Below are 72,089 nucleotides of genomic sequence, written 5' to 3'. Positions count from 1 at the left end.
TAGGGTGGGCATTGGAACGGCATAATTAGGATCAATAGTAGTGTTCAATTGTACCCTCACATGATCAGGAGGGAGAGGCATATTATGAATCATGCTATCCCCCGATAAATTGAGCATGCAGCCCGTTGCAACCGTGTGATGTTTAAGGCTATCCGCCATACACTAAACGTTCGCTTCACCTTGAACAAACATAGGAGACAAGTTAGTGTGATATGAAAATAATTGAATGTAATCATATAAACACAAGAAGTATTATACCTTATGTAGCAAAGGGAATGTGCAGTTGTCTTTGCCACTTGGGCTGAGATCCATAGCCAGTTATGGTGCTTGATTCTTGATCAAATGATCGATTGGGAGCGCTTGCGCTTTAACTTCCTCTTTTAACTAGCGTGTTTCTTCCTTTGGCTCTACAAACTCAACAGAGGAAGGCATGCATGATGAAGAGGGCTTTTGTGGGTACCTGAAGTAATCCCTCATGGTGACTCCATAACTGACGCCTTTAAGAGGACTAGGATGGTCAGGAGTCCCCAATGCCCTCCTCAATATATCCTGGTCATCTGCAGAATATGCCTCTTGTGAAATTTCTTGGGACAAACTCTCCTGTGGGACAAACATTCTTAGTATTGATACTTTAATATATTTGATAAGAACATGAGGATTATTTAATTTAGAATAAAACTTACCACCCTATCCACGATCTTCTTGACGCGAGGATTATCAATTTGGCCATCTTTATTTTGCTTGGCCAATGCCCATAGCATCTGATGGGATACAGTGACATCTGATCTATCCTTCTGAGTCACCTCTTCCTTGAGACCTGCATAACCCAAGCACCCTTTTTAGTAGGGATATTCATTCGTCTTTACCCTTTTCTTATTTTGAGTGCTTAATTCCTGAAAAAACAAAGTAGATTTTGGTTAAACAGTATATAGATTAAACAAAATGTACTATTTAATTTAGAAATTACGTGAGGATTATTACTTGAAATTGACTATAATGCGTGATGTCACAAAACCAGCCCAATCTTCTAGTTTGACCAATTCTCGTATCAAGCTGGGAACCTCAGACTCATCGGCTCTGGAAGGATCCTTCAAATACTTGTGTGTCACAAAATATCAGAAAGAGGACAGTACCCTCCTAGCCTTCCCCAAAACAAACTCCTTCCTGCTCTCATCTATGTTAAATCTAGACTGCAAAACACATAAAACAACACATCAGTGTGGGTAGCTTGTAAGAAAATAAAATTTGAGTTGTTATAATATCTTACCAGTACATTTGTCCAAATAGCGTCCCACACTGAACGATCAACCCTCCTCCAGTGATGTACAGTGATGGGCACGGTGCTTCGTGCTACTGTCCCAATATAGCTAGTAAACTTTTGACCGTATAGCTTGTCCTTTCTTATTCCACTATGCTTGAAATTTCTTTTCTTTCGTTCTCGCTTTCACCATCTCTTGCATGACACAAAGCCCCCTCTGTATGCGTGCTGCCTCTTCCTGCAGCTGTCTCTTTTGGTCGAAGGCATCCCTGGGCTGAGATGGATTGTCAGTACTAGATCCACTATCGTCTGCCATCTGCAATGAAATTCAATCAAACAAAATGAATTAGAACCCATTAAATGAAAATAAAGTCATTAATGAAAGAATTGACTTAAACAAAATTAAAACAAATAAAAATTATCTAAAATAATATTAAGAGAATTTATATGCATGTTTAACTAGATCTTTTCCTTTTTCTACTCTTAGGTTTTTTTATATTCTTCTTGGTTTGAATTGTTTTGATTTTCTTGAGAAACACTTTCTCCCTATTTGAAATCCATATTCTGTCGTTGTGATCGTGCCTGACATACATAGATTCATCTTCATTTAAAAGAGATTCAAGTGATGTCCCTTAAAATAGATCATCTTCAACCACATTGTCTTTGTATCCCGTCTCCTCATTCATTTTATTGGTCAATAAAACAATAGAACATCCTTTAGTAGCCGGGTTTAGGGCAGAAAGAACTTGCGTAGCTTGAGAAGCCAAAATGAAAGGCTCTTCTTTGTATCTTTCCTTATTCAAATTCAATTGTATGAACTCTAAGTCATCAATCCTCAATGCATTATTATTGTCCACCCATTTGCAATCGAATACCAGAACTCTGAATTCGATGTAATCTAACTCCCAAATATCCTCAATCACCCCAAACTATGACATATGTGTATAGATAAGATTTTTATCCTTGGCACTCGATATATGCATGGTATTAGCTACAAGAATTATGTCACTATTTTGCTGTTTATTCCGATCATCTTACTCTTTAGTATAGAAAGTAAACTCATTGATGAGGTAGCTTGTAAAAGAAATCACATGTTTGCTCGATCCATTTGCCAACAACTTTAATTTCTTCGATACTGAATCGGGATCAACATTATACTTGCCATGCACGTGCTCTCTCAACCATGTTGTAAATTATTTATTGTGTGTTTTGGTGTACCAACTTTTAAGTTTATTGGGATTATCCTTCTTAAGCTCATCAATATGCTTATCCACATAGTCCTCAATCTCTTTGGAGTTGTGCAATACATATAGATGTGCTTGCTCCTATTGTTGGTTTGAAATAGTTCCAACTTTCTTTCCCATAATCCCTTCTCCATCCGTCCTTCCCTTATGAAGAGACACTGGAACCCTAATATCACTTATATTTTTTAAGTATTGGGTACAAAATTCAGTAACCTCTTCACAAATATATCATTCTACGATACAATCCTCTAGTTGACTCTGATTTTTCACATACCCTTTTAATATTTTCATGTAATGCTCAACTGGATACATCCATCTTAAATACACTAGGCCACATAGTTGGACCTCTCTAGCTAAGTGGATGGTTAGGTGGAGCATGATGTCAAAAAAGGCCAGAGGAAAATACATTTCAATTTCGCATAACATAGCTATGATTCAGGTTTGCAATTTTGGCAATTTACTGCGATTAATCACTTTGCTGTAAAGAGACTTAAAGAAGAAACATAACTTCATGATTGTAACTCACACCTTATCAGATAAAATAGCCCGTATTGTGTCACATCTCAATTTTTAGATCTAAGAGCCCTAGAAGTAGCCTAAAGAAGGTAGGCTACTAAGTTTTTTTTGAGCAGAAGTCCCAAAGATGAGAAAGGAAATCAAAGCAGTTTCAGGGACTAAACTGCAAAGTAAAAGTTTTCACAGGCTCAAGTATAATCAAGGCTAGAGGCTCCAGTAAAGTCTCAAGGGTCCAGAAAGAGGAAAAAATTTAGAAACAGGCCAAGGAGTAGGTTAGAAAACTCAAAGAGATGGTTGTATGACGTTAAGTCCAAGTAAGGACTAAACTGTAAATTCAGAAAGTTATGGCCAATAGGGGTAAAAATGAAAAGTATACAGAAAATTCTAAGAAAATCCCAAAAAATGAGAAATAATATTCTAAGACTCTTTTGTGAAGAGAAATGATGAAAATACCCCTGAGACATCTTAAATGGAATTTATGAAGTTGTAGCCAATAAAAAGTATACCATTTGAGGTAATTATTTAAAATAGCAAGAAACCTCAAAAATGTATGCAAAAATGATGTTAAATGATTGAAAGATTTTACTAATTTATAAAATTAGTCCTGCAACCAAAAGGCTAGTGGAATGGCTTTAATAAATTAAAAAGCCGATTATGCCGATAAAAAAGGTATTTTAGTAAATGATTTTTATGCAAGGCTTAAATGAAGTTTTATGGCTTGAGAAAATTCATAGATTTTCTCTAAGGTGGAAGGAATTTTTGGAGTAGATAGAATAATTTTCAGAGCTCCAGAAAGCCGGAAAGAAACCCTGAAAAATAAGGACCAAGTAAATAGAAGAAAATATCTAAAGAAAAGACAAATATCATGATGGCTTATTAGTGCATCATATAAGACAATCATGATACATGTGAAGGCATTAATTAGGAGATAATAGGTAGTGGAATAAGACAAAGGTGAGGTGACGAATATATTAGTGCTCCAGGAGACCAGAACTAAGAGAATGGACCGATAAAGTGCACTGATAAAGTGTAAAGGTACACTTGCTTTTTACTTGGCCTAGATTGTGCCACTTGTCGAGCTCCCTATAGAGAGGATTTTGACTTTGAATATCAATTTCATTTGCAATTATTTTAAGGATGGAAAATGGTTCAAGGAACCTTCACAAGTTGACACCTCACCCTTGTAATTTGAATGAACTTGAGGGGTATTTTGGTCCATTCAAGCTAAGGTTTTGGCTATAAATACCCCACCTTGGAAGAATATTTTCACAGCCATTTGTAGAGGGAAAACTCTGCCAAAATTTAGTGAGAAAAACATGGGGGTGAAAGCCAAAAAGAAGGAACAAGATTCAAACTTCAAGATCAAGGTATATGATGGTTATAGCATCTGCCTTGATGCCTATTTCGAATAAGTTACTCTTTGTATCTGATTCTGAAATTTGGTATGATTAAAGTAAACTCTGTAAGCTTTAAATCCACAGGTAGAACACTTCATTTGGATATGTGCACGATTTATGGTGATTTTTCAAATTTAGGGTTTGAAATCTAGAAACAGTGTTTAACCTTTAGAAGAGTAGCAAATTCCGTACAATTCTGGTACTGTTTCGTACAGAACTGGTTCCTAAAACTATTTTTCCTTTAAAGAGAACTTAAGGAGCTTTCAGTGAGATTTGGAGCCACTTAGTTTTGATTTTTTTAGAATTAATTATGAATTTTTAGAGTTAAGCAAAAATTCTGGAATTTCTGTGTGAACAGTACCTGTGAAGCAAAATTTTCAGATTTGATCTTCTTGAATCTAAGGCCATCTAAAGTGGTCCTAATTGACAAGAAATGGATCTTAAGAATAGGAAATGATAAGATTTATGTTAGAAAAGTTAGAAAGAAAATCCTAAAACTAAGAGAAAGGGTTGAGGTTCAAGAGAGCTAGTCTTGAACATTATGTTATCTCTTAGTTCTAATAGGTTTAGGACCTTGGAATATCTAAGAGGATGTTTGATGATATTGACTAAAAGCCCTTATGGTTGGGAAGTCAAGGGAATCAAAGGAAAAGCAAGAGGAAAGCTTGAAGTCCAAAGGTAGTGAACTTACCTATTGTCATTGCTTGATGTTGTATGCTTGTGTGTTGCTGTGTACATGTTATTTGAATGTTATTGTGACATGTTTTAGCTGTTTTAGTTGCTATTCATGATGAGTAGATTATGTTTTCATGGCCATGCATCAAGAAGTTAGCTTTGAGCATGCTAATATGTCACTAATTAACAAGAGAATAAACAAGTTGTGTGTAATACATTAGCATCCATCTAGCATGAAATATAGTATCGTTTGCTACTGAGATTCTCCCGAATCTCACCCCTCCCTAACCAACTATTTAGGTCAATCAATGATGGGCAATAATGGTATGAGAAGCAATGAGAAGAAAGTGGAGAATTATTGATGTTAATGAATGAGATTAAAGTTCAATATATAATTCTCCTACGTTGTAAAATTATGTTTATGGATGCCTTGATACAATTTATGTGCATAGAATGCTTATGGAATGTATAAAAATGTATGAGCATGAATAGGAAAGAGTAAACCCAAGTTATGTATGCCAAAAAAATAAAAAGAATTAAAACAAGCAAAGGTGAAAGGATAAAACGTAGGTCTTGGAGCAGTTAGTTTCGAGCTTCAGTTTGACCTATCAAACGAATGAGTTAAGCCACAAAAATTAGCAGACTTATAGTAAACATCTCAATCTTTAAAATGAGAGGTAGATCACCTCAATTGGATGGGTACACAAGGAGGTACGAATTTCCAAAGTTGAGACACAGAATCTAGAAGTTTTAGATTTTACCAAATAAACAGTAATTTTATTGATTAAACTGTACAAGTTGTGAAAAGATAAGTCCAATTGGATTTTTTTTCCTTAAATAAAATTAAAAGATATTTTTGTAGAATTTTGGAACACCTTTATAAGATTTTTCTAGAATTAGTTATGATTTTTTAAAGTTGGACCTGTAATCTGAAAATTGCATAGTGAACAGTAATTTCTGAAAAGTAATGTTCTAAATGAGATTTTTGAGCTCAAGACCATTCAAGGTAGTCTAAAATGATTCTAAATGGACTCTAAGGTATTATATCAGTAAGGTGTGACATTGCCACTAGAATAAAGTTTTCCATCAAGACATAGTAGTCATGAGATTTTAAACTTTTTAGCTTCAAATCCTTCATTGAAACAAAGTTACTAATGTCAGAAGAGTAACCTTCTGGTACTTTTACTGTAGTGAGAAACTCACAAAAGCTACTTTTCTCTTTTTAAGAAAGCGTGTGAACTGCTAGATGAAGAAATGTATGAGTTCCCTTATCCTCTAGTACCAATTCCTCCCTTGTTCCTATCTCAACCATGTCTAGCCTCGCATTTATGCCATCTTTAGGCTTCCCCGGGATATGGAGTAATGTGCCAAATAGAGTTTCACATACGTTTTTCTCAATATGCATAACATCAAGAAAATGTCTCACATTCAGGGTTATCCAATATATCAATATAAAGAAAATAGACCTCTTCTTTCACACACTTGTCCCAACATGCCTCGTAAAAGGTTTTCCAAATTCACAATCTATATATTTCACCTTTTGAAATACATCCTCCCCAGTCAATGGTTTAGGTGCCTTACCTTCTTTTAAATTTCCATTGAAATATTTTTAAATCACTGGTAAGAATGATCACGATGTAACCATCTATGATATCCCATATATGAATTTTTATTCCATGCTTCAACTTTATGGGATCTGTGCTCTCTTGACAAATAGAACAACCGAGTTGCCCTTTAATGCTATACCTTGAGAGATTACCATACGCAGGAAAATCGTTAATTGTGCCAAACAACATGGCTATCAACTTGAATGTTTCTTCCTTATATGCATCATATACATCAACTCCATTTTCCCACAATAGTTTCAAGTCTTCAATTAATGGGGCTAGATATATATATCATTTCCCAGTTGCTTTGGCCCAGAGATTATCATAGATATCATCGAATACTTGCGGTTCATGCATAGCCATGAAGGAAGGTCATATATAAACAAAATCACTGGCTATATGCTATGGGTGTTGCTTTGCATCCCATACAGGTTCATCCTGTCAGTGGCTAATGTAAGGCGTAGATTTCTATCTTCTTTCCTAAATTCAGAATACTCAATAACAAACTTCTTCCATTATGGAGAATCAGCAGGATGCCAAAGCATGCCATCTTTAATCCTTTCATTTGTAAGCCACCTTAAATTTCTCGCATCTTCTACATTACTATACAAGTATTTGAATCTTGGCACAATAGGAAAATACCATAATGCCTTGTTCAGGCTCTTCCCTTTCTCTTGGTAACGTGACGCATTACACTTAGAACACTCAGTTAGTGACTTATACTCCTTCCTAAACAAGAATGCAATCGTTGGGGCAAGCATGTGTCTTCTCATAGTTGAGGTCGATAGAGCGCAACACTTGCTTTGCGTCATATGTTTTGCTTGGAAGCTCGTTTTCTTTCAGTAGCATTTGTTTAACAAGAAAAAGCAGTTTTGTGAAGCTTGTGTCACTCTACCCGTTTCTTGCCTTCAAATTATACAGTTTCAACACTGCAGACAATTTTGTAAAATCAGTACAACATTCATATAGAGGTGTCTCAGCATTACAATTCAACTATCAAACATTTCAAGACAATCCTAATGTTCCTGTTCAATTGCATTGGTCATATCCTTAGGACGGTCAGCTTCATATGTACATGTGTCAAAATTAGATGATCCATAGCTTTCACTATGCTCTCGACTATTATTACTCACATCTCTTGTCTCTCCGTGCTTTGTCCAGTACTTATAACTTTGATCGATGCCATTGATAATTAAGTAGCTCTTACAATCGAATGGTGAAACCCACTTCAGAAGGCAACACTTAAGACAGGGGCAAATAGTCCTCGTGCTTAATCGCAAACTTAATAAAATCTTCTACCCCGTCCCAATATTCCTTTGATAGATGATTAGCGGGCATCCATTCCTTGCCCATAGTCCCCAACTAAGATGAATCATTTAGAGAAAAATGTGATTAGCAACTCAAAGATATTGTGAGAATATATTCTAACCCAAATCATATTCTAACCCAAATCAAACAAATTCATCTTTGAAAAATATTATACTGCTACTAATGTGCTGTTCCATTTGGAAAAAATTTGACAGCATAACAGCTTATAACTTAGCATTTTCTGAGCTTTATGCCCTCCATTTTACATCAAATAAAGTATTTAGCAGCAAACCATAAGGCAATTTCACTAACAACATGCAAATTAATTAACATTCAATAATTTATAATTACATAAAACATAGGGCACTCAAGTCATTTCAATAACAAAAACAGAATTTATGCCAAAAGAGCATGAAAAAAGCTATCAACTTACATCTTAAACGAAATTTACCAACATAATTATCAAACACTTAGACACACTTAATAACTCAATATCACAAAACTCAATCAAGATTAAATTGATAAACATGCTTCAAATACATCGGCCAGGAACCTCCCTATTGAGCAATTCTCTCCACTTCTCTCCATTCCACTAATCAGCTTCTTCTATTCCTTCTAACACTTAACACAACAACTAGGTTTTATGGGGTTCTAATTTTATCTAAAATAAAGGCAAAAAAACTCAACCAAACATTTTTTAAAATAAAAAAAGATGAGGCTTCTCATTGCAGTGACACCATTTCCTTTATTACCTAGACACAAGCTAGCTCCATTATCAAAAGCACAGTCTTAGGGTTATTTGATTCAAATAAAAAAAAACAACCATATTCCTCAGCCGAACAATACACAGAAGTGATAATAGAGCAAAATAATGGATTGGAGTCTATCATTCTATCATTCAGCTTATCGTTCACATTCAACTAAAACCATTTGGAAGGAACAACAACAACAGATTAGGGATTTAACAGAAGAGGCCAACCTGAAGCTATAAACTCCGGAGAAAGAGCTTGGGCAATGACGATGATGGAGGACGACCACACTGTGCAATGACGATCTGCAAGAACCATAAAAGCCAAAGGGAAAGGCTGAAAATGAGGTGGGGATGATGGATTATAGGTTTATGAGTTCTAGGCAGAGCTTGGAAAGAAGAAGAGCGCCAGAAATTTCAAAACAAGGTCGAGTGAAATGAACAAATTTGAGGGTTTTAAAACCAAATACTTGACGATTTTTCAGTATAACTAACAAATATTCTTCCCAAATATTTGACAGTTTCATTGAAAAACCATCAAGTATTATTAAACTTGATGGTTCTCATAGAAACCGTCAAATATTGTTTGAGAATACTTGACGATTCTAAAAGGAACCATCAAGTATTGTTAAAAAATATATGACGGTTCCTTTTAAAACCGTCAAGTTTTCCTCTGGTAAATTCCGCCTCATATTATTTGACTGTTTTTATTATAACTGTCAAGTATGATGCGTCAAATATTTATAATTCTATAGTAGTGTCGCCCTTTTAGCGTAAATGTATACTAACCTGTCATTGACTCAATTCAACGAGTTTTGGTATTCTTAGGCTCTACAAAATTTATCTGTTAACATATGAATTAGAAATATCGGTTACAGATAGATTTTACACATAGAATAATTGTTATACTTTGTTCTGGTGAAATATGTAGCCTCATGTAAGTCAACATTATTTATAAATGAAGTAGCGTCTACTAGCAGCATGCTTCTTCTTCTTCTCTTCTAGAGTGGATTAGGAGTATGCTTCTTTTGAAGGAATTGCTTCAAAAGAGAGCCATAATAACAAATAATTCCTTGGCAATATTTGTACCTCAATCACTTATTCTTATGAAGTACTATTTCCAGTCTCTAATATAAAATCTGGTTGACTAATTTGGAGATATTAAGGAAGTTATTAAATTACTTAATTATGGCATATATTACATGATCTCTTTAAAATACTTATGTATATCATTAGCTTATATATCAAATTATAAGAGTGGCAAATTAGTGTAGATAAAACAATGAATATAAACACTTTAAGATAATTTATTAAATTCGTTATCTCTCTAAATAAGTCAACTAGATCTTATATTAAGGATCGGATGTAGTAATATGGTCCAATCCAGATTTCTTTAAAATACTTACATATATCATTAGCTTATATATCAATTTATAAGAGTTGCAAATTAGTGTAGATAAAATGACAAAAATAAATACTTTAAGATAATTTATTCTCTCCAAATAAGTCAACTAGATCTTACATTAAGGATCGGAGATAATAATATGATCCAATCCATATAAGAGTGGCAAATTAGTGTAGATAAAATGATGAATATACATATGTTAAGATAATTTATTAACTTAGTTAATCCTTTCAAATAAATTAACTAAGTGTTATACTAAGTATTGAAATTGAAAGTAATAATATGGTCCAATCTAGAGTCATTAAGTATGACTGATTCACAAGGAGCAGGGATTGACGTCCTCACGTGTACCTCAGCAATTGGCTCCATAAATAACTAATTCACAAGGAGATGGCTCAGGGGTGTTTGGATGAAAACCAAATTATGGTTTTAAAAATGCTTTTATGGTTTACGAAATAAATATGTGAAAAAGTTTGCCTCGTTTTATAAAAAAGTACTTTTTAAAAACACTTTTGAGGGTTGCAAAACATCCCTAATTTTGAGGGTTGCCAAACATCCTTTTTGGAAATGTTTGGCAATGCTCAAAAGTGTGTCTCTCTTAAAATGGTTACTTGACGTGACCAGACTTGAGAAAAATGTGGACCCATGGAGATAACATACATGGTGCCATCTTTGAATTAAATGGAAGGGCTATTATTATTGCGTCAATACACTTAAGCATCGAAAGGTTCCCACTCCTCTTCCAATTGAGCTACTTGTCCCTTGTTTATTGATTGATATTTTAAATACATGGCAGTCAGTTTGAATTGGGAGAGAATCATCCAAAATAACCAGCCTAAAAATCTCCTAACTTCCTCTTTAAGTCAACTACAACTGTATCTCCCATTCATCCCATTTAATCCATTTTTATTCAATTTAATTCATTAATTTCAAAATATATACTTTTTTTTTTCCTTAATCCATGGTTGATTTAGTAAATATCTTATATTTTATCCACTTGAGATTTATTTCCCAATTACTTCGCCAAGAATGGATTGATTAATGCATGGAAATAGTAAATAGACACTTAAGACCCATTTAGAATAGCTTATAATTAAGTAGTTTTTTAATTCTAATTTACGAAATATGAGGTAAGCATATGAGATGTATTTTATTTTGATTTATGTGAAATGTGCTTATTAGTGCTTATAAATATGATTCTAAATATGCCTTTATAATAGTCTTTCTTTCTCGGGTTTCAAGCTTTGGTGTTTAGATTTTTGCTACCTTAAAATTGGGACACCTTCAGGCTTCATCCAGAATAACAGGAGCTCGTTTTGCTCTACCTTAAAATTTTTTTTGGGGGGGGGGGGAAGTCATGATGATATAACATGCAAAATTGAATTTTGAATGACTAATGCTTTCAGTTAGTTACAATATGCCCATTGTATGAATTCAATTCAATGCGTTAGTGATAAGAGCTGATAAAGTTTATAATCAGTAATTCATTACCATCTAAGTAACATCAATCTAAATAGTGATAAATTTTCATGAAATATAATTAATTATACAAAAAAAAACAATGTCCAAGAAATTGTAAAAGATAAAATGAAAAAGTATATAATGGATATAGAAGGCCGTAAATTCTTAATCTCATCATTTGATTCTATGGCCTTCACCTCAACTCTTTGCCTCCATAAAGATATTTTTCATGATAGGGGTATCTTAAATCGTACATGAACATGATATATCTATACACAATAGCTACACCATGGAGGATTCCCCTCGTCTAGGCGTTGTTCCTCATTTTCATATATTTTTTGTGTATGGGTTTGCCTTGGGAACACTTTCTCTGCAAACAAAGGTGATATATAGTGAGTTCGAATTATATCCCTGTTGGTTCTTATGCCTTACTCCGCCAGCTTTGTGGCTCTTCGTTTTATCATTTTCTAAGTCTATTTTACCTCCTAAAATAACAATCCACACGGGGATCCATTTTTGGGACTTTTTCCCAGCTGCGTACCTTGTTCATCATGGCCGACCAGGCTCACGTGTCTAGGCATCCCGGTTGATGACGGGTGACCAGTGGTTCCAGTAATTATAATCCTCATTTGAAAAAGTAGCGATAGCGTAGTTGGGGAAGGCACGGCGAGCCAATGAGGAAGGAGAAGATGTTGAGCCAACTCAAAGAGGAAAGCTTGTTCTAACAGAAATATTTGACGCCGTTCATCCTTATTTAACAGTTTTTAGCTTTAAGGACCAATAGTGCTAACTGTAAAAAGCTGAAGGACCAATAAAAAAGGGGCAAAGAAAGCTTAAGGACCTAATTCAAAATGAAGCAAAACTACAAGGATCTTCATATTAATTTTTCCAAAAAATAACATTAAGGTATTGGATGTACCATAAGAAAGATCGGATGCTCTACCTTTTTTTTTTTTTTTTTGCCAGTCTTAATTTTTAGCTTGAAGTTTTCAATATAATGAGTTAATTAATTTTCATCCCAATAGTTCGGTTGAAAAGAAATGCACATATTTTAATTATTATTATTTAGAATTCACCCTTATATATTGGAGATTACAGAATATCTTAAAATTAGAGGGGTGGTACTTGGATGGACTAAGACAAAATATAGTAAACTTCACTTTATCAGCCACCAGATTCAACAGCTCCTTACCGAATTTGGGCTCATATTCTATCACCATATACGTATTTGTTTTGCTGTTTGATGTATTCTGGTAAGTATGAATAAAAGTGAGCTTGCAATCAAATGATAATTAATTCTAAGATAAATTAGTGGTTGGGTTCCAAGCTCTATTATTTGTTATCCTCCACAATGAATAAATTGACTGTCTTCTAACTGCTTTCTATTCCGTCCCAAAATTTCATTGGTTGCTTTCGTATAAAGAAACAATATAAGTTGTTAATGTCGCATAGCATAGCTAAAGTTACATTTTGAGGAATATTTATGATAAGAACTCTCAATTCAATAGTAGATTTTCTCGCCTTAGTAAATTTACTTTCCCATGAACAAGTCATATGTTAATAACACATTCTATAGTTTATTAAATGATAAAGTGTTTGCTCATCACTTTCATATCTCTCTACATTAAGTTATATATATATATATATTTATATATATGTATGTATATAATGAAGTGTAAGCTCATAGTCATTAATGAGTGGGAACATATCAAAATTCTACTAATCACTCTGTTCTATTTAACGATTTTAGGGAATAGTGCTACTAGAGCTGTTGGTGCTATAAATGTTTGTTAATGGAAAAGGAGACCAAAAGATTTTTTTTTGATGTTCCTGGAAAGTTGAATAATATAAAAGATGCTATACATAATGATTGATAAATTATATGATAGCCATAATTGATTTAATAACGATTTGCGTTTTTACAGGCAGCTAATCTGAGTAGGACCTTAAAACTCACTTTGGTCGGCTTGAAAAGTTTCAAGTTGCAGTAGACAAGTTTGATAACAAAAACATTCCGGGTAGAGGTGGGCTTGATAAGGTTGCTTCTGTGTATTCATCTCAGATAATTCAATTTTCATTCCTTATTATTTAAACAAAATCAGACAAATATCAGTTGCAAGAAATTACACATGTGGCAAACTTCGAATCTAGACTTTGAAGCAATTCTTTAAAGGTTTCATCTAAGGTGCAAAGTGAACACTGAGCCAAATCTCCAAGCTTTTTACTGCATTATTGGCATATCCTCATTCACTAAATGTTGGATTGAGATATTATTGAAAGGAATGGCTAGTGGAAGGTTGAAAGATAAAAGCCTTTGAGACACTTGTTACATTGATGGTCGAGATTTAGGAGATGGGTTCAAGTATGCTAATGCTATTGTGACCAGAAGAGTCATGTCTCGTGCATCTTTCCATGATGGCAAAGGAAGACGTGAGTGTAAAATATCCTTTAGCAAAATGCTTCTTGTACATGTTTTTGATCAAGATAATATCAAATTTCTAGGATGTCTTCTCATAATTGTTCCTAATGTCACTATCCTGAAACTATAAACATTGCATTTTTCAATAACAATTAAGGTGCATGCAACCTTTGCAATAGGCCAAAAATTAAATAAATTATGTATTTATCCCAAGATAAATAATATACTATAAAAATTAAATACAACACAGAAGAAGTAGTAGTAGAGAATTAGAAAATCTCACCTGGAGCAACATAACGATGAGTACCAACTAAAAGAGTTTGATTAGATGTATCTGGATCAACGATTCTAGCGGTGCCAAAGTCAGATGGAAAAGCCTCCATGTTTGAGTTCAACAATATAGTATTGCTTGTTATGTCTCGATGGATAATTGGAGGAGCACAGGCATGATGCATATAAAATAAAGCATTTGTTATTCCTTTTGATGGCATTCACTCTCTTACTCCAATCCAACTCTTATCATTATTCAACACATAAAAAAAGCTTCCTTTTTCCATGTATTCATAGATGAAAAATGTGTATTGATTATTCAAACAAAAATCATGAAGCTTTATAATATTGCAATGTTAAATTTCACTCAACATCTTCACTTTATTGTGAAAACTCTTAGCAAAAAATGTGTTTCCATATTCTTTTCTATGGAGTTTTTTCAATACTATGATTTTGCCAATTAGAAGTTGTACTCTATAAACACTTTCGTAGGCACCAGTTCCAATACAATATTTGATATCAAAATCCTCTATTGCTTCAATAATATCTTCATATGCAATTTTTCTGTCATAATTCTATATGGAAACAAATCCCTATTATCTGCTTCTCTTGTCTCACTTATGGATTTGTTGTGCTTTTTGAATGATTCAAATAAGATAAAATCCACAACAAATGTGATGACAAGAAAAATTGTCAAAAGAATAATGATTTTCAGCAAAGACTTTGAGCCCTTATGTATCTTTTCTGGGCTAAGTAATTCTTTATTACCATTTAAAATGTCATGATGAAAAGAGCTATAAATTTCACTTGGAACATAGCCACTAAGAAGATTATATGATAAGTTGATCTAACGTAGCCCACCAAAATCTCTAGGTATGCTACCAGAGATATTATTGTAGCTCAAATCAATGCTATATGATGGTGCAGCACTACATATACTAGATGGTAATATTCCATTAAATTTGTTGTGACTAAAGTTACCATTAAAATGAAATTAATCTTTCAAAATGTCTAGTACATTTCCACTCAGATTATTTTTGGAGACATCTACAGATAGCGATAATTAAAATTTCCTAATTTTTCTGGCATGCTACCACTTAATTGATTTTGAGAAACATCAAAATGTTGTAAATCTCTTAGTTTGAAAATTGAAGAAGGGATATTGATCACCTGTAGTGAATAAATTTGGGTATCAATATAAGTTGTGGAGATTTGTCATAAAACCCAAAGTTAAATGAATGACTCCAACTTTTTTTTTTTGGTTTCTACTCAAATCTAGTGATTCTAAATGAGGTTGGAAAGGGTGGAAGGTAGGACACTTGTAAGGTTGTTGCAAGACAAGTCCAAATAATTGAGATTTTGAAAATCTCCTATATGAGTTGAAATGATACCTCTCAACGTTTCATGAAAATTCAAATATAATATTTTTTTTATAATGTAGTGAATCAGTTCATGCACAAATGTAAGCCTTTTATATTTGTCATAAACCCAATGTTGAAGGAACAGCTCTAACTAGATTGTTTCTATTCAAATTGAGTAATCCTAGATCATTAACGTTGGTGGAATGTAAGTAAAATTATTACAAGTGTAAATATTGGATGAATGAATGAAGGGCTCCAATTTAAATTAGAGTTGTACCTGTTATCCCCATTCTAGAAAGATCCAAGTACTTTGGTTTTTGTAATGCAGTGAAGTCAAGATCTGCTAGCTAACGATGTTGCGAATGGATACTTGGTTGGTTAATTGAGATAACTCTTCCTAAGCTATCGCATGATATGCCATCCCAGTCACAATAATGGTAGGAGTCACAATTGCTTATGTTCCACCATTTGCTTTGAAGTAGCACATGCTCATTCTCTACGGTGAAGGCAGTAGTGCTATTATAGCCATGTGTTTGAATGACAAAAGCTTACACTATCCATTACAACTAGAAGCTTGTTTATACTTGTTCTTTATTATTGTGGTTGATTCATAGAGCATTCAGCATATTATTCTTTTTTTCCTTATTACATTGGGAGAATTACAATCAAATCCTAGGGAAGGAAAATAATTACAAAACAAATCCTAAAAGTTGTCATTGTCTACTTTGAAACTTGTCATTCTAGGCTGTTGAGGTTATTATTGAAACTTTTTAATAATTATATCTCTTCCTTGGGACTTGATTGTAATTCTTTGAATTACATTTGAATTGTTTGAGTCATAAAGCTTAAAAATGATTTCTTGATACCATAGTTTTTCTTAAAGTCAAAACATATGCTAGGTATTTTGATCATTTAAAAGATGTCTTCAATGTGATATTTCTTTTTCCTTTTTGTAGTTTGGATAGGGATGATAAGTAACTCATTTGAAACAATACTGTTGTCAAACAAGTTTAGATATGTGTGTTGTGGAAGACCTTCTATTTGAGTTGGAATGGGATCTGTCAAAAGTCAAAACACATTCCATTTAATTGCAAATGTATGTCTTAGGTTATAGATAATCAAATAAAAAGTTAAAAACCCAGATAGTAAGAGTGGAAGAAAACTCACTAGTAAGGTTGTTATGAAACATTTAAATAATTGAGATTTTGAAGAGTTCCTATCTGTGTTGGAATGATACTTGATAATAACCTATTCTATTAAGTCAAAAAGGTAAATATAATAGTTCTAAATTGAGTGAATTTGTAAGGTAATAGTATAAGGCACATAACTCACCAGTAAGATTGTTATAAAACAAGTCCAAATTTATGAGATTAAAACGAGCTCCAATATGAGTTGGAATGGTACCTGTCAACTCCATTCCATGATTATTCAACTATATAATAATGGTTTTTGTGATGCAATAAATAAATTTGTGTACAAAAACAAGTCTTTGATATTTGTCGTAAGATACAAAGTTGAATGAATAAGTCCAACTAGGTTATTTCCATTCATATTGAGCAATTCTAAATAAGTAAGATTGGTAAGAGTGTAATGTAAGTAAGATTATTGTAAGACATTGGATGAATGAATGACTAAAGAGCTTCGCTTTAAACCAAAATGTTACCTGTTAACCCTTATCTACAAAAATGCAAATATTTTAGTTTTTGCAATTCAGTGAAGTTAAGATCTGCTAGCCGAGGTTGCCGTGAATGGATTTGTGGTTGTTCAATTGAAATTACATTTCCAAAGACATTGCAAGATATGCCATGCTAGTCACAATGGTAGTCAAAGCCACTATTGTTGATATTCCACCATTTACTCTTGAGTAGTGCGTCCTTCTCTTCTGTGGTCACCGTAGCAGCATGAGCATTGGAGAACAAAATAATGGTATCACATAATAATAATAATAATAATAATAATAATAATAATAATAATAATAATAATAAAAATAAAAATAGAAGTGATCATGAATTGAGTGTAGAGCAGTTATATATGGGATGGTTATTGGTTGTTATGGTAGTAATGTGTTTAAATGACAAAAGCTTACCATCACTTTGGAAGCTTTTTTTCCCATTACGGCTGAAAGCTTGTCCATGCTTATCCTTTATTATTGTGGTTAATTTACAGACCATTCAATATTAGTTTTTCTTATTATATTTGAATTGTTCGTATCATATAAAGCTTAAAAATGACTCTCTGACAGTATACATTGTTTTTACCCAAAACATGTTAATTATTTGAATAATTTAAAACATCTCTTCAATGTACCATTTTTTAATTTTTTTTAGTTGGGATAACAATAAGAGGTAACTCATCTCAAATAACATTATTATGTAATAATTTTAGTGCTTTGAGATGTCGAAGGCCTTCAATTTGAGTTGGAATGATACCTATCAAAACACAATCCTTTAAGTTGCAAATTTACTATAGGTTTTTTTTCTCATCAAATGAAAATTTAGGGTAGCATGAGTGGAAAAGAACTCACCAGTAAGATTGTTATAAGACAAGTCTATATCAATGAGATTATGAAGAGTTCCTATCTATGATGGAATGATCTCTTTCAATAGAGATTTTAGGTTGTGTGGAGGTAAATACAATACTTCTAAATTGAGTGAATTTGCAAGGTGGGAGTGGAAATAAAAGGCCTATAACTCACCAATAACATTGTTATGAGAGAACTTTAGATAAGTGAGATTTTGAAGAGCTCCTATATATGATAGGATGATCCCTGTTAATAAAAGTATTAGGTTATATGGAGGTAAATGCAATATTTCTAAATTGAGTGAATTTACAAGACAAGAGTAGAAACATAAGAGACACACCGGTGAGATTATTACGAGACAAGTCCAGATAAGTGAGATTATGAAGAGCTCTTATCTGTGATGGAATGATCCCTGTCAATAGAGGTTAGGTTGTGTGGAGGTAAATACAATATTTCAAAATTGAGTGAATTTACAAGGCAAGAGTAGAAATGGAGGAGACATAACATACTAGTAAGATTGTTACAAGAGAAGTCCAGACAAGTGAGATTATAAAGAGCTCCTATCTGTGATGGAATGATCTATATCAATAAAGGTATTAGGTTGTGTGGAGATAAATATAATATTTCAAAATTTAGTGAATTTGTAAGGTAAGAGTAGAAATAAAAAGTGCATAAATTACCAGTCAAATTGTTATTTAACAAGTCTAGACAAGTGAGAGAGCTCCAATCTATGATGGAATTATCCCTATCAATAGAGGTATTAGGTTGTGTGGAGGTATATATAATATTTCAAAATTTAGTTAATTTGTAAAGTAAGAGTAGAAATGAAAGATATATAATTCACCGGTAAAACTGTTACAATATAGGTCTAGATGGATAAGTTTATGAAAAGATCCTATATGGGTTGGAATTGTAACACCTCATTTAATATCTCATTATACGTCAATTGGAACCATTATAACACATTTTCAAACGTTTCCAAGTGAAAAATTTCCATTCCAAAATTTTCCTATTTAATCTATCCGTACACTATTCATCCGAATTTAGGTCAACTTTGAAAATTTATAACTAATTTTCAAAAAATCAAAATGAGGTGGTTCAAATTTTTATTTGAATATTGCTAAGAGATATTTAAAGGAAAAATATTCATTGGACTCAATTCCATCTAGAACAGTACCAAAAAATTCTACTAAGTGCACTGTTTATATGATCAATTTTTAAATTTTCAGTATTTTAGCCCAACTTTTGGAGGGAATAACTCTTAGCACACAACTCCAAATTTAGTAGTCTATCACTTGATTTAAAGCTAAAAATGATATCTATTTGTCTAAAAAATCTCAGGTCCAGACTCCATCATTTGCTTATTATTTTATGTATCCCAAGTTTAGCCTCATTTAGGGCATTTTTATCCCTTATTTTCCATTATCTTGAATTTTATTTCCTTTTTACTTTTTCCATACCAATTGGACATTGTACTACTCAATGTTTCAGCATTAGGACATGCCATAAAGATATAATTTACATTATGTCATCATCCAAAATTCATTACAACTCAACATAAAGTTCACTAAAACATTACATAACTTTTCCAACACATCATAAATTCCATAATGCTTCTTCATCCTAATACCATTTCCCTGCCCTTGCCATTGGATGAACCATCCCTTATTTGGTACTTAAATTAACATGGAAGAAATGAGATTTCAAAAAAATCTCAGTAGCAATTGGATTATAATTATCATGTAAATCAAGCAAGTTACAATGTGACATGTTATCACATCTCAAGGCATAATCAAACCACATAAAATCATAGTTAATACCATGCTAGGAGAGGAACACCAACTCTTCCATAATAACATAATTCAATGCATTTGGCCAAATCATAATCCAAAGCCATCCAATCAACCAAGAACACAACATAATTCTTCAATCCAAGCACACAACATAATCACATTAAACAAGCAAGATAAATAATCAAACTATAATTCAATGCTACTTTTTAGCACTTGATTAATTCGGTCTCCTCAAAGGGGTTGTGCTTCTCCTTGATTTCTCCTCACAACACCTATTGATTCAAGTCATAAATACAACTACATTAACAACTAATAAGTTAAACACAACACTTTAATTTTAACCTAACAATTTCCCTTTTTTCTTGGATTTTTAACAAAATAGTTCCTCTTTTAGAATCAATGATATCTTGGCCTAATCCTACATAATTTTTCATGAAAAATTCAAATATCCAATTATTTTTTCAAAAATCAAACTCCTTCCCCATGAAATCATGTTGGCCGAATAGGGGTATTCAAGCTTCCAAAAATTTCATTTTTGATTCCAATGATTGTATACACTTCCTTTTAGTATATCCCTACATTAAAACACATTTTAAACTTATTGGAATCATCAAATCCATGCAAAACAAATTCTTGCACCCCTAACTTGATCTAGCCGAAATGAACATATAGGACCCTAGGTGGATTTTCTTTCAAAAACCACTCCATACATCACCTAAACAAGCTTGATCCATATCATATTTAAGGTTTCTATCCTTCCCTAATAGTTGCACAATCAAACCAAATTTGAGCAGCATCTCCCCAAGGAATTTCAAGCTAAAACCCTAACTAAACTAACTTGAAACTTAGGGATTGAAAAGCTTGAGCATACCTTGATGCTTCCTTGGTAAAAACTGAATGTTTCCTTGCTCAAATACCTTAAAATTTTTGGTCTCCTTGGTCTGGAATAAAAGTGACAGCACCTCCTCCTCTTTTTCTAATTTTCTAACATTTTTCTTGTATTTTAGGGAGGGGTATTTATAGACCAACCAAGCTGCCATCCTTCCCCCAAATTAGACTCCTAAAGTGCCATGTAATATGGTGAGTTGGTAGCCATCAAATGCTATATAACTTCAGATCTAAACAAGTGTCCCTTACTAGAGTTTTCCAACAATTATCCAACAATTTTGGGCTTTATTTTAATTAAAAATAGTAGGGTCCAGAAAATGCATGAAATTGGGTTTGAATTAGGCCTAATATAGGCCCCACAAATGGTCTAGAATGGTCCAAAAAGATGGCCCACAAAATTAAAATCCCAAACCATTCCGATACTTTATCAGTTACTATTCACTAGTAACATTTCATAATTTTTCTAGACCTCCAAAATTTCATTTCTCTCTATGATAACTCACCTTTTAATATAAGAATATGATCTTAAAATTTTTAAAATTTTTTGCCACCTCTAGGTATTTATTTTGAATTTTCTCCGATTATGCCCCTATTGGTATCATTGCAGGAAAATAAATTCCTTAAAATTAATCCCTGAGCTGAGCTTTCAAAGCATAAAACCAATTTTATAAAGTCAGACAAATATTTAGATGATTTTTTCATATTTTTTTTAGATTTATTGAGACCTCTAACTAATTAAAATAATTATTTTCCTCCGATTTTCCAGTATTTTCCTGAAAAATTCCATTTACAGGAAATTCTATGATAATTCATTTTCACAATAATTTCATATTTTGGGTCTCAATTGAGATTCTAAAACCTCTAATTTGCATTTTCTCCATTTTTCAGGAACTTTCTAGAATTTTTCTCAAAATTTCCTGTTTTGCCCTTCCTAGACCGATAATTATGAAAATGCCAGCCCGGACTTTATCGGGGTTTCACATCAAAAGTTGTTTCGCCTTCCTGTCTAGTTTCTACATTGGCTCTCATCTAAATTTTTAATTCCCTATGTCCAGGTGAAATTTCTTAGGATGTGATAGAAATGGCATCTATCAAACCCATTCAAACAAGTATGAGATGTTCTAGATTGAGAAATGCAATGAGGTTGAGATTAGCTAGCCAAGGAAGGTGCTGTGCAATGGTCATTGGTTGATAGATCTCAATCACGCTTCCAAATTTATCGGAATATATCTCTTCCCAATGATAAATTGATAAGGGTTTGACAAATTGTGGGCACTGTTGCTGAAATTCCACCATTTGGTATGAAGCAGAGCATGTTTCTCCTCTTTTATCATGGCAACTGATACTGTGCCATTAATGTGGAAGAAATTTACAGCAAAGCATAATGAAAAAAACACCATCACGCCCCATCTTCAATTCATTAGTTTACACAACGTGATCGCCAAATGAATGCATCAACAAAGTCTTTATGTACAGTGCAATATTGAATCACTTCTACGCCCCAAAATGGTTGGAGTATGTAGGTCCAATGGCAAATGGACTAATCATATCGTGTGAGATGGCCTCAATTGTTAATGATCTTGGTCAATATTAAACTCTTTAGTCTTTGGAGTTATTATAACAAAAATGGACATGAAATTGTCAAACATGAGATGATGAATACCACAGCATAGTGGTCCCATGGAGCTCCGAAAAAGAACCCATTATTTTTAACTTTTAGGATTATATTTTCAAAGACGCGTGACATATCAAATTATAGAAATATACCTTTTCTTACCATTAATTGCTTTGAAACATAGCATGTTTCTCCTTTGCTATTCTGGAAGAAAGTAAGGGCAGGGCATAGTTGTAAAATCACTATTATTGTCGTAGTGCTTATTGTTGGAGTAGTCGGCATAGTATTGGAGAATGCCCACTGATTCATGCAAAGTGATCACTAAATGAGTGAAGAAGCTGAGTCTTTATAGGAGCATAATTTAGTTTTTCTTTAAAAAAATTACAACTTTTAAAAAAATTAATTTATCATTAAAAATTGTAAATTGAAGATGTTAAATTTAGATAGTTCAAATCAAATTTTAGATGGTACACATTTTATTACAGTGATAAGAACAGTAGGGATCCAAGCTCCAAGCATCATGTGTGACAATTTATTAGAAAATGCCTAAATTTTTTATAATTATTTTAAAAAACCACAACCTTTTATTACATTCTACCGAATCGGTCAAGCTTAGCTATTGGCACAATAATTCAGTGCATAGTGCAATATGAACACTGTTTTGTAAGTTAGAGGTCTCGGGTTCGATCTAACTCATGATTCTAGGCTATTGATACCTTTTTTATTTTTTTTATTTTAACTCTTCAAGCCATTAATACTTACTCGCTTAATCTAAAACCAAAGAAACTTGAACTTGTTTAAATATTTTTTTAACCTTTTTTCTGATTGTTTTGAGAAATCAAACAAGGCGCAAAAGATCATTGTTATTTTTTTTTTTTGGCCATCGCAAAAGATCATTGTTAATGGTCTTCATAAAGATGGTCTAAATAATTATGGGGCAGGGGTCGCCAGTCATTGAAAAAGGTACTTAAATACACATTTTTTTAAATAACCAACTTATTTTTTAAAATATTTACAAATTATTTATGACGTTTAGGAGAAACTTAACTAAATGACTCTAAACACCTGTGTCAAATAATAAAACTATACTACTATTAAAATAAAAAGAAATGACAAAGAAAACTGTTTTATTAAAGAATTCAATGATCATTCTCAGTCACCATTCACTAAGTTAATACTACCTCTGTTATACTTAATATAACAACTTGTTTGATTTTTATCTTGGTTCTAAATATAAGACTCCTATCCATTTTGCCTCTCATATTTATCTATTTTTTTCAAAGTGATCTTTGTAATAATAATAATTCTAGCTAATATACTTGATTAGTAAGGATATTTTAAGAAAGACAATATTTATTTATTACAAATAACTAACTTAACTAAATTTCTTTATCTACTCAAATTAGTCAACTAGCTTTTACATTAAAGACTGGATATAGTACTGTACAAAAGCCTTCACTTGCAATCCTGTCAGAAAAATTTACTCACGTGTATATGGACAAAAAGAACGAAATTAAATAAAATTAATTCATTAAATTTAATAATAATAATAATAGCAGCAGCAGGAGCAGCAAGAGCAGCAGCAGCAGGAGTAGCAGCAGTAGCAGCAATAGCAGCAGTAGCAGTAGTGGTAGTAGTAGTGGTAGTAGTAGTCGTAGCAGCAGGAGCAGCAGCAGTAGCAGGAGCAGGAGCAGCAGGAGCAGGAGCAGTAGGAGTAGGAGCAGTAGGAGTAGTAGGAGTAGGAGCAGTAGGAGTAGTGGTAGTAGTAGTAGTGGGTGGTAGTAGTAGTAGTAGTAGTAGTCGTAGTAGTCGTAGTCGTCGTAGTAGTGGTAGTGGTAGTGGTAGTGGTAGTGGTAGTGGTAGTGGTAGTGGTAGTGGTAGTAGTGGTAGTAGTAGTGGTAGTAGTAGTGGTACTCGTAGTAGTAGTGGTAGTAGTGGTGGTAGTGGTAGTAGTGGTAGTAATCGTAGTAGTAGTAGTAGTAGTAGTCGTAGTAGTAGTAGTAGTAGTAATAGTCGTAGTAGTGGTGGTCGTAGTAGTGGTGGTGGTGGTGGTGGTGGTGGTCGTAGTGGTAGTAGTAGTCGTAGTAGCCGTGGTAGTAGTAGTAGTAGTAGTAGTAGTAGTAGTGGTAGTCGTAGTAGTAGTGGTGGTAGTAGTGGTGGTGGTGGTGGCAGTGGTCGTGGTGGTGGTAGCAGCAGCAGCAGCAGCAGCAGCAGCAGCAGCAGCAGCAGCAGTAGTAGTCTTATTAAATACGCGTATACTTTACCTGTTTGAGTTTCAATGAACGGTCGAGAACTAATTTTAAGTTTTATGAGCATTTGAGATCATTTCATTTTTTTAATCACCGTTATTTAAAATTATAGAATGACAGTTAGTACAAAAATAGTAATGATTAGTTAAGGAAAGCTAAGTGATCACCAAAATTATCATAGAAGCCGAGTTATTTTAGGAAGGCTGTTATTCTGATGATGAAAGCTGAACCAATGCATTTCAATATATATTCATTCCGGTCCATAATTTAAGAACTTGGTTAAAAGAAAATTTTGGTTCAAAATATAAAATGTTGACAAGGTATAAAAAATTTTGGTCCAAAATATAAGAGCTTGACAGAATAATTAATGATAGTTTTTCACTTTTAACCATTGTTACAAGCAGGCAAGAAAGTTTTAAATGTGAGAGGTGTGAACGAATTTTTCAATCAAATTCTTTAATGAGGATAAAATAGGTAACTTTTATCAATTTGAAACAAATTTAATGACTTAACTAACTTCTTTACTTTGTGAGAAAACTTAATTACTAACTTTTTATATTTTTCTGGTTCTTAATGTAAGACCTAGTAAACTAATTTGGATAGATTAAGAATGTTAGTTAATTTAGTTAATATAATATGCTTTATTTTAAAGTATCCTAATTATCTTTCTTAATTCTTTCCCTCTCTCTCCTATTTGATTATTATTATTGGGGGAATATTAATAAGATTAATTTAAAAAAAAAACATGTGAAATAAATCTTACATATAAAATAAACATTAACTCTTAAATTAGGTCATCCGTTAAGGAGTAGAAGAGTATTATGGATAGAGGGAGTAATATATTTTGGTGCTTATAATTTGTTAGCAAAAACCACGCAACTCTCAACTTGTTTTTCTACGTTTTATGAAGGACCTTTTTGATGAGCCATCGTCAACGTCAAAATCGTTGGAGGTGCATGATCATAACGTGTGTGATGCGAAGAGTTGACTTCATTGATGACTTTTTTTTAAAAAAAAATTTTTAACTAAATCATTTAAGGCAATTTTTGGAATCTTAGAAACTTTAACCAATTTTAACTAATTTTTTTAACTTATACAAAATGGTTAATAAAACCTTATAAGAAGAATCAAATGAAAGGGAGTAACTAGTGACTTGATGGCAAAAACAAAATACATATTAGAGAATTAATAAGTAAATGTAATTGACCGGTTGACCCCATATTACCAGGGATTCAATTTGGGAATGTGGGACGTTCAAAAATTTCAGAGTCTAAATTTAACAAATTTTTTTTAATAATTTAATATTTTGATGTGTGGAAAATCTAAAATAAAAATAATCTTTCAAACGTTAGTTTTTCAAGAAATATTTTTACTTAAAAAATCATCAGCTAAAAATTGTAAATCTAAACTCTTAAAATTATATTTTTAAAGTGCAAATCTTACAGCAATGATGAGTATCAAGAACCGGTTCTTACTACAAGCCATCATAATAAAAATTGTGGGAAGGTATTTGGGACACCGAAAGCCCAATAACTTGGCCGCCCAAGCGTCATCCCATGTTACTTGCTTCTTTATGTTTGGTTTGCAGTTCCCAAAGAAATTTTGGCTTTGACTGTGCCGTCATTAAGAATAAGTGCAACCTTACAATTTTGTGAGAAACATTGAGCAAGCTTCAAAAACTACATTTCCTTTATGACATGCTCTTCTTGAATCTGCAGTTTTTTTATTTAAGAACTACTTTCGGTCCTTAATATAAAAGCTAGTTAACTAATTTGAGTAAATTAAAAAAATTAGTTCTATTAGTTATTTGTAATAAATAGATGTTATTTTTGTAAAAATATCTTTACTAATCAAGTGGATTGGCTAAAACTATCATTATTATAAGGACTATCTTGAGAAAAATAGATAAATATGATAAACAAAGTGGATTTGGGTCTTATATTTAGAACCAAAATAAAAGTCAAATGATTTCTTATATTACGAACCAGAGATAATATATTCCAATGTAATCTTGGTCATTTGATCTATTTGGCAACCACACTGAACTACATTTTGCTTGTTCTTGTTGTTATCATTCAAATAGTAGTTATTAAGGCTTCGAACATGCTAGTTGGGGGCGAGCAACATGTAAGAGTAAACGGGGCAGCTTGAAATATTGAAAGTGAGAGCTAAAAATTGGGATTGGGATTAAGAAAACTCATTAAAAGAGTGTTGACAATAAAGACATGCTTGTTATTTGGGATTAAACAATCCCTAGATGCAACTGAGGAATGGTGCAAGTTTTGCGAGTGTTTCTGCTAAATTTCAATGATGTTATGCAAGTGTAAACATTAAGTTATATGTGTGTCTATATATATATTTATATAATAATGAAGTGCAAGCTTTTGGTCATTAACGAGCAAGAACATATCAAAATTTTGCTAATCACTTTGTTCTACTTAACAATTTGGAAGATGATCATCATTTGAGACCGATAGACCTTGCATCTAGACCAGTTTTGCCAACATTGCCAGGTTTACTTATTGATGTCTATTTCGATAATGATTTAAATTGGTGAAAGAACAGAACAATATTTGTGAAGTTTCATGCAAACATCTTGTTCATGAAAATGCTTATTTTGACTTGCAAACTCACTTATGAGGTTAAAATTTTAAAGGTAACATGCATGGTCATTTTCTTTTTAAACTTAATTTTATTTTGGGCTAAAAAGAGTGAAATTAAATTTAAAATTGCTTGAGCCAGCAGATAAGTTCATAACATAGAACTTATGTGAAATTCTCCCTTGACGTGGCTCATTGCAACAACAATAACGGAGTGATTTAATATATACTATCTCTACTCCTTAACATAAGAGCTAGTTTGACATTTAATTTGGTCATAAATATAAAATCTCAATCTATTTTGTATCTCATATTTATCTTCTTTTTTTTTTCAAAATAGTTTTCATAATAGTTGTACATCTTGTACATATTAAAAGTTCTGTCAAATGATAGTTCTAATTAATATACATAATTAGCAAGAATATTTTAGAAAATAAAATACTTATTTATTACAAATAACTAACTTAAAAAACTTTATTAATTTACTAAAATTAGTTAATTAGCTCTTATATTAAGGGTCGGAGATAATATTTTATTTTTTCAATTCGCTTTAATGGAAATAAGGTAGCTAGCTTAAGCACTTAAGTACCTATTTACTTAAAATATTACTGCATCAGATTATTTTTGCATCATCTCTATCTCCTTGAAAAAAAAGTAGCGTCTTTTATACTTAAAAATCTATCAGAATTACAATAAAGTCCCATTTGAAAGTGATAATACTCAAGAACTTCAGGGCATATGATTTTTCTCTGCAGCTTGTTTTTCTTCCCTTTTAATTATGCTGTCCTGATCCCCCAGTGATCGTGTTGCGATTGCTGCAAGAAGTGTATAATTGGAACTCTAGTGCACAAGGACCATTATTTGTGTTGTGTTATATGAAAGTCTGTTTGCCCTTTCAAAATTCTGGTCCACGGACAAAGATGCAGATTTTGGGGATTTCAAAAGTCAGTGCTCTCGAATTTCAATGAAATATGGTTGTCAGGAGGACACTGAAATGGTTTACTCAATTTCCATGCAACTGGCAGTTCTAGCGGATAGTTAGGAGAAAACAGATTACGCAACCAACTTTAAAAAAATAACTAAAATTTTTTTTTGGATTTAGTTGAAAGATTAGCGTCTGAAGGGAAGAATTAATTTAATGGAGAGCATCTAAACTCATAAATCAATGAAATACGTCTTATTAAATCTAGAAGAGTAAAAAATGAGACTCTGGTAATTAATTAATAGAGGTGTGTGGCTGGGCTGATTTTTTTTTTTATTCAAAGATGTTATATCACTTCTTTTTACGATAACAAAATTAAGAAAAAAGATTGTTTTGCAGGATTCTAAATGGTCGTTCATAAATGTAATAATTGGATCAAGAAGAGAAGAAGGGGTGAAGTTTGTAAATATCTTACGTGTTTTTCCTATTTTCTTAGAGTCTCTTGTAAAAAGAGATAAGAGCTTTGATTTCAAAATTACATGTGCTCAAATGATTTATAAAATCTAGAAATCAACATTCTTGTGCAAAAACATTAAAAAAACTTCAAATACATCAAAAAAGCTTCAAATATGTTAGAGTTTTCCCCTGTTCTTAACACGCCAAGATTTGCATAGTCCATTACTTACAGCATTTACATTCTGATATCTCATTATATGACTGTCAAGTGTGAATTTCTCATTATTATTATTATTTACATTTTTGGATTTTTAAAAAAAGGGGATAAGGTATAAGAGATTCTAAATTAAAGAAAAAATAAACAAGGATTGCGTTGCACCATACATATGAAACCTTTAACAATTAAGTCATAATCTACTTTCTTTTCTACATTGCAAAAAGTTTTAATTAATTTTATTACTTACCCAATTCACTCCCTCTTTGACCCTAGCATGATTTGACAAAAAATATAACTTAAATCTTACTGCGGAACTTCAGTAATTGGTAAAATCAATTTTACTTTGAACGCAATAAGAAATAAGAGGAGAGTTGACATGACTGGACATTAGTTTTGGGACAAAAAACAGAGCTTGAGCATTCATTTGAATATGACATTTTTAACTTAATTAGTTATATACAAGTTTATTGAATCATTATTGAGTTTTTATTCCATATCTTGCCACTTCAAATTTTGATGGTTGCTTCAATGTATAGATTCCTTATAATTCAGTTTGATACCTCATTATTTTAACAAAATAAGGTTATGCCAAACTTGACATACAAAGAGTTTTTTGATGGGCAAATATCAGCTGCAAGAGATTACACATATGGCAAGCTTCAAATCTAGACTTTGCGACAAATGCTTAAAGATTTCATGTGAGGCATTAAGCAAACATAAAACTGACAAATCCTTAAAGGTTTCATCTACGGCATAGAGCAAACATAAAGCCAAATCTCAGCTATTTATCAGACTAGATTATTTGCATATCTTGATTTAGTAAATGCTGGATTGAGATATCATTGAAAGGAGTGGTTAGTGGCAAGTCGGAGGATAAAAGCTTTTGAGACACTTGTTGCATTGTTGGTCGAGATTTGGGAGATGGATTTAAGCATGCTAATGCTATTGTGACCAAAAGAGTCACATCTCTTGCATCTTTTTGTGATGGCAGCTGGACATGTGGGTCTAGCACATCCTTTAGCAAAATGCTTTCAGTGTTGGCCTTTGAAAAAGATGATATTAAATCTCCAGGATGTTTTCCCATAATTGTTTCCATTGTAACCACTCCAAAACTATAAACATCACATTTTTCAGTCACAGCCAAGGTGTATGCAAGCTCTGCAAGGAACTAAAAGTTAAATAAATATTTATTAAAAGATAAATAATTGTAAAATACAACACAACAAGATAAGTAGCAAAGAAATCAAGAAAGCTGACCTGGAGCAACATAACCATAAGTACCAACTAGAAGAGTTTGATTAGATGTATCTGGATCAATGATTTTAGCTGTGCCAAAGTCAGATAGAAAAGCCTCCATCTTTGAGTTGAACAATATATTACTACTTGTTATGTCTCGATGGATAATTGGAGGAACGCAATCATGATGCATGTAGAACAAAGCATTTGCTATTCCTTTGATGACATTCACTCTCTTACCCCAATCCAACTCTTTAGCTTCGTCATCATTATTCAACACATAAAAAAGGCTTCCTCTTTCCATGTATTCATAGATGAGAAACATGCACTGATTATGTATGCAAAAACCATGAAGCTTTATAATATTGCGATGTCGAATTTCACTCAACATCTTCACTTCATTGTGAAAACTCTTGGCAAAAGATGTGTTTCCATATTCTCTTCTATGGAGTTTTTTTAATGCTACAATTTTGCCACTAGGAAGTTGTGCTCTATAAACACTTCCATAGGAACCAGTTCCAATACAATATTTGATGTCAAAGTCCTCTGTTGCTTCTATAATATTTTCATATGCAATTTTTCCATCATAATTCCATATGGAAAACAAATCCCCATTTTTTGTTTCTCTTGTCTCAATTATGAATTTCTTGTTCTTTTTGAAAGAATGAAACCAGATGAAACCCCCAACAAATATGATGACAACAAAAATTGTCAAAGGAATAATGATTTTCAACAAAGACTTTGAATCTTTAGAAGAATCATATATCTTCTCTAGACCAAGTAATTCTTTATTACCATTTAAAATGTCATGAGGAAAAGAGCTATAAACTTCACTAGGGACATAGCCGCTGAGATGATTGTATGACAAGTTGATGTAGAGCAGCTCACCAAGCTCTCTAGGTATATTACCAGAGATATTATTGTAGCTCAAATCAATGCTACATTTTGATGGAAAAGTGCATATCCCAGATGGTAATAGTCTATTGATTTTGTTGTGACTAAAGTCAACATGAAAATTGTCATTGAACCTGTTCCTAAAGTAAGGCACAATTCCACTCAGCTTGTTTTGGGAGACATTTAGAAGAGAAAGAGAATATAAATATTCAAACTTTATTGGTATGCCACCAATTAGTTGATTTTGAGAAACATCAAACTCTTCTAGATTTGTCAAATTGAAAATGGAAGAAGGGATATCACCTGCAGTGAATAAATTTGTGCACAAGTCTTTAGTTTTTGTCATAAAGGAATGACTCTAGATAGATTGCATTTATTCAAATTGAGCAAGGGTGGAAGGTAAGTAAGATTACTGGAAGACATGTAAATATTGGATGAATGAATGAAGAGCTAGGATTTTAAGTAGAGTGGTACCTATTATTCCCATTCTAGAAAGATTCAAATATTTTAGTTTTGGAAATGCAATGAAGTTGAGATCTGCTAGCCGAGGTTGTTGTGAATGGATTCTTGGTTGGTCAATTGAAATTACATTTTCAACGCTATTGCAAGATATGCCATGCCAGTCACAATAACAGTTTGAGGCATTATCTTTGATGTTCCACCATTTGCTCTGAAGTAGTGCATCCTTCTCCTCTGTGATCATCACAGTAGCTTTAGCATTAGTGAACAAAATAATAGCACTGTTTACTAGTCATGTGTCTTCAATGCATCTCCCCTTAAAACCAAAAGTTTGTCCATGCTTGTCCTTTATGATATTATTGTGGTTAATTTATAGAACACTCAGTTTTTTTTGAATTGTTAATATCAGAAAACTTAAAAATGACTTCTTGATACTAAGGCTTTTTTCACTTAAAACATGCTAAGTATTTTAATCCTTTAAAACATGTCTTCAACGTATTATTTCTCAATCTTTTTTTTAGTTCAGAATAGGATGAGATATAACTCACTTGAACTAAAATGGTTATGAGACAAGCTTAGATATCCGAGATGTGGAAGATCTTCTAGCTGTGCTGGAATACTACCTGTCAAAAAACATTCCTTTGAGTTGCAAATGTGTTTTAGGTTACTTCTAATCAAAATAAAAATCCAATGGGGTAAGAGTGGAAGATAACAAGCACATAAGATTATTGTAAGACAAATTGATAAATTTTTATCATTAATCTATTGAATGTTTGGCCAAAAATTTTTTCAGTTACCAATTTCGATTGATGATGAAATTTTGTGTAAAATTTCATGGCAAATGGATATCATTGGGGTTCCTATTTTAGATTTAGAACTTTTACGTAGAAAAAGTTTTATTTATTGGTTTAAGATTGTTGTTGTTGTTTTGTTGGTTATAATTGTTGAGATTTGCCTCTTTTCTTAGCTAGTTGGTTGGTTGACTTTGTTCTTTTCAATTTACAAGCATTTTGAGATAGGGCGGAATATGAACTAGACAATATCAACTCAATGAGGGATGGTTTGTCAAGAATATTAGTTAAGATTATAGGTTTATAAACATTTAGTGTAGTTGAAGTTCAAAATTTTGGGATTAATAATTGAATATAGGTTTTTTAGTTGATTGTCAATTACGTTTAATTGAACTATAGATTGGTTAAGTTATTGACCATTAGGTTTAGATGAATTAGGATTGGAAACTTTAGTTATCCTAGAGTTACATTTGAGTTTTAGTATTGAATTCATTGAATTTTAGTTGAATTTGAGTTTGCTAAAAATTGCGTTTTAGCTTTGAATTGGTTTTATATTGTTTTGGTCTATTCTACTAGATAGAATTGGTGTATTTTGTTTTGGTATTGCAAGGAGGTTATATACAAATTAAAATAAATTTATATAAAAATTTTTTTAACCTTTTACAGCAGTTAATAAAATAATCATCGTGGATACTAAGCTCTTCAATGCCATTTATTGAAGATTTTTCATGGCGATTATTTCCTAAAAATTGCTTGGAAAGTGTCCTTTCACGGTGGTTAAGAACCACCATGAAATTCTCATTTTTTTACATCGACAGTAATTACTTTGCCTCTAAAATCGTCATGAAAAATCCTTTTTAAGCCCCTTAAAAGATTTTTTTTAGGGAGAATTACAATCAAGTGCCAAGGAAAAGAAATAATTATTAAAATATCCCAATAACAACTTAAGTAGCCTGTAATGATAAGTTTTAAAGTAGAGAATGACAATCTTTGGGACTTATTTTATTTTATTTTTCCTTTCTTTGGGACCTCATTGTTATTCACCCTTTTTTTTTTGTAGCAGTGTTAGTGTGAGATTTTGTTTATTTCTAGTGGTTACTAAGGGCTATCATATCAAAATTCTGCTAATCACTCCATTCCATTTAGAAGATTTAGAAATAATAATTTTCATTTGAGACCAATAGACCCTACACTTGGGCCAGTTTCGCCAACACTGCCTGTTTTATTAATGTCTATTACAATAATAAATTAAATTGTTAGAAGAATAACTCTATTTGAAAGGTTTAATAGACAATGTAGGTTTACATTACAATTAACTTTTATTTGTTGCTAAACATAAATTTATCTGAATTTTCTTGTTACAAGACTGCTTAACTAGACCTCACATGTTACCCAACTGTGTGTTTCTATACTCATCACATATATCATACTAATACAATAGGAATGATGAGAGTGGGGTGGGAGTTATTCTATCCATGCGAATATTATTTTCTTTATTCCTTTTACTGACAAAAAGTATATAGGGTTGAATAATTGTAGGGTAGGAAAGTGGGGGGAGGGGGGAACAGTGAAAGAATATGGTCACTAGTTCTTGACAGAAGTGCAGCATCATGTTTACAAGGTATCCTTATTCATCAATTCGAGCTTTATTTTTTTAATTAACTTTTCTAAAAAGATGAACTAATTAGCATTGCTTGCGTTGTGTAATAATTTTATTGGCCAGTTGAATTGCAAATATGTTGCAAATTAAATTGTTAGAAGAACAACTCTACCTGAAAGGTTTAATAGACAGTGTAGGTTTACATTACAATTAACTTATATTTGTTGCTAAACATAAATTTATTTGAATTTTCTTGTTACAAGACTCCTTAACTGGACCTCACATGTTAACCAACCATGTGTTGTTATACTCATATATATAATACTAATACCATGGGAATGATGAGAGTGGGGTAGAAATTATTCTATCTATGCCAATTCTATTTCCTTTATTCCTTTCACTGACGAAAAGTATATAGAGTTGAATAATTGTGGGGTGGGAAAGTGGTGGGGGAACAACGAAAAAATATGCTCACCAGTTCTTGATAAAAGTGCAGCATCATATCTATGAGTTATCCTTACTCATCTACTGCAACTTTTTTTTATTGAATTTTCTAGGAAGATGAAGTAATTTGCATTGGTTGTGTCTTATAACATCTACCTTAAATTTTTTTATTGAATTGCGTAGGTAGATGAACTAATTAGCATTGCCTGTGTCTTATAATAATTTTACTGGCCAATTGAATTGTAAATGTCTTGTAGGTTATTTCAAATCTAAATTGAGTAAATTTGAGATCTGAGGGTAGAAGGTACGTAACTCACCGATAATATTGTTGTAAGACAAGTTTAGATAAATGAGATTTGCAAGAGCTCCAATTTGAGTTGGAATGGTACCTGTCAAAGCCAGTTATTTGAGTTGTAAAAGTATTAGAGCTTATTTCTTATCAAGTAAAAACTAAGGGTTAATTCGCAGAATTAAGTTATAGAGGCAAATAAAACTTAAAATTGAGAAAATTTGTAAGACGAGAGTGAAAGATGCATAACTCACCAACAAGGCTATTGTTAGACAAGTCCAAATTTGTAAGGTTATGAAGACCTCCAATTTGAATTGGAATGATACCTATCAAAACCAATAATTTGGGTTGCAAATGTGCTATAGTTTATTTCTCATCAAACAAAAATTGAGGTTAATTTGGTAACTTAAGTTATAGAGGCAAATAAAACTCTAAATTGAGCAAATTTGCAAGATGAGAGTGAAAGGTGCATAACTCACCAACAAGATTGTTGTTAGACAAGTCCAAATTGTTAAGATTATGAAGAGCTCCAATTTGAGTAGGAATGGTACCTATCAAGGCCAATAATTTGAGTTCCAAATGTGTTGTAGTTTATTTCTTATCAAACAAAAATTAAAGGTTAATTTGGTCACTTAAGTTATAGAGGAAAATAAAACTCTAAATTTTTTATTGAATTTTGTAGGTAGATGAACTAATTAGCATTGCCTGTGTCTTATAATAATTTTACTGGCCAATTGAATTGTAAATGTCTTGTAGGTTATTTCAAATCTAAATTGAGTAAATTTGAGATCTAAGGGTAGAAGGTACGTAACTTACCGATAATATTGTTGTAAGACAAGTTTAGATAAATGAGATTTGCAAGAGTTCCAATTTGAGTTGGAATGGTACTTGTCAAAGCCAGTTATTTGAGTTGTAAAAGTATTAGAGCTTATTTCTTATCAAGTAAAAACTAAGGGTTAATTCGCTGAATTAAGTTATAGAGGCAAATAAAACTTAAAATTGAGAAAATTTGTAAGACGAGAGTGAAAGATGCATAACTCACCAACAAGGCTATTGTTAGACAAGTCCAAATCTGTAAGGTCATGAAGACCTCCAATTTGAATTGGAATGATACCTATCAAAACCAATAATTTGGGTTGCAAATGTGCTATCGTTTATTTCTCATCAAACAAAAATTGAGGGTTAATTTGGTAACTTAAGTTATAGAGGCAAATAAAACTCTAAATTGAGCAAATTTACAAGACGAGAGTGAAAGGTGCATAACTTACCAGTAAGATTATGGTTAGATAAGTCCAAACAATCAAGATGATGAAGAGCTCCAATTTGAGTTGGAATGGTGCCTGTCAAAGTCAATAATTTGAGTTGCAAATATGTTGCAGTTTATTCTTATCAAATAAAACTTGATGGTTAATTTGCTCTATTAAGTATAGAGGGAAATAAAACTCTAAATTGAGCAAATTTGCAAGATGAGAGTGAAAGGTGCATAACTCACCAAAAAGATTGTTGTTATATAAGTCCAAATAGGTAAGATTATGAAGAGCTCCAATTTGAGTTGGAATGATACCTGTCAAAGCCAATAATTTGAGTTGCAAATGTGCTGTAATTTATTTCTTATCAAATAAAAATTAAAGTTTAATCTGCTCTATTAAGTTATAGAGGCAAATAAAACTCTAAATTGAGCAAATTTGCAAGACGAGAGTGAAAGGTGCGTAACTCACCAGTAAGATTATTGTTAGACAAGTCCAAATAGGCAAGATGATAAAGAGCTTCAATTTGAGTTGGAATGGTAGCTGTCAAAGCTAATAATTTGAGTTACAAATGTACTGTAGTTTTTTTCTCATCAAGTAAAAATTGAGGGTTAATTTGCTCTATTAAGTTATAGAGGCAAATAAAACTCTAAATTGAGCAAATTTACAAGATAAGAGCCAAAGGTGTATCACTCACCAAAAAGATTGTTGTTAGACAAGTCTAAATAGGCAAGATTATGAAGAGCTCCAATTTGAGTTGGAATGGCACCTAGTTACGGAAGCAAATAAAATTATAAATTGAGTAAATTTGCAAGATGGGAGTCAAAGGTGCATAAGTCACCAACAAGATAGTTGGTAGACAAGTCCAAATGGGTAAGATTATGAAGAGCTCTAATTTGTGTTGGAATGGTACCTGTCAGGGCCAATAATTTGAGTTGCAAATGTGTAATTTATTTCTTAGTAAATAAAAATTGTTAGTTAATTTGCTCTATTAAGTTATAGAGGCAAATAAAACTCTAAATTGAGTAAATTTGCAAGACAAGAGTGAAAGGTGCATAACTCACCGTTAGGATTGTTGTTAGACAAGTCCAAATGGGTAAGATTATGAAGAGCTCCAATTTGATTTGGAATGGTACCTATCAAAGCCATTAATTGGAGTTGTAAATGTGTTGTGGTTTATTTCTTGTCAAATAAAAATTGTGGGTTAATTTGTTCTATTAAGTTATAGAGGAAAATAAAACTCTAAATTGAGCAAATTTGCATGATGAGAGTGAAAGGTGCACAACCCACCATTAAAATTGTTGTTAGACAAGTCCAAATAGGCAAGATTATGAAGAGCTCCAATTTGAGTTGGAATGGTACCTGTCAAAGCCAATAATTTGAGTTGCAAATGTATTGTAGTTTATTTCTTATCAAATAAAAATTGAGGATTAATTTGCTCTATCAAGTTATAAAGATAAATAAAACTCTAAATTGAGTAAATTTACAAGATAAGAGCCAAAGGTGTATCACTCACCAAAAAGATTGTTGTTAGACAAGTCTAAATAGGCAAGATTATGAAGAGCTCCAACTTGAGTTGGAATGGCACCTGTCGAAGCAAATGTGTTGTAGTTTATTTCTTATCAAGTAAAAATTATGGGTTAATTTACTCTATTAAGTCATAGAGGCAAAGAAACTCTAAACTGACCAAATGTGCAAAATGAGAGTGAAAGGTGCATAACTCACCAATAAGATTAGTTACACAAGTCCAAAAGAATAAGATTATGAAGAGCTCCAATTTGAGTTGGAATGGTGCTTATCAAAGCCAATAATTTGAGTTGCAAATGTGTTGTAATTTCTTTCTTATCAAATAAAAATTGAGAGGCTAATTTCCTCTATTAAGTTACAGAAGCAAATAAAATTATAAATTGAGTAAATTTGCAAGATGGGAGTCAAAGGTGCATAAGTCACCAACAAGATAGTTGGTAGACAAGTCCAAATAGGTAAGATTATGAAGAGCTCTAATTTGTGTTGGAATGGTACCTGTCAGGGCCAATAATTTGAGTTGCAAATGTGTAATTTATTTCTTAGTAAATAAAAATTGTTGGTTAATTTGCTCTATTAAGTTATAGAGGCAAATAAAACTCTAAATTGAGTAAATTTGCAAGACAAGAGTGAAAGGTGCATAACTCACCGTTAAGATTGTTGTTAGACAAGTCCAAATGGGTAAGATTATGAAGAGCTCCAATTTGATTTGGAATGGTACCTATCAAAGCCATTAATTGGAGTTGTAAATGTGTTGTGGTTTATTTCTTGTCAAATAAAAATTGTGGGTTAATTTGTTCTATTAAGTTATAGAGGAAAATAAAACTCTAAATTGAGCAAATTTGCATGATGAGAGTGAAAGGTGCACAACCCACCATTAAAATTGTTGTTAGACAAGTCCAAATAGGCAAGATTATGAAGAGCTCCAATTTGAGTTGGAATGGTGTCTGGCAAAGCCAATAATTTGAGTTGCAAATGTGTTTTAGTTTATTTCTTATAAAATAAAAATTGAGGGTTAATTTGCTCTATTGAGTTATAGATGCAAATAAGACTATGAATTGAGCAAATTTGCAAGATGAGAGTGAAACGTCCATAACTCACCAATAAGATTATTGTAAGACAAGTCCAAATGGATAAGATTTTGAAAGGCTCCAAATTGAGTTGGAATAGTACCTGCGAAAGCCAATAATTTGAGTTGCAAATGTGTTGTAGTTTATTTCTTATCAAATAAAAATTGAAGGTTAATTTCCTCTTTCAAGTGTAGAGGCAAATAAAACTCTAAATTGAGCAAATTTGCAAAATGAGAGTGAAGGGTGCGTAAGTCACCAATAAGATTGTTTTTAGACGTGTCCAAATGAATAAGGTTATCAAGAGCTCTAATTTGAGTCGGAATAATACCTGTCCAAGCTAATAATTTGAGCTGCAAATATGTCATAGTTTATTTCTTATCAAATACAAATTGAGAGTTAAATTGCTCTATTAAGTGATAGAGGCAAATAAAACTCTAAATTGAGCATATTGGCTAAATGAGAGTGAAAGGTGCATAACTCACCAACAAGATTGTTGGTAGACAAGTCTAAATCGCTAAGATAACGAAGAGCTCCAATTTGAGTTGAAATGGTACCTGTCAAGGCCAATAATTTGAGTTGCAAATGTCATGTAATTTATTTCTTGTCAAATAAAAATTGTGGGTTAATTTGTTCTATTAAGTTATAGAGGAAAATAAAACTTTAAATTGAGCAAATTTGCATGATGAGAGTGAAAGGTGCACAACTCACCATTAAAATTGTTGTTAGACAAGTCCAAATAAGCAAGATTATGAAGAGCTCCAATTTGAGTTGGAATGGTACCTGTCAAAGCCAATAATTTGAGTTACAAATGTACTGTAGTTTTTTTCTTATCAAGTAAAAATTGAGGGTTAATTTGCTCTATTAAGTTATAGAGGCAAATAAAACTCTAAATTGAGCAAATTTGCAGGATGAGAGTGAAAGGTGCATAACTCACCAACAAGATAGTTGGTAGACAAGTTCAAATGGGTAAGATTATGGAGAGCTCCAATTTGTGTTGGAATGGTACCTGTCAAGGCCAATAATTTGAGTTGCAAATGTGGTGTAGTTTATTTCTTATTAAATAAAAATTGTTGGTTAATTTGCTCTATTAAGTTATAGAGACAAATAAAATTCTAAATTGAACAAATTTGCAATATGAGAGTGAAAGGTACATAACTCACTATTAAGATTGTTGTTAGACAAATCCAAATGGGTAAGATTATGAAGAGCTCCAATTTGAGTTGGAATGGTACCTATCAAAGCCAATAATTGGAGTTGCAAATGTGTTGTGGTTTATTTCTTATCAAATAAAAAGTAAAGGTTAATTTGCTCTATTAAGTTATAGAGGCAAATAAAACTCTAAATTGAGCAAATTTGCAACATGAGAGTAAAAAGTGCATAACTCACCAATAAGGCTGTTGTTAGTCAAGTTCAAAGAGATAAGACTATGAAGAACTCCAATTTGAGTTGGAATGATACCTGTCAAAGCTCGTCATTTGAGTTGTAAATGTATTGGTGCTTATTTCTTATCAAATAAAAATGGAAAAATCCCAGATAAAGCCCTTCAAATATATATAATTCCATATTAGGTCCTGGAATTATGTAAATGACAGAAAGGGTCAATGACCCAATCTGTCATTTCTAAAATTAAGAAAAATTGACAATTTTGTCCTAATTAAGCAAAAGTGAGTAGTTATTCTCTAAACGAATCTAGGTAACGCTTATACTGTTCTAGTGATTATATGATTAGTTGTAGTTAATAACAAGGCATCTTCTCATGGGGCATTCCTGACTATGAAAAAATAAATAGTTATTCTCTACACAAATCTAGGTAACACCCAAATCCTTATACTGATTCCTTAAATTATTGTAGTGAATGAATACAAATGAAAATAAAAGTGAGTAGTTATTCTCTAAACAAATCTAGGTAATGCTTATACTGTTCTAGCGATTACATGATTAGTTGTAGTTAATAACAAGGCATCTTCTTATGGGGTATTCTTGACTACGAAAAAATAAATAGTTATTCTCTACATGAATCTAGGTAACACCTAAACCCTTATAGTAATTCCTTAAATTATTGTCGTAAATGAATACAAATGAGGACAAAATTATCAATTCTTCTTGATTTTACAAATGACAAATTGGGTCATTGACCCTTTCTGTCATTTAGACAATTCCAGGACCTAATATGGAATTATGCATATTCAAATGACTTTATCAGGAATTTTCCCAATAAAATTGACGGTTAATTTGCTCTATTAAGTTATAGAGGCAAATAAAACTCTAAATTAAGCAAATTTGCAAGACGAGAGTGAAAGGTGCATAACACACCAATAAGATTGTTTTTAGACAAGTCCAAATGGATAAGGTTATGAAGAGCTCCAATTTGAGTCGGAATGGTACCTGTCAAGGCTAATAATTTGAGTTGCAAATGTGTCGTAGTTTATTTCTTCTCAAATAAAAATTGATCGTTAAATTGCTCTATTAAGTTATAGAGGCAAATAAAACTCTAAATTGAGCAAATTTACAAAATGTGAGTAAAAGGTGCATAACTCACCAACAAGATTGTTGGTAGATAAGTCCAAATCAGTAAGATAATGAAGAGCTCCAATTTGAGTTGGAATGGTACCTGTCAAGGCCAATAATTTGAGTTGTAAATGTGGTGTAGTTTATTTTTTTTCAAATAAAAATTGTGGGTTACTTTGTTCTATTAGGTTATAGAGGAAAATAAAACTCTAAATTGAGTAAATTTACAAGATGAGAGTGAAAGGTGCATAACTCACTAAGAAGATTGTTGTTAGACAAGTCCAAATGGGTAAGATTATGAAGAGCTCTAATTTGAGTTGGAATGGTACCTGTCGAAGCCAATAATTTGAGTTGTAAATATATTGTAGTTTATTTCTTATGGAGTAAAAATTGAGGGTTAATTTGCTCTATATAGAGGCAAATAAAACTCTAAATTGAACAAATTTGCAAGATGAGAGTGATAGGTGCATAACTCACCGTTAAGATTGTTGTTAGACAAGTCCATATTAGTAAGATTATGAAGAGCTCCAATTTGTGTTGGAATGGTACCTGTCAAAGCTAATAATTTGAGTTGCAAATGTGTTGTAGTTTATTTCTTGTCAAGTAAAATTTGAGGGTTAATTTGCTCTATTAAGTTATAGAGGCAAATAAAACTCTAAATTGAGCAAATTTATAAGATGACAGTGAAAGGTGCATAATTCACCAATAGGATTGTTATTAGACAAGTCCAAAACGAGAAGATTATGAAGAGTTCCCATTGGAGTTGGCATGGTACTTGTGATAGCCAATAATTTGAGTTGCAAATATATTATAGTTTATTTCTTATCAAATAAAGGAATTGTAGAACAATTGTTGATCTCCTCTTTTCCAAGTATTTCTACATTACCATTAGAAATATAGTGTGGGAAAGAGCTAGAATTGTACCGCAAGCTGATGTATGTATTGCAGGTTTGATTTCCTTGTTTTCTAAGGTCCTATTTGAATGGGAATCATACCTATCAATCCTATTTCTCTAAGATCCAATTCTGTAAAATTGGTAAATACAGTGAAGTTGAGATATGCTAGCCATGACTGACTTGAAAACAGGTGAGTTTTCAATATTGACACAAAATGTTGCCATGAAAAGTCAGACAAGTGTCTGGAAAAAATTTTGAGCTTCTACAGCTATTTTTTATGTCATCACTAAATGTTTTCACTTGTAGGGGTGATGGCGGATATCACCGCCAAAACCTACCAGTTTTAGCAGCAACAAAATAAAGTCGCCACTGAAAGAGACTTTCAGAACGACTTGTCACCACTGAAGAAATGAAGACATAAATTATATTTATATTTTGTTTGATGTGCAGGGGAGGTGAAGAGATGGACAATAAATATAAATCATATAATTAAGCCTATAAAAGTTTGATAAATTTATCCTCAAGCCACATGGGATATTTTTTCTTCGCACCTTAATCAAGATATCCTTATAGATAGATTAGATATAATCACATTCTTGTCTAAAAAATATATTAAATATATTTATATGATATTATATAATTATTTAATATTATCTTAAAATATCAATATAAATCATACATTTATTCTACAATTTCTAATAAATTAATATTTAACAAATAAAAATATAAAAGCCGAAAATATACGTAAAAATTAAATTCTGTAATTAATTTAGATGAAAAATAAATTTATCAAGCAATGAAAAAAATACATGACGTAATCTGTAAATGACATTTTTTATTTTTATATAATAATTTTTATTTTTAATTAATATATTAAGTAATATTATAAAATGACTATAAATAAAAAATTTATTAAATTCATTATATTTCGTTCACTATATAAATACTTTAATTTATTTAAGAAGAATATTAGAAATAGTTTATAAATATATATATTAAAATATAAGATATACTATTAATATGTATTTACGTAATTTTTATAATATACATTAATATTATAGTATATGTTAACATATGTATAATTTAACGTATTTATACAATAATATTTATATATTTATATCAAATATATATTAATAAATATTTATTATAAATAGTATTGGTGTGGCTGCTGGTGGGTGATGATGTGTTATTATTATTTTTTTCCCACTTTTGACAACGATATTTGTCACCTCTGAAAGTATGATTTAACAGTGACATATAGGGTTGCCGTTGAAGGCACTGAATGTGGCTGCTAAAAGGACATGTCAGCAGCAACTTATTTTGTCATTGCCTATTATATTAGCAACAGTCGCTACCACAGCGACTTGATGGAAACAAAAAGTCACTGTTGAAAATTTTCAGCGGTGACTTTTTGACTTTTCATGTCATCGCTGCCAAAAGTCAATTTTTTTTTTGTAGTGGAATGTGGACTGCTCAAAATGAAATTGAACAATCTAGATTTAATATAATTTTATTTTTTATGTTTTAAATAATTTTATATTTTCATCTGTGCAGAAATTTAAAATATAAATAATATCTTAATTCTTCACATTTTCAAGAAAATAATTTTTTTACTTACTTAAAAATTATTGGTTAAAAAATTATAAATTCAAATAGTTGAAACTATAATTGTTCATGATATATTGCAGTGATAACCTTATTAATGATCATCCCTGTAATAATCATTTAAACTGGTTCCTATCACAAGTGTCCCGATAAAATTGTGAGCAAACATTTGGGACATGCAAAACCGGATAACTTAGCTACAAAAAATTAGCTTGGTTTTCAGTCTCTTCTATTAATTTTGCCTCCTCCTATATTTTTCTGAAATTCCAGAAAAACGAAGTGATAGATCATCAATATTTTAAAAACTGGATAACCAAAGTTCACAAACATAGTTCTCCCAATCCAACTGATGCATAAGAGGTCACCGGCAAAAGCTAGAATAAATGTTAACTTTCCAGTATATGAGTGAGCTTTAGTAAGAGTAAATATTAATTAATTTACTAGCAAGATTTTTTTGAAATAAATAATGGTGAGATTTTGAAAGACTCCTATCTACGTTGGAATAGTACTTGTCAATAGATGTATTAGATTCTGTGGAAGTAAATATGACATTTTAAAATTGACTGAGTTTTGCAAGGTAAGAGTGAAAGCAAAAGCTATATAACTTACCAGTAAGATTAATATGAAACAAGTACAAATGCCTAAGATTATGAAGAGTTGCTATCTGAGTTGGAATAGTACCTATCAAACCCATTTCACGAAGACCCAAATGTTGTAGGTTGGGAAATGCAGTGAGGTTTAGATCTACTAGCCAAGGGTCCTTTGGAGTGATCATTGGCTGACTCATCTCAATAACACTTCCAAATTCATTGCAACATATGCCTTCCCAATTACAAGAGTCATCCGAGAAGTTATCGCTAAAATCCCACCATTTGGTCTGAAGCAAAGCTCGTTTCTCCTCTTCTATCATATTAATCTGTTGGGAGCAAGCTATAGCAAAGCATAGTAACAATACCAATATCATCACACCCATCTTCCTTTAATTATGTTTGCACAAAGTGGCGATCACACAATAATGAATGTACCCATCATAGAGTCTTTATATAGACAAAAGCTTAACCACCATGGCTCTGGAAGTATTGTTTACAAATCAATGTCGTCCAATGACACCATAAAAAAGACAGAGAAAACCGTTGGCAAAATAAATACTCCTCCGGTCCTAATTATAAGACCCAATTGACTTATTTGAGAAGATTAAGGAAGTAAGTTAAGTTGGTTATTTATAATAAATAAGTGTTGTCATTCCTAAAATATCCTTGCTAATTAAGTATATTGGCTAAAACTATTATTATTAGAAGGATTATCTTGGAAAAAAATGCATAAATATAAGAGATAAAATGGATTGGGGTCTTATAATTAGGACCAAATAAAAAGTCAAATGGGGTCTTATAATAAGAACCGGAGGAGTAAATAAGACAAAGAAAACGCGTTGCACATACGCGCGGGGCCGCCTTATTGGGATGAAATTATCATTATATTCTCAACCGCCCACGTCAATATTAAAGTTTTCCTCACTTGTTCTCCCCTGTCGGTTTACTTATTACGTGCATATAGATAAAGAGAAATAAAGAAGCAAAATGAAAGTTAACTCATAAATTTACTAAAAATAATAATAATAATACTTTCCCGCATTGTTCTTATTAAATTTAAAGATATCGATGCTTTACATTTCCAAGGAACTATATATTTTCAAGCAAGACTAAATTGGAAAGATTATATTTTGGGATAAGAAAGATTAGAGAATAAAAATAATATTTTGAGGCCCTGGGCCATATGAGATAAACAAAGCATAATCATTAATTTTTTTATGATATTTATCATTTAAGATTTACGCGTACGGGTTAAGAGAGCTTAAATAACTTAGATTAGAATAAAATTTAACATTACTATTTAATTGAAATACTATTAATTAGTTGGCAAAAAGAGGAAAAAATACTACTAATTAATAAAAAGATAAAAGTATATTTTTGATCTTTTAACTTTATGCAAAATTTTAGTTTGGTCCCTTAAAATTAAACGTGATACATGAGCATGTGATAATGTGTTTTCAAAATAAAATTTTAAGTAAATTCAAAGGATCAAAGATACAAGTTTGCCTGATAAAAAACAGTATTTGAAATAATTCGAATCGTAATTACTGTTATTTAAAATTATAGAATGACAATTAATACAACTATTCATCATCATTAGTTAATGAAAGATTGAAAGTGACAAAAAATTAGCATGGAAGCCGATTTAGGAAGGTTGTTACTCTAATAAGGAAGGCTAAGCAAGTTTATTTCTCATAATAAAAAATAGCAGTAAAAAGAAATAAACGCATTTGCACTTTTTTCCTTTGAGGATGTTTGGTTTATCCAAAAAGTGTTTTTATGCAAGTTGATGTAATACTCTTCTCACATATTTATTTCGTATACATATAATTAGTAAGGATATTTTAAGAAAAACAATACTTATTTACTGCAAATAACTAACTTAATAAACTTCATCAATTTACTAAAATTAATCAACTAACTATTAAGGACCAGAGGTAGTATTTTATTGTTTCCGTTTGTTTTAACGGAAATAAGGTAGCTAGCTTAAGTACTTAAGTATCTATTTACTTAAAAATCATACTAAATCAGATTATTTTTGCATCATCTCTATCTCCTTACCAAAAAAGTAGCGTATTTTATACTTAAAAATATGGGAGAATTATAGTGAAGTTCCAAAGAAAGAATAATTAACAGTTAACAATAAGTCTGAATAAGAAGTAAGCAGTTATCATCTACTATTACAGAACTTATTTTTGCAAGCTATTGTGTTATCACTGAGATTTTTTAATATATGAACAGGGTGAAAGTTGAAAGAAACTATTCCATAACAACCAAAACAATGTGTTTGTGCTTTTTATATCATTGCGGTTGATTGATACACGGCGCTTATCTTTTGGTTCGTTTAATTTCATATTAAAAACCATATAGCTTGCATGACTTCTTTTTTAACGTTCATATAAGCTTTTTTACCAGCTTTAAATTTTATAACTTTTGATTTTTCTTTCAATATATAAGTTAATAAAGACTTGAAAAAGTTACATAGTGTATTGTTCTTTGGTTGAAAAAGAAAAATTCAAATCTTGTTTGCGTACAAATATTCTTGTTCATATTATAAAGTCTTCTACCAGCTGGCATTTTCGTTCTATTTGATAAGACGTTAGGATAGTTTCAATAAACATTAGATATTTTTCATATATGCCAATATTTAAAAAGGATAGTGAGAGAGATCGAGTAAAAATTAAAATAATGTTACAATTTAGTATAGTTAATACATGTGAATTAATATTAGGAATCATCTAAATTTTATAACAAATTTAATGCTTTAAACCATTTTTATTGATACATGTGAATTAGTTAGAAATGTCTTATATTATCAACTAGAAGGAGTACATTCGATGCTAAATATAAGAGTTGAAAGATTTGATTTAATTCTAAATATAAGACCATAATTTATTTTGTTTTACAAATTTATAATTATTTTTTCAAATGATCCTATTTACACAAATTTACTTAATGCAACTGATAATCAAATGAATGCAGGGGCAGAGAGTCACTAAGTTATCATCATTATTGTGTGGCTAAACGATATATAGTGCGTTTATACGTTGGTTTTTTTGCTGTTCTGAAAAATAAGAAAGAATTCAAAAAGTTCCATTATCAACGCGTCAAAGATGTCCAAAGCAAATGCAATGAACACAAACATAAAGTGTGAGTTCGGCACAATTGAATCAGTATTTGAAATGCATATGGGACGTTTTTAATATCAGTCAAGCTTGTTAAAGTTTACAAAGATAAAGAAAGAGTACTAAGATCCAGGAAAAGTTCATCAATTTATGAAAATATATTTCTTTGGCAAAGGAGAAGTCGGCTGACATTTTTTATGTATAATCCTAATGATATTCTCTGCAGTGATCATGTTTTGGCTGAAATTTTCAGCCAGGCGATAAAAACTTGAACGCATTTCCTAATCTCTTTGTTGTATGACGAATTTACACTTTTCAAAATTATTAACTTAAAGCATCGCCTTGGAAAGTGTGGAGCCAATTGTTTGATATGTAAATGGGACGAAAATTGAAAGCTTCTTTCCCGTAACAACCCAAAAAACGTGCTTACGCTTTTTCTTTATCATTGTGGTTGATTGATACAAGGCGCTTGTCAATTGGTTCTTCTAATTTCATATTAAAACTCATATAGCTTTGCAATTCTTTTTGTTTGTTTATAGAATCTTTTAATTAGAATTTTGTAACTTTTTTCTTTTCCTTTCCAGAAGTCCCCCCACCCCCTCGCTCACATATACAATATATCCAAGCTTCTAATTAATTCACCAGAATCAAGATGAGTTGAAGCAATAAATTGTTCTTAAAATTGAATCATTTTTCAGTATTGCCCCTCACCCAACACTATCATTAACCACTATCTCTCTAATCATTGTACAAGGCCATAACATATCTTCAACAAGAGAGAGGGGAGAGAGAGATTCAAAATATCTTCAATGACAAAGAAAACGGGTTGTGGGGGCCGCATTATTGGAATTCAATGGTCATTCTCAATCACCATTCACCAAGTTAATATGCTAAAGCCTTCATTTGCAATCCTGTCATACTCACATGTATATGGATAAAAGGAAAGAAATTAAATAAAATTAATTCATTAAATTTATTAAAAATAATAATTTTTTTCAGTAATATTCTTATTCAATACACATATACTTTACTTTTTCATACCTATTTGAGTTTGAATTAATGGTGGAGAATTAATTTTAATTTTTACGAGTATTTGAGTTCATTTGCCTTTTAATCACTGTTATTTAAAATTATAGAATGAGAATTAGTACAAAAATAGTAACGATTAGTTAATAAAAGCTAAGTGGTCCCCAAAATTAGCATAGAAGCCGAGTCATTTTGGGAAGGCTGTTATTCTGATGATGAAAGCTGTGCGAATTTGATCCCGTGTCTCCTTGACACTGCGTTTCAATATATATCCACTGTTGTCCATAATATAAAAACTTGGTTAGAAGAAAATTTTGGTCCAAAATATGAGATTGATAAGATAATTAATGATAGTTTTCCATTTTTAACTATTGTTATAAGGACGCAAGATAGTTTAAAATGTAAAAAAGGTGTAGGAGAATTTTCCAACGACATTCTTTAGTAAGGGTAAAATAGGTAACTTCTATAAATTTGAAACAAATTTAGTGACTTACTAACATTCCTTACTTTGTGAGAAAACTTAATTACTAGCTTTTTATACTCCTCTAGTACTTAATGTAATACATAATAAATTAATTTGAATAGATTAAGGATGTTAGTACTTAATGTAAAATCTAAAATAAAAATAATCTTTTAAATGTTATTTTTTCAAGAAATTTTTTTTACTTAAAAAACCATGAGCTAAAAATTTTAAATCTCAACTGCGGAAATTATATTTGTACAATGCAAATCTTACAACAATAATGAGCATCCGGAATTGGTTCTTATTACAAGCCATCATAATAAAATTTTAGCTTTGAGTGTGCTATAAGAATAATAAGTGCAACCTTACCATCTTGTGAGAAACATTAAGCAAGGTTCAAAAACTCCATTCCTTTATGACATGCTCTTCTTGAATCTGCAGTTTTTTTTTTTAATTTAAATATATTCCAATGTAATCTTGATCATCTGATCTGTTTGACAACCGCACCGTACTACGTTTTGCTTCTTCTTCTTGGTATCGTATTAAGCCTTTAAGCACGTTAGTTGAGGGAAAGCAACATGTAAGAGTAAAGAGGGGTCCCGGGGCGGGGAATTTTAGGTCTCGTTTGGTGTGAAACATTAAAAGTTAGAGCTAAGATTTGGGATTGATGAGATTAAGAAAAATCATTAAAAGAGTCTTTCGAATGAGGAATTGCTTGTTATTTAGGATTAAAGAATCTCTAGATGGGATTGAGGAATAGCATAAGTTCTACGAGTGTTTCTGCTAAATTTCAGTGATGTTATACAAGTGTAGATATTAAGTTTCGTGTGTGTCTATATATATATATAAAATAATGAAGTGGAAGCTCTTGGTCATTAATGACTAGGAACATATCAAAATTCTGCTAATCACTCTGTTCCACTTAAAAATTTGGGGGATGATCATCATTTGAGACCAATAGACATTTTATCTAGACCCGTTTTGCCGACACTGCCAGGTTTACTTGTTGATGTCTTTTTCGATAATGATTTAAATTGTTGAAAGAACAGTCCAATATTTGTGAAGTTTCATATTCACATCTTGTTTATGAGAATGCTTATTTTGACTTGCAAACTTACTTATGAGGTTAAAATTTTAAAGGTAACATGCATGATCATTTTCTTTTTAAACTTAATTTTATTTGGGCTAAAAAGACTGAAGTTAAATTTAAAATTGCTTGAGCCAGCAGATAAGTTCATGATATAGAACTTATCTGAAATTCTCCCTTAACGTGCGCTCATTGCAACAACAATAACGGAGTGATTTAATAAATACTATCACCATAATATAGCCAGTTTAACATTTAATTTGACCCTATATATAAAAGTTAGTTTGACATTTAATTTGATTCTAAATATAAGACCTTAATCCACTTTGTCTCTCATATTTATTAATTTTTTTTCAAAATAGTCCTTGTAATACTTTTATATCTTGTACATATTAAATGTTCCATCAAATGGTAGTTCTAACTAATAGACATGATTAGTAATGATATTTAGAAAAAACAATACTTATTTATTATAAATAACTAGCTTAATAAACTTCATCAATTTACTAAAATTAGTCAACTAACTATTAAGGACCGGAGGTAGTATTTTATTGTTTCCATTTGTTTGAGCAGAAATAAGGCAGCTAGCTTAAGCACTTAAGTACCTATTTACTTAAAAATCTTACTGAATCAGATTATTTTGCATCATCTCTATCTCCTAGAAAAAATTAGCCTATTAATATTTAAAAATCTGGGCGAAATATAATGAAGTTGTCCCAAACAAACAAAATAATTAATAATAAATCTCAATAAAAAGTGAACAGTTATCATTTACTATCATAGAATTTGCCATTGCAGGCTGTTGTGTTGTTATTGGGATTTTTTGGTATACAAATAGGACGAAGGTTGAAAGAAATTGTACCATCACAACCAAAACAATGTGTTTTTGCTTTTTCTATCATTGTGGTTGATTGACACAGGGCGCTCATCTTTTGGTTCTTTCAATTTCATAGTAAAAATCATATGGCCTGCATAACCTTTTTTTAACATTCATAGAAGCTTTTTCACCACTTTTAATTTTAGTAACTTTTGATTTCTCTTTCAATATATAAGTCAAGAAAGACTTGAAAAAGTCACATAGTGGATTGTTCTTGGCTTAAAAAACTGAAAACCTTGTGTGCGTACAAACATACTTGTTCATATTATAGAAGTCTTCTACAAGGTATATATTTTTAATCTATTTGATAAGACGTTTTCATAGTCTCAATGAATATTAAATTTTTTTTTTTATATATGCCAATATTTTAAAAGAGTCATGGGAGAGAGTAAAAATTAATATAACATTAGAATTTAGTGTGATTAATAAGAGTAACATTAGAAATCATTTAAATTTCATGACAAATTTAATGCATTAAACCATTTTTATTAGTACATGTGAATTAGTTGGAAATGTGTTATATTATAGACCGAAGGGAGCATATTCGATACTAAATACAAGAGTTAGTTAAAATGTTTGTTTTAATTCTAAATATAATACCATAATTTTTTTTTTACAAATTTTTGATTATTTTGTCAAACGATCCTATTAACTACACAAATTTGCTTAATGCAACTGTGATAATCAAATGAGTGCGAGGGCAGAAAGTCATTTAAGTTATCATTATTCTGCGGCTAACCGATACGTGGTGCTTTTATACGTTGGTTCTTTTAATTGGATAGCAAAAAGCATAACTTTGCAACTTCTTTTTAATATTTTATAAAGACTTTTCCTTTAATAAAATGTAGTAACCTTTTGACTGTTCTAAAAAATAAGAAAGAATTCTAAAAGTTCCATTATCAACGCATCAAAGTTGTCCAAAAGCAAATGCAATGAACACAAACATAACGTGTGAGTTCGGCACAATTGAATCAGTATTTGAAATCATATGGGACGTTTTTAATATCAATCAAAGATAAAGAAAGAGTAGCAAGATTCAGGAAAAGTTCATCAATTTATAACAATAAATTGCTGGTCAAAAAAATTTTTTATGACAATATCTTTCTTTGGGAAAGGAGAAGTCGGCTGACATTTTTTTATGTACTCCCTCCTATCTTATATTACATCCGATCCTAATTATAAGACCCAGTTGACTTATTTGAGGGGATTAAGAAAGTAAGTTAAGTTAGTTATTTATAATAAATAAGTGTTGTCATTCCTAAAATATCCTTGCTAAGTAAGTGTATTGGCTAAAACTATCATTATTAGAAGGACTATCTTGGAAAAAAAATACATAAACATGAGAGACAAAATAGATTGAGGTCTTATAATTAGGACCAAACAAAAAGTCAAATAGGATCTTATATTAAAGACCGGAGGTAGTATATAAGCTTCACTTTTAGAGAGAAGTTTGGCCTCAAATATAAGTTTTATTTTTGGACTTGAGAATTTTTTTTCCCTATTTTACTCGTAGTTGACTATATTTAGTATTCTTTTTCTCTTATTAATATTACCTCATATATTTTCTCTTATCATTTTTTTATTTATTGCCTCTCTTATTTACTCTTTTAATAAATAAGGATAAGTTTACAAAAAAAAATCTAACCTATTTATTATTTTTAACTAATTTTAATTGTTAGTTTTTTAAACGTGATTCTGTTATTTGAAACTTATATATAAGACCCAAGAGAGTATAATCCTAATGACATCTCTCCAGTGATCATGTTTTGGCTGAAATTTTCAACCAAGCGATAAAAATTGAACGAATTTCCTAATCTCCTTGTTGGATGATAAATTTACACTTTTCAAAATTGCAAGCTTGAAATATCGCGCCTTGGAATGAGCCAATTGTACAGGGCGTGAGAACCAAAAAAACGTGTTCACACTTTTGACCCATAACAACCAAAAAAAGCTGTTTACGTGTTGGAAATGCAAATGGGACAAAAGTCGAAATTGTTTGTCCCATAACAACCAAAAGAACGCGTTTACGTGTTTTCTTTATCATTATGGTGGTTTATTGATAGAGGGTGCTTATCAGTTCTTCTAATTTCATATTAAAACTCATATAGCTTTGCAATTCTTTTTGTTTGTCTATAAAATCTTTTAATTAAAATTTAGTAAATTTTGCTTTCCCTTTCAAGAAGCCCCCCACCCCCTATCTCACACATACAATATATCCAAGCTTCTAATAAATTCACCAAAGTCAAGATGAGTTGAAGCAATAAAATGTTCTTAAAATTGAATCGTTTTTCATTATTGCCCCTCACCAACACTGTCATTAAGGTAGAGGGTAGGGTTGGCATGCAAATTGTAATAGAACATTCTGGTCCATTATGCACATGATGGATTAATGAGCCTCCAAATCCAATGATCTTCCTCGGATTAGGTTTCCATGTGATGCGACTTGCAGACAAATGGAAAAAGGTCAAACTTAGTTAGACTCATTCCTTTGGATTCTTCAGGCCGTGAGGCTTCTAGGCATAGGATGTTGGGCTCTCTTTGATTCTGTAACTTATCTATCTGCTCATCAATGAATGGAGTCCAACTAAGGTGTTTCACTTGAAAACACATCAAATCTTTATTTTTGCCGCCAAAGGCTGACTAACCTAGAAACGATGATGTAATAGGAAAGATTAAAACAAATCAAATACTTATTAAATGTTTATGAAGGTGTTAATAAAATTAAGACTTGACAATTAGTGCATAATATTGCATAGTATATAAAAAGGAACAGATAAAAAAAGGAAGCAGTGGTTTCAAGCCTTAAGGTATTGAATCATTTAACATTATCTGAGGCTTTCCTCCTGTGCAAAGCAAGAACTGAAAAACTGATCTTCTTAGTTATTATCATGATGACTATTGCTGTCTGTTATTCGTAAATCTTGGGATCCATCACTGTTTGGTACTCTAATCAGATAAACTTTCTAATTCATGATGTTGGTGTTCTAAGGCATCTTGCTCCTCCTCTAAATGTTTAAGACACTTAATTATCCTATAGAGCAGTTTTGTCTAATAAACTTTTTAAGTCTCCTACTTTCCCCAAGCTTATGCTTGGCATCATCGAGCTTTTAGAGATGATTATATAAATTAATGAAGCAAAGACTTTCCATACCATACAACCCATTAATGGTTTTTTTTTGGTCCTTGCTTCAGTTATTATCACTTTATCAACCATTATATTCAACAGCTCCTTGCCAAATTTGGGCCCATATTCTGTCAACATATAACTATTTCTTGGGATTTCCATTTTGCTGAACTCTGAATTTTTCTTCTTTTCTATGTCAGGGAACTGTATACTAATAATACAACAGAAAAAATCCCAGCTGAATTTGCAAATTTAATAAATTTGGTGAGCTTGGATCTGTACCCATATTGCATGTCTGGTAGCATCCGAGAAACATTGGGCAAGCTCCAAAGACTATGACATGCCCTTCTTAAATCTGCAGCTTTTTCTTAACTCTGTTCCAATGGGATCTTCGTTATCTGTGTGGCACTCATACTGCACTATGCTTGTTCTTCTTAACATCAGACTGTCCTCATCCGAATAGTCATTAAGGATTTAAGCATGCTTGGTTAAAGGTGAGCAACGTGTTAGAGTTAAAAAAAAAAAAACTGCAGTCTCCTTGATCTTTTTTCATGCGAATATATCTTATCATGGTAAATTTTAAAGGGGATTTTTGTTTCCCTTTCTCATGTATTCTGGGAAATATGAATAAAAGTAAGCCTGCAATCAAATGATTAATGATTATAAGGAGGTTGGTGTAAGGAATTTTGTTTATTCTAGTGGTTACTTTTTTTTGAGGGGGGATATTAAAATTCTGCTAATCACTCTGATCCATTGAACAGTTTGAGACCAATACCTTATACCAGGACCAGCTTTGCTAACACTACCAGGTCTATTGATGTCTGTTTCGATAATGACCTAAACTGTTGAAAGACCTACTCTGTCTTAAAGCTTTAGTTAGAGAACAGACCTTCTCATATCATGCACAAACTTAATGAGCATGAAAAGTAGACATTATAGGTTTATATTACAACTACCTTAATTTTTGGCTAAACGTAACTTTCTCTGAATTTTCTTCTTTACAAGACTGCTTAGTTGAACCTTACATGTTACCTAGTGATGCGCTTTCATACTTATATCATACTAATACTATAGGAATGATGAATAATTGTGGGGCAAGAAGGTGGCAGGGGCAGAACGAAAGAATATGCTCCCCAGTTCTGCAAAGAAGTGCGGGGAAGGAGAAATGAAAGAGTTGGCGATTCGAAGCCTGCATACCTATTTTAAATTCTTTAATGTAATCATAGATATGATGCTTGCGTGAGTCCATGACTCAAATATATCTCGGTATGAAGAAGAGACTGATTTTCAATTATAATGTATTCTTGATTAAATCCTTTAAATGTAAGGATTATTTTCTCTTCTACATGCAATCTGAAAACGTTTTTTCAGGCAGTAGTGTTACTGAAGCTATTGCAGCAGGAGTTCCTGCTGCTGCTCTAATTTTTACTACCGGAAGAGGAGACCACAAGATTATTTCCCCGATGTTCCTGGAAAATTGAATAATGGAAAAGATGCTATACATAATGATTGATGATCTATATGACAGCTATAATTGATTTACTGACATTTTGCCCTCTTAGTGGCAGCTGAGGAGGACACTGAGGTCAGCTTAAAAAGTTTCAAGTTGCAACAAACAACTTTAGTAACAAAAAAGGTTCTGGGTAGAGGTGGGTTTGGTAAGGTTTACAAAGTCACTTAGGTGGAAAGCTGCAATTTCAATCTAAGTAACGAAATTATTGGAAGTATGGGTGCTATCCCCAAGCTTATGTTTTGCATCAGCTCGTTTCTAGCCTATGTTTGGTATGAGAGAATTGGAGGGGAAGGGAAAGAAGGAAAATTTTTAATGAATTCCATTTAAAAAATTGGAGAAGTGAGGTTATAAAATTTTGATAAAGAGAATATGTAATGTAAAAGAGCAAGAAAAATTAATTAAAAGCTTTTAACCATACCTTATATCCTCAATTTTTTGAATTGGAGTCATTAAAATTTTTCTTCTCCTTCCCTCTCTTACATTTAAACGGATCCGAATACACACACACACAAATATATAAATGTGGGAGAAGAGAAGAGATCCGATGGATACATTCATTCTGCAATTTCCATTTTCTCTCTAAACCAGAACCTCTTGCTCCATATCTCTCTTTCACCCCTAACCTCCCAGCATAATTCCTCCATCATCATGGCTACTTCATTCATCAGAATGGATCTGGTCATCAATCGGAGCATGAATAGCTGAGATCCTTCAATTCTCCTAGCAAAGAATCATTGTTCTGCTTTCATTTCCTTTGATCTGCTTGTAACAATGTATCAGCTCTCTTTTTTAATATAAAAGCTAGTTGACTAATTTGGGTATATTAAAAAAATTAGTTAAGTTAATTATTTGTAATAAATAGGTATTTTTTTTCCTAAAATATCCCTAGTAATTATGTGTATTAGCTAGAACTGTTATTTGATATAATCTTTAACATGTACAAAAATTGATAAATATAAGAAATAAAATGGATCAGGGTCTAATATTTAAAATTAAATTAAATGTTAAATTAGCTTTCGTATTAAGGACTGGAAGTAGTGTCACATCCCGAGAAATTTCATCTGGATATAGGAAATTAAAAATTAGGATGAGGGCCAATATAGAAACTAGACGGGGAGACGAAACAACTTTTACTGTAAAACCCCCATAAAGTCCGGACTGGCATTGTCGTAATTATCAGTCTAGGAAGGGCAAAATGTAAAATTTAGAGAAAAATTCTAGAAAATTCCTAAAAATGGTAAAAGTATAAGTTAGAGATTTTGAAAACTTGGTTGAGGCCCAAATGGTTGAATTATTATGAAAATAAATTATTATGGAATTTCCCGTAAAGTGAGTTTTTTGGGAAAAATATTAAAAAATCAGAAAAAAATAATTATTTTAATTAGTTAGAAGCCTCAATAATTTTTAAAAAAATATGAAAAAATCATCTAAATATTTATTTGAATTTATAAAATTGGTTTTAGTCCTCAAAAGCTCAGGAATTAATTTTAGAAGATTTATTTTCCAGCAGTGACACCGATAGAGGCCTAATCAGAGAAAATTCAAATAAATACCTAAAGGTGGTGAAAAATTCTGAAAATTTTTAGATCATGTTCTCATATTAGAAGGTGAATTATCATGAAGAGAAATAAATTTTTGGAGGCCTAGAAAAATTATGAAATGCTACTAGTGAATACTAACTGATAAAGTTTCAAATTGGTTTGGGATTTTAATTTCGACTGTGGGCCATCCTAAACCATGTGTAGGACTGCCTGGAAGAGAGCTCAATTTCGTTCCTTGCTGCCCACTCCACAGAATTGATTAAAATAAAATGCAAAATTAAGGATAATTGTTGGAAAACTCTAGAATTGGACACATGGCTAAATATAAAGCTAAGTGGCACTTGATGGCTGCCAACTCACCCCATTTTTCCGCCATTTAGGCATCCAAAAATCAGAGGGGAGGGCAACTTGGTTGGTCTATAAATAACCCCTCCTAAAATGCCAAAAAAATGTTGGAAAATTGAAAAAAAGAGGGGAGGTTCTGTCACTTTGGTTCCAGCTCTAGTCAACCAAAAATCTTAGTGTTTATTAAAGAAACATCAAGGTATGCTTATGCGTTCATATCCCTAAGTTTTGATCTAGTTTTGGTTAGGTTTTGGCTTGAAAAATCAAGGAGGAAGACTGTCCAATTTTTAGTCTAATCATGCGTTGTTTAGGGAAGGATAAAAACCTTAAATATGGTGTGGAATAAGCATGATTAAGTGGCGTATGGATTGATTTTTGGAAGAAAACCAACCTAAGTTTTCTAAGCTTCAATTCAGCTAGGTACTATTCATGGGACAGGAGATTGTTTTTCATTAATTTGATGATTCCAATGAACTTAAAATGTGTTTTTGTGTAGGGATGTACTATTGGAAAGTGTTTAAAATCATTGGAATCAAATATAAAATTTTTAGAAGTCAAATACCCCTACTCGGCCAACATGATTTCATGGGAAAGGAGTTTGATTTTTAAAAATATGATTGGATATTTGGATTCTTCATGAAAAATTGTGTAGGAATGAGTTATGAGATTATTGTTTCTAAAGGACGAACTATATTGTTAAAAATCAAAGAAAAAGGGGGGAAAATGTTTGGTTAAAGTTAAAGCTTTGTGTTGTGTTGTTTAATGGTTAATGTGGCCTATATTTATGCTTGATTTAATAAACTTTGTGAGGAGGAGTCAAGGAGGATCATTGTCCCTTGAGGAGACCAAATTAACCAAGTGATAACAGGTAGCATTGAATTATAAATTGATTGTTATCTTGCTTGTTTAATGTGATTATGTTGTTTGCTTGGATTGAAGAATTGTGTTGTGATCTTGGTTGATTGGATGACTTTGGATTATGCTTTGGCTAAATGTATTGAATTATGGTAATATGGAAGTGTTGGTGTTCCTCTCCTAGCATGATATTAATTATGATGCTAGGTGGGTTAATTATGCCTTGAGGTGAGATAACATGTCACATTGCAACTTGCTTGATTTACATTATATTTATAGTTAAATTGCTCTTGGGATTTCTTTGAAATCTTATTTCTCCCATGTCAATTTATTTATCAATTAGGAAGTGGCTCATCCATAGATCAAGACAAGGAACTGGTGTTAGGATGAAAGGGCTTTGTGAACGTTATATTGTTTTGGAATGCCATGTAATATGTTTTTAAACTTTATCCCAAGTTGTAATGGATTATGGATGATGTTATGATGTAAACTGTATTTTTGTGACATGCCCTAATGTCAAAATATGGAATGATGGAATGCCTAAAGGGTATGAAAAGAGGAAAAGGAAAACCAAATTCAAGAAAGAGGTGATTAGGGGTTAAAATTGCCTAAATTAGCGACAAAATTGTGACATGTGAAATAATGAGCAAATGATAGAATTTGGACCTGAGATTTTGCAGACTTATAGAACTCATTTTAATCTTTAAAACAAGTGGTAAATCATTAAATTTAGAGTTTTGTGCTAAGAGTTATGCCTTCCAAAGTTGGGCTAAATTATTGGAAATTCAAAAATTTACTATATAAACGGTGCATTTTGTCAAATTTTCCGGTGTTGTTCTCGATGGAATTGAGTCCAATGAATATTTTTTTCTCTATAGAACTCTTAGCAAGCTTCATGTGAAAATTAGAACCACCTTGTTTTAGTTTTTCTAGGATTAGTTACGAATTTTCAAAGTTAGCCCAAATTCAGATGAATAGTATACAGACAGAATAAAAGGTGAAATTTTAAAACTAAAGTTTTTCATTCGGAAATGCTAGGAAATGCATTATAGCGATTTCAATTGATGTATAATGGGGTATAAAAGGAAATGTTACACTTTTTGGTATCAGAGCAAGGGTTCTGGCTCTGTTTAAGTTGCACTGTTCTGATTGTTTTATGGTGTGCAATGTAATGAAATGCTTATATGGTTGTTAATTGATTATGAATTGTGAATTGTGATTGACTGCTAGTGATAATTGTGAAATGTGGTTGCTTGATTGAATGATGTTGGTTAGGATTATACCTTATGGTGGATTGGTATATTATAGATTGAGTTGAGTACAAGAAAAGCATGGCCTACTATAGTGATGACTCCGGGAAAACAGTAAACCAGAGAATGCCAGGGGAGCTGTACCCAAAGTGGTACCACCCGCATGTTTCTGACCCCGATGACCTAACTCCACCACTAGGATATTACCAGCTCCTTAGTGAGACAGAGGACATATATTCTGAGGAAAGCTTTAATGACCTAGTAAAGCTGGAAAAGGGTGATGCCCAGAGCACCACAAGACCTAGATTACATCCAGATTAGGCGAGCCCTAGTATGATTAGAGCGATGCCTATCCAGACTGTGAAGCCAAAGCAGATCAAGGCTAAGGATCTGCCAATCAAGAAGAGACCTTTCTTCATAAAAAAGGAATTCAAAGATCATAACAGTCTCTTTAAGGAATTCATTAAGCTAGGTAGATCAAACCCAGAATTAGTATGCTGCGATCTACCTAGGGTACTTCTATTACTTCAGGTTACTACATAATGAAGTAGTCAAGGAAGGATAGTATGTAGATGATGCTTTATAGTGCCGAGTGTTATTAGAGACACTACTGACTATCCGGGTCTGGCAGACATAGAACCAGCAACTTTGCAGATCCTTTACGCCTAGTGACTTGGATCAGCTGCTGGATGACTTAGAACTCTTTGTAACTACTTTGTTTGCCTCTTCCTCTTCTGGGCTGTAAATGTAGGATGACTGTATGCTATGCTAAATGTGGTGGGCTATGGCCCTATATTTTGCTAACTATGCCTAATGTGTATATAAACTGAAAAGTAATATAAATATCATTTATGTAAATTAATGATTCTGTTCCTCTTATAGTTAAGACAAAAACAACAATATGGTAAGGACAAGACGAGGATCTAGAGGTAGGGGAGCCGGTACAAGGGGTGAGTCATTGAGACCCCCTATTAATCCGATGGATAGGATAATGGAAAGGTTAGAGGAACAGCAGAGAACCATGGCTGAGATTCGAGCCACACAGGCTAGGCAAGAATAAGAGAAAGATGCTGCTATAGCTACAGCAACACTAGTAGCATTGGCACAGTTAGAGCAGCCTGGGCAAGGTACAGCCGGGACAACCTAGCCCATACCACATCCGCAACAGCAACAACAAGACACAACCCTTGTGAGACCTCAACCTACTACAGAACCTGATACACTGCAGTAATAGATTGTTAAGTTTGGCAACCACAACCCTCCTGCTTTCAAGGGAACCTTTGATGTGCAAGTAGCTGAGGATTGGATAACTTGGCTAGAAAAGATCTTTGCTATCCTGGAATGTCCGTCTCAAAGAAAGGCTCAGATGGAAATCTACAAATTGGAAGGGGAAGCAGATAGATAGTGGAAAAACACCTAGCTAGTCCTCCAGGCTAACATAACACCGGTTACATGGGAAGTGTTTAAGGACTAGTTTTTCCTAAAATACCCCAATCTGTGAAGGATGAGAAAGAAGCGGAGTTTCTCACCATGAAGCAAGCTAGTGATTTCTCTAGGATTGCCTTGTTAGGATTATAGTTTTGATGATAACAAAGTCAGAAAATTTGGGTTAAGTATTTTGAGCGATCAACTGATCGATCAATCGTTTATCGCTAAGGTTTCAGATAATTGTTCAAATGTAAATCAGGTTTATAGTAGGTATTTGGATCGAAGAGCTATTCGATAAGTAATTAATCGATAAAGTGATCGATTATCGCTAACGTGAAAATCTCTCAAGAGTATGGTTAATTATCGATCAACTGATCGATAATATCAGATAAACAATCGAGTTACTGATAAGAGAACCAAATCTGAAGTGTATTTATCGATCAAGTGATCGATAAATCAGTCATCAATAACGACTTCGATAAAAGGTAACACAATCTACTTGTTCTGCACATTAATTCTGTTACCAATTTATCGATCATATTCTCGATCATTTGTTTATCGATCACATGTTCGAACATTATGCTCTAACTCTCTGAATGCAGGTAATCAACTTCACTGATGGATCGATAACCTTATTGATCATAAAATTATCGATCACATGATCGATAATCATTGCCTTTATCTACTCTTATTTAGTTTTCCTGCAACCAAATTATCGATAACATTATCGATAAATTTAACTTGTTTGCATAAATAACTTTTCACATAACATGATCGATAAAGAGTCTAAGGATTGCTATATTCGCATTAATTTATGTTGAACTATTTTTCGATCACCTAATCGATCACTGGTTTTTCGATAATATGATCGATCATTCAATTCCCTGAAACTCATGTTTTCACAAAACGTGATCGATAATCAGTTTCCTTGTCTTACAGGATTAAATTTCTCTTCTTACTTTATTCGATCATTTGTTCGAATATTCATTAATCGATCAACTGTTCGATCACTTCAGATAGTCTATGTCTTTCATTGAATATATACATACCCATGGTTTATCGATAACATTATTCATCATACATTTATCGATAAATTGTTCGATCATCAATGACTGAAGTTTCATTTCAATAACATTTGAATTATCGATAATCTGTTCGATCAAACAAGTGTTCGATCACTTGTTCGATCATGGAACGAATCCCTCTTTCTATGATAATTCTTAGAGTCAATGATCCAACACTTGATCGATAATATTGATGAACTAATTTGAAAATTCTTCATTCTGTTTATCGATAACCTGATCTATCATCGAGTAATCGATCATCTTTTCAATCAAACTAAACCAGAATGACTTTCTGTTCTTCTTACTGATAAATGATTTCGTCACAAAATCTTTGAATGATAAATTTGTTTTTTCTTCCTTGTTCAAGATTAAAGTATTCACCGCAAAACTCTCATTTGTTCAAAGCTTAAAATATGCAGATTAATGAAAACGAGTGCAACGGCTCTTCAACGGGATTATGTAGACTGCAACCTACAGTGTCAGAAGCTCAGACGCATTAATGGCGGAGCCGTTGAAACCAGCGAAACACGCAAACGGAGTCACAACGGCTAGAAGCTCTTCCGTCTAACGGCTACTTAACGATATCAACTATAAAAGGCGCGAAGAAGCATTAATGAAGAGATTGAATACTGGAACTACCACCTGCGATTATCTAGTCTAGCATTCAATACTCTGTTTTTCACGTTACTACCGAGCATCAGTGTTTATCATTAAATTCACTCTGTAAGAGAGTCAATTACTACTCTTATTAAAACTTGAGTGTTACTCAAGAGTGTGGACTCTTGAGAGGGCTTGTATCCTTACGGGAGTAAGGGGGAGTGATTGAGCGATTCAATTACTGTACCGAGGCACCAAGAGCCCTGTCGATCTTGGAAGATAGTGAAATACTCAGAGGTGTTCTGGGGACTGGAAGTAGGTCACGTGGTTTAGACCGAACCAGTATAAATCTTGTGTCTTCTCTCTGCGGTTAAATTTTCTCCTTACTCTGACTCTCTGTTTTTATTCAATACTGTCACGGTTTAGATTTAAAATTTTTGTAACTCACCCAATTCACCCCCCTCTTAGGTGAGATTGTTTCTAACATGCCTTACTGTTGACCAAGCTCACTCGAAAGAACCAACAGTTCAATTGGGATACCAAGTGTGAGGCTGGCTTCTAGGAGTTGATCAAGAAATTGACCTCGACTCCCGTGTTGATGATCCCTGATCCTATGATGCCTTATATGGTATATACAGATGTGAGTAAGTAGGGACTGGGATGTGTGCTGATGCAGCAGGGTCAAGTAGTTGCTTATGCCTCACGACAGTTAAAGACTCATGAGGAGAACAATCCCACGCATGATCTTGAGCTAGCAATGATTGTTTATGCCCTGAAGATCTAGAGGCACTATCTGTATAGGGCAACCATTAAACTGTACTGTGATGATAAAAGCCTTAAGTACCTACAGGACCAGAAGGAACTCAACATGAGACAAAAGAGATGGATGGAATTGCTCAAAGATTATGATTATCAAATTAAATACCATCCAGGAAAAGCAAACGTGGTAGCAGATGTATTAAGCCGGAAAACGGTGCAAGTGGCGTCATTGATGATAAAAGAACAAGAGTTGATTAAAAATATCCGCGATTGGGATCTCACCTGCCAAATACGAGTAATGGCAGGCCAGATTGGCATTGCTAAAGAGGAAGCACAAATAATGGAACAAATAAGAGAGGCCCAACAGAGAGATCAACTAGCCAAGATTTTTAAAGTGAAGGTGCTAAGGAATGAGATGAAGGATTTCAAGATAACTCCGGAAGGGATCCTGAAATACAAGAGAAGAACTTACATTCCCTCGAAATCAGAAGTTAAGGGGCAAATTTTAGAAGAGGCACATAAGAGTTAATACACCCTACACCTAGGCATGACTAAAATGTATCAAGATCTTAAAAGATCCTTCCGATGGCCTGGTATGAAGAAGATGTGATGGACTACGTGTCAAGATGCCTCACTTGTCAAAAGATAAAGACAGAACACCAAAAACCATCAGGATCCTTACAACCTTTAAGTATCTCATAATGGAAATGGGATAGCATTTCCATGGATTTTTTAATGGGATTACCTCGTTCATCGTCAGGCTATAATGCGATATGGGTGATTGTGGATTGCCGGATGAAGATAGCTCATTTCTTAGCCATTAAGAAAGAGTATCAACTGGAGAAACTGGCACGGATATACATTTGGGAAATTATGAGGTTGCATGGAGTACCCAAAACAATTGTCTCCAATAGGGACCCGAGATTTCTCTCCAGATTTTGGAAAGCACTATAGGAAGCCATGGGCACCAAGCTAAGCTCCAGTACAGCTTATCATCCTCAAACTAACAGGCAGATAGAACGTACTATTCAGACATTAAAGGATATGCTAAGGGCTTGTGCCCTAGATTTTAAGGGGAGTTGGAATGAGTACTTACCATTGACTGAGTTCGCCTACAACAACAGTTACCATTCTAGTATCCAGATGGCTCCTTATGAGGCTTTGTATGAGAGGAAATATAGATCTTCATTATGCTGGATAGAATTAGGAGAAAGAAAGATGTTTGGTCTCGACTTAGTAGAGCAAATCTCACAACAAATAAAAATGATCCGGCAGAGGCTGCTTACGACACAAAGTAGATAAAAAAAATTATGCCGATATACGGAGAAGGCCTCTAGAATTTAAAGTGGGAGATCATGTTTTTCTAAAAGTCTCTCTAACTACGAGTGTAGGAAGATCGATCAAGGCATGTAAATTGATGCTAAAGTTTATTGAACCCTTCCAAATCTTGTCAAGAGTTGGCTCGGTGGCTTACAAATTGACCCTACCTCCTAATTTGAGCCAAATTCATGATGTCTTTCACGTCTCTCAACTAAAAAAGGACCAAACAAATCCCTCTCATGTCCTGAAATATGAAGGCATAAGGCTGTAAAATAACCTCGCCTTTGGAGTAAAGCCAGTAAGAGTGATAGATTGGCAAATCAAGCAGCTGCAGAATAAGACTATTCTGATGGTTAAAGTGGTTTGGAGGGATCTAACTGAGGAAGAGGCCATGTGGGAGAAGGAGGACGACATGAAGGCCAAATACCCAGAACTGTTTAAATAAGGTATGTTTCTAAATTTTGATGACGAAATTTATTAAAAGGGGCAAGGAATTGTCACATCTCGAGAAATTTCATCTAAATTGGGATGAGGACCAATATAGAAACTAGAGAGGGAGGTGAAACAACTTTTGATGTGAAACTCTAATAAGGTCCAGGCTGGTATTTTCATAATTATCAGTCTAGGAAAGCCAAAACTGGAAATTTGGAGAAAAATATTAGAAAATTCCCAAAATATGGTAAAAGTATAAGTTAGAGATTTTAGCAACTCAGTTGATGCCCAAAAGGTTGAATTATTGTGAAAATAAATTATTATAGAATTTCCCGTAAATGGAGGTTTTTCGAGAAAAATATTGAAAAATCAGAGAAAAATAATTATTCTAATGAGTTAGAGGCCTAAATAATTTTGGAAAAAATATGAAAAAAACATCTAAATATTTATTTGAATTTATAAAATTATTTTTAGACCTGAGAAGCTCAGGAATTAATTTTCAAGGATTTATTTTCTGTAGTGACACCAATGGAGGCCTAATCAGAGAAAATTCGAAATAAATACCTAGAGGTGGCAAAAAATTCTAAAAATGTCTAGATCATGTTTCATATTAAAAGGTGAATTATCATGAAGAGAAATAAATTTTTGGAGGCCTAGAAAAATTATGAAATGTTACTAGTGAATAGTAACCGATAAAATTTCAAATCGGTTTGGGATTTTGATTTTAATTGTAGGCCATCTTTTTGGGCCATCCTAAACCATATGTGGGACCCACATTGGGCCTGGAAGGGAGCCCAATTTCGTTGCTTTCTGTCCACTCCATAGAATTAATTAAAATAAAATGCAAAATTAGGGGATAATTGTTGGAAAACTCTAGAATTGGACACATGGCTAAATATGAAGCTAAGTGGCACTTGATGGCTGCCAACTCACCCCATTTTTCTGCCATTTAGGCATCCAAAAATAAGAGGGGAGGGCAACTTGGTTGGTCTATAAATAACCCCTCCTAAAATGCCAAAAAAATGTTGGAAAATTGAAAAAAAGAGGGGAGGTTTCGTCACTTTGGTTCCAGCTCTAGTCGACTGAAAATCTTGAGGTATTTAGGCAAGGAATCATTCATTTTTTATCAAGGAAACATCAAGGTATGCTTATGCCTTCTTATCCCTAAGTTTTGATCTAGTTTTGGTTAGGTTTTGGCTTGAAAAATCAAGGAGGAAGGCTGTCCAATTTTCGGTCTAATCATCTATTGTTTAGAGAAGAATAGAAACCTTAAATATGGTATGGAATAAGCATGATTAAATGGTGTATGGATTGATTTTTTGAAGAAAACCAACCTAGGGTTTCTAAGCTTCAATTCGGCCAAGTACTATTCTTGGGGCAAGTGATGAAGCCTTAGTCGTTATTGGCTCTTAAAAACAATTAGTTTCAAATAAGAATGCACTATAGAGGCACGATCCGGGTCGTGTTTGTTTCGAGGAGCCTGACTTGCTCCTATGCAATCTTAGTGACAAAACCATGCAGAAAGATAAAATTCAGAAGATTTTAAAACTGAATTAAATTCCAATGAAATAAAAAGGAAGTAGAAAAGTCTTTTTAGTCTTTTTTTCTTTTAGTGAATTAAACCAATAGTGAAGAAAACAATCAAAAGGATAAGTTGTAAACTTAATTGATAAAATGCCCCTTGGAGAATTGATTAAGCCTTCATCACTTTAAAATGTATTGGGAGTTTACTTAAAACCAATCTTAGCTAGTTTAGAAACCTTCTAAACTTAGGTAAATTAGTATGTTAATGAAACCTTTGACCAAAAGACTCACAACAAAACTAACCACCCTCATGAATGAACACTTGGTGAGATTGATGCAATGGTAACAACAACTTAAACATAGTAACCAAATATGCTGGCAAGGCACCGTGTTTAATCAAACTGAATTTAGATTGAACCACAACCAATATTCACATGATTAAACATAGGATTCTTATTACAGAACAAATACCAAAGCATAAATTCTCAACATCCAATCCAAAAATACAGAGATTACAATACTAAAGTTTAGCTTTAACAACAACACAGAAATTCTAACCAAGAATAATTGAAATGCTATTAAAGTAATGGAAAAGATGAAGTGAAACTCCCCAAATTAAGTCCCAAGCTCAGGCCCTCATCAAAACTCCTCAAGGCAAAACGTTCTAGCCTCTCATGATCTCAGAAACTGCTCCTCCAAGTTCTAAAATTGCAGCACCAGCCATAGTAGATGAAGGTAGATGATGGGTGATGCAGAAAGCGGATGGAATGAGGTGGAAAAGGGGGTGAGAATTGATGGAAATCAATAGGAGGACCTCAAGAACCCTTGAAGAACCCTAGGAGACGAAAATGGGAGTATCTGGATGGTGAATGACGGTTGGCCACGTGGTATCTATCCCAAAATCACAATCTAAGATTTAAAAATCATGACTAAACCTCCAATTTGTCGTGATTAAATGATCAAAATGAACAGTTACATTTAGTTGGCCCTTTTCTGGAATTCCTGCAATCTGTTGGGCTTTAACTGTAATTTTCTTGAACTTAGGTCCTCTGGAGTATATTTCACTTGAGCCTTGACTGAAAATCAATTTAAGCATTTGTAATATCCAATTCAATTTTGTAATTGATGGTTAATTAAAATGATACACAATTTGACAGTTTTGCCCTTACAATGTGCTTAATAAGAAATCAAACACTTGGTTATAAATTACCACAGTTCATATCAGAACATGCATTTTAAACCAATTAAATCTTCTAAAAACATGTAATTAGACATGAATAACTACAGTAAAACTTGGTCAAATCAGTGGGAGATTGTTTTTCATTAATTTGATGATTGCAATGGGTTTAAAATATGTTTTTGTGCAGGGATATACTATTAAGAAGTGTTTAAAATCATTGGAATCAAAAATAGAATTTTTGGAAGTCATATACCCCTATTCGGCCAACATGATTTCATGGGAAAGGAGTTTGATTTTTAGAAATTTGATTAGATATTTGGATTCCTCATGAAAATTTGTGTAGGAATGAGTTATGAGATTATTGTTTCTAAAGGAGGAACTATATTGTTAAACATAAAAAAAGGGGGGAATGTTTGGCTAAAGTTAAAGCTTTGTGTTGTGTTGTGTTGTTTAATGATTAATATGCCCTATATTTGTGCTTGATTTAATAGGCTTTATGAGGAGGAGTCACGGAGGATCATTGTCCTTTGAGGAGACCAAATTAACCAAATGATAACAGGTAGCATTGAATTATAAATTGATTGTTATCTTGTTTGTTTAATGTGATTATGTTGTTTGCTTGGATTGAAGAATTGTGTTGTGACCTGAGTTGGAGGAATAGATTTCGGATTAGATTGAATGATTCTATGATAATGCATAGCTGTGGTTATTGACAGAAAATTCAAAATTGCTGTACTAGTGTCCTTACCAATTGAGTCTACCATCTACACGAACATAGATAATAAACTTTTAAAGAAGTCTATCTATGGCCTTCACCTCAACTTTTTTATTTTAAGTTTTTAAATGTGTTGTATCAAATGCGAATCATTAAAATAAAGTCATTTCATGGTGTCTAACAATCTTCTCGTGGTTGGCAACTACTTTAGAACAAATATATGCCAAAAACATTTCACAATTCTCCCACTTTATTATTATTATTCTTCATCTCTTTGCAATCTTTTCACATTTTTCAAAAATTAAATTGGCATTACCATAGGATAGGAAAATATAATCCCAAATCAACATTAATTCGTTGTGACCTGCAACTATAGAAAATTGGAACTAAATCTCTGCTACAACTGCGTCTTCTTCCTTGGTTCTACAACTGCCTTATTATCTACCCTTAGGTTCATCCAATGGTTGGGAAGGAGAGCCTTACTAAAAGCAATCTCATCTGTGAGATTAATCTAATGGTTGTAGGAAGAAGCTTGGAATAATAATCCAAAAACCAAATATAAAACCAAATTCTCTTTAGTTTTGAGACATTGCATATATATGAAATGTTGAATATTGAATGCTTATAATTATGAATATGGAATATCTAGACTAAAATTGAATTAAATTTCCTATTTAATATTATTTTATTTTTTGATTGTTCATAATTTCTTATTCTAATAAAAATATAATCTTGCAAAAATTTTAAATGCTGTTTACTACAATAAATTTAGTATTTAAAAATTGTAACTTATACCCCTTTTGGCCTTTTCATTTAAAACTGTTTTGTATGCTAATGTTCTTAATCTTGTTTTGTTTGTACACAACCATTGTCCCCTTCATTCATTTTTTTCCTATGCGTATTCTTCTAAATTTCTTTTAAGATTTGATTGGGTTTTCTAAATTTCACACGGGTTCTCAGATGTTTGCCAGCTTTAAAAACCTACGTCTTGTAGAGGTCAATGGTTGCGTCGAAGGCAACAGTTAGAGAATGTTAATGTGTTAAAGTATAAATTTGTCTAGAAAGTCTTTACTTAAAAGTGCTGGACACTTGAAAGGATTTTTAGATGAAAATTTGCTCAGAAAGTTTAAACATAAGCATTTACATTTCTGCATTATTCATTGCTCCGGGTTCTATGTCATTCTTTTTTATTGCTATATACCAATGAATACTATTGTCATTATAGCTAAACATATTGAAAATATTCATTTCCTTCTTCCATTTTACACTCAAGCAAACATCTATTACCTTCTTCCATTTTTCTTCTCATACTCCGCCATTCCTAACATTCTCAACCCCTCTACGTCACAAACAATTCCACGCAAGTTAGAGGTTAAAAATGCAGCTATCATAAACGAATGTACCCTACCTTAGACTAAAAACAACCTCCTCCAACTAACATCTCCCATCTTTAACTTCAACTCTCACTCCCCCCCAATGTATAATCCCAACCATAACGTAGCTCGACAGAATAAAGAAGAAAATCATTTTGCTAGGTCTCAGATGGAAAAATAGAAGAAGAGTGTAATTAGAAATATTACTAACTTGATTCTCATGCTTGCAATCTCCAAAACATCGACACCTTCCTTCTGCTTAAGCTCTTGCCATGAAATTTTTTGTCTCTGTATTCATAGATATTATTGAGTTACAGAGAGGTTTTTTGATCTTTTACTTATTATTTTACATATAATTGCAATTTAAGATCCGATTTTTTTAAGCAATTATGTTAATTCAAAGACTCATTTCGTAATTTCATGCATACAAGAGTCTTTTTTAACGATTTTTCTTAGAATTAATAAGATCTCACTGCTTAATTTATTAAATAGAAATTTTTTAATTTGATGTGTTATATTTCAAGCTATATTAAGAAGAGAAAATTGGCCATAAATCCCCACTTAAGAATTTATCTGGAGAAGAGTACTTGAAGCACTTAAGTCCTTGCGAAGAAATAAAAAAGCATATGAAATGACCATATTGCCCTTAATGTCTTAATGATATGCAGCTTGCCTCTTTTAACATGCAAATTACCTTCCCAATATGCAGCTCACCTCTCAAATATGCAAGTGGTATTCCCAATATGCAAATTCACGGTATGCAAGTTGCCTTCTTCAATATGCAACTCACCTTCCTTGATGTACAAATAAACATCATCGGTAGTTGCTAATGTCGGAGCTTCAGCGGTCGATCAACTAGTGAAGGGAACTTAAGATTTTTTTAAAAAATATATATATAAGGACAATATGGTCATTATATCAAATTATAAAATCTCCATTTGGTCATTTATGTCTAAAAAAATTTCTTATTTGTATGACTATTTGGGGATTTTCAAATTCAACCATCATTTTTCCTATTGTGGAGATCGTATAGTTTTTTTTCCATTATAGCTCTCCTTTTCTTTTTCTTTCCTCTTTTTAATCTTATGGAGAAGTACAGGTTTTTTTACTCTAGTTCTTTTTTCTTTTTCTTTAGTTTGTGAGCAAGATTGGACTAGAGAGAGGAATATACATTAATTAGTATCAATATTAAATATTAAATTCAAATATAATATAGGGTTAAATGGTTTTTTTGTCCTGAAAGTTTTTGCGAAAGAGCTATAAGTATTTGAAAGTATTTAATGTCACCTTGAAAGTGACAAACACGCATCAATGTCATCCTATTTAAACAGATCTAAACGGTGAACGCTTAGTTGACCAATTTGTGCTGAGGTGGCAAGCAATGTGGCAGGAGTTGTCCATGTGAGGCCAAACACCAAAATACCCTTAATTAAATGCCGTTGGTTTTAGGCTTTTGGGGTGGAGTTGTATATGTGGACGGCGGAACCAGGAATTGAAAGCACCAAAAAAAAAAAAAAAAAACTCAACCCATTTTAATCTCTTTCATGGCATTTTTCGACTCTGAAGCAGCAAATAGATCAGACACATCGTTGATCTCTTTCACCTCTTTCAAAGTCTAGAGTGTCTCTCCCATTTTTGAATCATCAAGTGAGAGAAAAACCGAGATTGTGAGCTTTGGTGGCAAGGAGCATAATGTTGCCGGAGTTACGTCCCGGCCTCTGTCTTCTAGTGCATCTCGTCTCTCTTCCCCCTCTTCTGTGAGCTTAGCAGTTCCCCAGAACCAATCTATGAAAAGTGTAAGAATTCGGCCAAAACAAAAACAAAAATAAGCACAAAATTTTTGTGAGTGATTTCTAAAGCATGATTTTTATGATATACCTTGAGAAAATAGATTTTGGAGGTGTGATTTTTATATAAATATCTATGTATGCAAAATATGATAGAATTAATGTGAAATGTCATAATATGTTCATAAAACTTTTCCCCTGAGATTTGATCTGCTGCTGTATATGGCACCTATCATGCACGAGGGAGGGAAGACTTTACCTAGTCCTACCACATATTTAGTGAGCCTGTCAAGTAACTGGTTGCATGGATGGATAACTTATTACTTAACTATGGGTTCTGAAGATACAACGGAAGTTATATGGTGATTGAGATTTTCTTGTAATTATGATATTGAAATCACATGTTTATTTTAATATTCAATGCTTTTATGACTGTACGCTTGTCATCTCAGGACCATGTATTAGTTTGTATGTTGAGTTATTGATTATTGAGGTGTTTGTCTCCCCATTAACATTTTTCCAGTAGATGTTACAAAGGATATAAAGGATTAGTGTACTGTTTATCATTGTACTAGCATTCTCTTTTTGTTATGCCTCTCATTGTATTGTATCAAGGACAAA

The 72,089-nt window shown here is 32.4% G+C and overlaps 2 protein-coding genes across 2 annotated transcripts; one reads left to right on the top strand and one right to left on the bottom strand.

Moving 5' to 3' along the window:
• The first annotated feature begins 23,418 nt into the window (after positions 1-23,418).
• On the top strand, positions 23,419-26,400 carry LOC114756540 (sericin-1-like). The gene is made up of 3 exons (XM_028945491.1): positions 23,419-23,449; positions 24,043-24,441; positions 26,324-26,400. Exons 1-3 carry the CDS (start codon positions 23,419-23,421, stop codon positions 26,398-26,400), a joined length of 507 nt encoding a protein of 168 aa, XP_028801324.1.
• A 3,124-nt stretch (positions 26,401-29,524) lies between these two features.
• On the bottom strand, positions 29,525-41,041 carry LOC114756528 (MDIS1-interacting receptor like kinase 2-like). Its single transcript, XM_028945472.1, has 14 exons — positions 41,024-41,041; positions 39,645-39,716; positions 38,967-39,038; positions 38,514-38,587; positions 38,290-38,359; positions 38,064-38,135; positions 37,407-37,478; positions 37,181-37,252; positions 36,955-37,026; positions 36,588-36,659; positions 32,068-32,142; positions 31,535-31,753; positions 30,188-31,363; positions 29,525-30,088 (listed from the first exon to the last, which is right to left on the bottom strand). Exons 12-14 carry the CDS (start codon positions 31,545-31,547, stop codon positions 29,724-29,726), a joined length of 1,554 nt encoding a protein of 517 aa, XP_028801305.1. The 5' UTR covers positions 31,548-31,753; positions 32,068-32,142; positions 36,588-36,659; positions 36,955-37,026; positions 37,181-37,252; positions 37,407-37,478; positions 38,064-38,135; positions 38,290-38,359; positions 38,514-38,587; positions 38,967-39,038; positions 39,645-39,716; positions 41,024-41,041; the 3' UTR covers positions 29,525-29,723.
• Positions 41,042-72,089: the final 31,048 nt, after the last annotated feature.

This window comes from Neltuma alba, unplaced genomic scaffold (assembly GCF_004799145.2).
Source record: "Neltuma alba isolate B1F8T4 unplaced genomic scaffold, ASM479914v2 tig00001394_pilon, whole genome shotgun sequence".
NCBI lineage: Eukaryota > Viridiplantae > Streptophyta > Magnoliopsida > Fabales > Fabaceae > Neltuma > Neltuma alba.
This window is presented reverse-complemented; position numbering and strand designations above follow the sequence as displayed.

Bases quoted from the DNA above. Each gene is read 5' to 3' on its own strand.
- LOC114756528 (XM_028945472.1), bottom strand. The intron at 30,089-30,187 runs GTCAGCTTTCTT...AGTTCCTTGCAG, and splicing joins TTATGGTTATGTTGCTCCAG to AGCTTGCATACACCTTGGCT.
- LOC114756540 (XM_028945491.1), top strand. From the start codon at position 23,419: ATGGGGCAGGGGTCGCCAGTCATTGAAAAAG. The intron at 23,450-24,042 runs GTACTTAAATAC...TAATAATAATAG, and splicing joins GTCGCCAGTCATTGAAAAAG to CAGCAGCAGGAGCAGCAAGA. The intron at 24,442-26,323 runs GTAGTAATCGTA...TTTGGTTTGCAG, and splicing joins TGGTGGTAGTGGTAGTAGTG to TTCCCAAAGAAATTTTGGCT.